At 42.1% G+C, this 72,089-nt stretch overlaps 1 long non-coding RNA gene across 1 annotated transcript; it reads right to left on the bottom strand.

The window, feature by feature from the left end:
- Window positions 1–20,973: 20,973 nt before the first annotated feature.
- LOC140480223 (uncharacterized) lies at window positions 20,974–45,928 on the bottom strand. Its single transcript, XR_011961217.1, has 3 exons — window positions 45,821–45,928; window positions 21,500–21,606; window positions 20,974–21,164 (listed from the first exon to the last, which is right to left on the bottom strand). It is a non-coding gene; the product is annotated as an uncharacterized lncRNA (long non-coding RNA).
- Window positions 45,929–72,089: the final 26,161 nt, after the last annotated feature.

Genomic DNA, 72,089 nt, shown 5'->3' with positions numbered 1-72,089 from the left:
TTGATCTCTCTCCCCACACTGGGCTCGATCTCTCTCCCCACACTGGGCTCGATCTCTCTCCCCACACTGGGCTCGATCTCTCTCCCCACACTGGGCTCGATCTCTCCCCCCATACTGGGCTTGATCTCTCTCCCCATACTGGGCTCGATCTCTCCCCCCATACTGGGCTCGATCTCTCTCCCCACACTGGGCTCGATCTCTCTCCCCACACTGGGCTTGATCTCTCCCCCCACACTGGGCTTGATCTCTCCCCCCACACTGGGCTTGATCTCTCTCCCCACACTGGGCTTGATCTCTCTCCCCACACTGGGCTTGATCTCTCACCCCACACTGGGCTCGATATCTCTCCCCACACTGGGCTTGATCTCTCCCCCCATACTGGGCTCGATATCTCTCCCCACACTGGGCTTGATCTCTCCCATCATACTGGGCTCGATCTCTCTCCCCACACTGGGCTTGATCTCTCTCCCCACACTGGGCTCGATCTCTCTCTCTCACACTGGGCTCGATTTCTCTCCCACACTAAACTCAATCTGTCCCTGCACTGCTCGATCTCTGCCCCCACACTCGGTTCGCTCTCTTCCCCCCACCCCCGGCACTAGGCTTGATCTCTCCCTTGTGTTGGGCTCGATCTCTTGATCCCCACGCCTCCATGCTCCCATCTCACTGCTGACTGCTATCTGGGCTCACCCGTCACCTTGCCACAAGCCACCAGTGCTGGCTCCAGGCCCCCAGCTGTCTCTTTGATGCAGCTGACCACCACAGGTCTGACTGGCTATGACAACTACCTCATGGCTGACAGCCAAGGAACCCGCTCTGGTTCCCTAGCCACTGCTGCCTCCATAACCGAGCTCCCTTCAGCAGCTAACTGGAGAAAAATAAACTAAAAAAACTTTTTAAGAAGTGAGAAAAGAAGAAAGAAAAGCAGCTGGAGCAGACGAAATTCAACTCAAGTGCCCTACGCCATCGCCATCTTGGAATGACTGTCCAGAGTAATGTTCTGAGGATCTGAGTTCAAATCCCACCACGAAGAAGTCAATAACATCCTGTGACTCCAGACACACAGCAATGTGGTTCACCATTAACTGCCTTCTGGGAAATTAGGGATGGACAATAAATGCTGGCCTAGCCAGCACCACCCTCACCCCATGAATGACACAAAAGGAGGAAGCATGCTCAGAGTTATCGTATCCTCTCAACAGAATTTCTAGCCCAGGATGACATTTATTAAGGAATACTGTGTAAGAATTTTGGTTCTATAAGGAAACAAAGATGGCGTGTATCACCCCCTGGACTCAACTACTGCAATTGAAAACATTCCAAAGAAATGTCATCCCACACTCAAAATGTTAACTTTGTTTCTAACTCCACAGGTGCTACCTGATGTTTTGTTTTATTTCAAAAATGTACATGATTCACCAAAGAATTATCTATAACAACAGAAATAGGCTCTAAATCAATTCTTGATGAAGGGCTTTTGCCTGAAACGTCGATTTTCCTGCTCCTCGGATGCTGTCTGACCTGCTGTGTTTTTCCAGCACCACACTAATCTTGAGTCTAATCTCCAGCATCTGCAGTACCCACTTTCACTCAGTATAAATCAATTCTGAAGAGTCTTTGCAGAGGAACAAAACTAATAAGAAAAACCATTGGATTTTTGACATTTCTTAGAGCCTCCTCACAATTGTAAAAAACAAAGGCATTTTCTGCTTATGCAGGAAGCAATGTTCATTTTGAGGTCGCAGAAAGGTCTGATGACTGAATGGACTCTTATTATACTTTGGCACAAAGATATCAGACAGTGATCTTTCCCCACTGCACCTTAGCAGTCGCTGTTCCAAGCTTTAGTGCATCCCTCAGCATGTAGTCCTAGACCTAGGAATGTGCCAGTCTGCAATAGTCAGTCGAGGCCAACTCTTTACACCAGAAGACCAACAAGTTTCGGGCAGACCACATGATAGATGAGCTAGTGCTAAAGATGATGGTGGTGTCGTGTAATAGGTTAAGTGTGAAGTAGAAGACCAGTGTGGCAGAAGATGATTGATTTAGAAAGATAAAGCAAGCTATTTTCAGCTATTACAAGGGGGCATAGCTTTAAATTAAGGGGGGGTAGATATAGGACTGATGTTAGGGGTAGGTTCTTCACTCAGCGAGTCGTAAGTTCATGGAATGCCCTGCCAGTAGCAGTGGTGGACTCTCCCTCTTTATGGGTATTTAAGCGGGCATTGGATAGGTATATGGAGGATAGTGTAGGTTAGGTGGGCTTTGATCGGCGCAACATCGAGGGCCGAAGGGCCTGTACTGCGCTGTATTCTTCTATGTTCTATGTTCTATGTTCTATTATGATTGGTTATGCTAATGACACCTGATAAGCACGAGAACTAGAATAGTATAAAAAGTAGTGGCCCCAAGAATTGGGAGCAGCCGGGAAGCCATTTTCTGATTGTCACAGCTCGCATTTGCAAATAAAAGTTTAACTTCGTGAAGGATTTTCTGTGCGTCTCCTTGTAATTCTCACAGTGTATTGGGTGATCTTTCCACAACACTATCAGGACAAAGGCAACATTGGGAATGTCTTTGCCCCGCTTTACCCAGAGCTTCATCCACAGATCAGACCTGACATGTTTAGCATATCCAGCATTTTCTATTTCTATTTTAGTTTTCCAGAATCCACAATCCATTGCTTTTAATACAGTAGTGCCTGTCACAGTCAAGGTAACTGACTCATTCTGAGCTGTCATAAGGAATATCAACAATGCCTGTATTGAACTAAAGAGGTATCTGGTGTGTTGTTTATTCAGGAATCACACTCTGTATTTCCTGTCTGAACGTTTGGAAGCAGAGGAAAATGTAAGAATCTCCCAATTTTAGGGTTTCATCGACATGTTCCTTCACTCAATGTAACTACTTCCTAATTTGCTAGGCTTCCATTCTACAATGGAGTAGGACAACTAGCAGTGCATCACGGAAATGGATTCCTGCTCTTCTGGTAGCTTTCATGTTACTTCCATATTGCTTCAATTATCTATTTTCCACACTGTTGGGCTATGCACAGCAAGACAAATGTCAAATTTTTGGAGATGGTTACTCTACACTGGACGTGAAACAACACTCGGGTGCTGGACACAGCACACATTAATGAGAGTAAGCCACTTGAGTGGTCAAAAAATGATTCTGAAGGCTGGACAGTTTTGCAATGAAACTAACACATGAAGCCATTAATGAGAACCTTCAACTTAATCAGATCAGATGGGCCAATGGGCTGAGGAGTGGCAGATGGAGTTTAGTTTAGATAGATTTGAGGTGCTGCATTTTGGAAAAGCAAATCAGTGCAAATCACTTAATGGTAAGGTCCTGGGGAATGTTGCTGAACAAAGAGACCTTGGAGTGCAGGTTCATAGCTCCTTCAAAGTGGAGTCACAGGTAGATAGGATAGTGAAGAAGGTGTTTGGTATGCTTTCCCTAATTGGTCAGAGTATTGAGTACAGGAGTTGGGAGGTCATATTGCGGCTGTACAGGACATTGGTTAGACCACTTTTGGAATATTGTGTGCATCCTATCTGAAGGATGTTGTGAAACTTGAAATGGTTCAGAAAAGATTTAGAAAGATGTTGCCAGGGTTGGAGGATTTGAGCTCTAGGAAAAGGCTGAACAGGTTGGGGCTGTTTTCCCTGGAACGTCGGAGGCTGAGGGGTGACCTTATAGAGGTTTATAAAATCATGAGGGGCATGGACAGGGTAAATAGACAAAGTCTTTTCCCTGGGGTGGGGGAGTCCAGAACTAGAGGGCATAGGTTTAGGGTGAGAGGGGAAAGATATAAAAGAGACTTAGGGGCAATGCTTTCACACAGAGGGTGGTATGTGTATGGAATGAACTGCCAGAGGAAATGGTGGAGGCTGGTACAATTACATCATTTAAAAGGCATCTGGATCAGTGTATGAATAGGAAGGTTTTGGAGGGATATGGACAAATGGGACTAGATTAGGTTAGGATATCAGATCAGCATGGATGAGTTGAACCGAAGTGTCTGTTTCCATGCTGTACATCTCTATGACTTTATGACTCTATAATGAGGAGCAGGACAGAGAGGATGATGCGGAAGAAGGAGTGAGATGAAACCAGCAGTTGCCTGAGGTAGAATTCATTGGAGAGAACTGCACTTGAACAGTCTGCGTTCCCCTTCATTAAAGATCTAACAACTATGTTCCCATCTGTTGAATCGAGAGCAACAGCCAAAATTGATACTCATGTTAATTACCATTGCAGGATGATCAGCCAATATACAGGAGAATTCTCTGCTGCCAAGAATTTCATTGTGCATTTCTTAATTTTCACAAATGCCTGCAGGATAGGTATCATCTTGCTTCATCTTTTTTAACCTGATGTCTGGCAATGATTCAGGACATCACAGTGGTATAGAAGTGGCTATCATTGCTATCATATATAGTGTATAGTCAGTTCCTGTGGTATGATTACAAAACCCATTCCTCTCCCACCAATAAAGAAACCATTAACAATTCGATCATGAAGAAAGAATTCTCCAAGGCAAAACAAATGTTTGGCAATTGTTTTGCCGTGAGGGACTATTTAATCTGAGGTAGAGCATATCCCAGGATATCTGCGTGATCCAACTGAAGACCTTATCCAGTTGTTCTCTTTGTCTGATCAGGTAGTGAAATTATGAAACTTTTGAAGAAGTCCTGAAATGAACCTACCATCTTCAGTTTCAGAGCTAAAGACGTCACCACTGCAGCATCTGCTCCCAAACTTGCTGCTTCCCCAGCCAAATTGTTCCAGTACAGTTGCAACCCTGGCACCTGCCTGACAATGTGGAAAATTGCCCAGGTATATCTTGTTATGAACTAGGCCAGACCACTCAAAACATTCTAAGGCAGGCAACCCAGACCATAACTTTGCAATTTGTTTTGGTAAGTGTACAGTGAGAATTACCCGGAGTGAGGTAGCTAGGCTGACTACCAGATTTTAAAACAGGCAAAACTTCATTCACAAAACTACACAATGAAGCACAAATAACAGAATAAAGAACACATACAGAACTCAGTCTATCCAAACTGGACTTAATTATGCTGTTCCGAATACAAGCAATAGTCCCAATAACCAAGCCCTCTTAAAAACAGTTAAAAGATGGAACAGATGTTTACCGGTTGAAGTTAGAAGGGCTGAAAGAGAGAGAGAGAGAGAGAGAGTTTCCAAACAGCTCACTGTTGAACTCCTAACTAGTTCTGGATTGAAATGCCTAGCTAGAGAGCTGACCACTCCCCTTCCATTATACAGGTCACTTCTAAAACATGACCACTTTGGCCTGAAGTTTCATTTGTTTACCTATAAACAAGAAGGCCTCTCAATACCCTTTAGTCTCTATACCAAACCAGTCTAATCAGCACTGGGAGATGTTTATGACCTCTCTGAAAAAAATTCAAGGTCACAGTATCCTTGAAAAAAGGAACAGCTTTTAGAAAAAGAAACCAGCTTTGTGAGACCTCCCCACTTAAAAAAAAACCCATCAATACCAAAAGATGGCTTCATTTTTAAAACCTTTCAAAAATAAACTGTTTAGTAGTTGGGTTGGGGGGGGGGGGTGTGCGTTTGGGTTGAGGGGGGGGATGTCTATACTAACTATACACATGCAAACATGCACAGCCCCAGGCGAATTCCACCACCGAACGCCTCTGTAGCTCATTCGAGCCTCAATAACACATCGACAATCACATTTTTGTGACCTGCCGCATGCACAATTGTCAAATTGAATGGCTGCAACAACAAGCTCCATCTAAACAGTCTGACATTTTTGTCCTTAAATTTTTCCACGAATATCAATGGGTTATGATCAGTGTATACGATTGTCTGAGATGCATTGCTGGTAATATAAATACTGAAATGTTGTAGGGCCAACACCAAGTTTAAAGTCTCTTTCTCCACTGTTGAATATTTCTGATGATGAACGTTGAACTTGTAGAAAAATACCCAATGGCATTTCTATCCCCTCGTCATTCTCCTGCAGGGGTACCGCACCGACACTCACGTCACTGGCATCGATAGCCACCTTGAAAAGCTTTGTGTTATTCCATGTGGCCAATACTGGGGCAGTGGTGAACACAGTTTCTGGCTGTTAAATGCCTTTTTATAGTCTGCTGTTTGCTGAAACATCTTGCCCTTTTTTTAACAATTCGGTGAGTGGAGCAGCAACACATCTAAAGTTCGGCACAAACTTTCTATAAAACCTACTCAATCCCAGGAACCGAAATACTGTTTTTTTCATCGACGGTGTGGGATATTCCCCAATTACTTACATTTTCGCATCTCATGGGGCCATTTGTCCATTTCCAATAACATGGCAGGAAGGTGATTTGGGCTTTAGCAAATTCATTTTTAGCAAGGTTTACCACCAAACCTGTTTTCCAAAGTCGATCGAACAAATCCGATAAATGTTGTAAATGTTCCTTCCATAAGTGACTAAAAATCACCAGGTCAGCAATACACACCACGCAGTTGCATAATCCGGCAATGACCTTATTAGTCAGTCTCTGAAATGTGGCTACAGCGTTTTTCATAGCAAATGGCATCAATTTGAACTGATATAGTCCATTTGCCATTACAAAAGCCGAAATTGCCTTTGCTGTCTCGCACAGAGGTACCTGCCAGCAGCCTCTGAGCAAGACCAACCTCGAGATGTAAGTTGCTTGTCCCACGTTTTCAACACAGTCCTCCAACCGTGGAATTGGACATGCATCAGTCTTTGTAATGGCATTGACTTTGCAATAGTCCACACACAACTGCTGGGTACCATCTGGCTTTGTCACCATGACTATGGGCGAGCTCCAGTCACTGTAACTCACTTTGATTATGCTATCTTGGAACATGCGCTCTATCTCTTTCTGAACCTGTGCCAACTTTATGCCTCTAAGGATGTTGCTTCATCAGAACAGCATCTCCTATCTCTACATGATGCACAATTAGGTTTTACTTTCCAGATTATTTCCGCATATCTCCCCATGTGATAGTAATAACTCTTTCAGGTCATTTTGATTTTCTTGTGGAAGGTAACTCAACAATTTATCCCAATTTTTGACAATTTCCTCATTGTCCAATTTGGTTTGAGAAATGTCCAATGCTCTGAACTTGGTACTTCCTTCTGTGCTGTAATCATTAACACTTTCTCCTCCTGCTTTCCTTCCCTATCAAAGTACCTTTTGAGCATATTCACAGGAAACACTATGAGATTTCTTCCTGTCTGGAGTCTTTATCAACTCGTTCACCTCACTCAATTTCTACTCAATTTGATAGGGTCCACTAAACATTGCTTTTAAAGGCTCACCTGTTACAGGAAGTAACACCAATACCTTATCCCCAATTGCAAAATTGTGAAATTGTGATTTCTTATTCACTTCCTGTTTCATTGTATGCTGAGATACTTTTAAATGCTGTCTAGCTAACTCTCCAGCTCTATTTAATCATTCTCTAAAATTTGACACATTGTCCAAAAGGGTAGTCTCTGAATTCTGACTTTGGCTGATTCATTCGGTGCATCTCTGATCGCAGAAAGTACAAATGCAACTCCCTTATCCCAATCATCTGGATAATCCTGACTATAAGCCCTTAACATGGTCTTTAGTGTTTAATACCATCTCTCTAGTGCTCTCTGCAATTCTGGATGGTACGCAGTAGATTTGAATTGCTTTATTCCCAAGTTATCCATTACCTCCTTGAATAGTTTGGATGTGAAGTTTGATCCTTGATCTGACTGGATCTCTATTGGTAGGCCGTATCTAGTAAAAAATTTAAATAATTCTTCTACAACCCTTTTGGGTGTGATGTTGTATAATGGGTTTGCCTCTGGAAATCTAGCTGACATATCCATTATTGTTAATAAATACTTATTCCCACCTTTTGTTTGAAATAGGGGACCAACACAATCAATCAAGACTCTTGTGAAAGGTTCCTTAAATGCTGGAAAAGTTATTAAAGGTGCAGGTTTATCTCTCTTTTTCCAAGTCTTCTGCTTTTAACCGTAATTCAAACTATTTCACTTCTGCTGCCCTTTCCTTATCTCTTGCCTCTACATCAAGCTGCTTCATTTGCAATTGAATTCTTGACCATCTCTATAGAAAAAAGGGACCAGCTTTGTGACAATCTTGTACAGAAAAAGTAAGACAAATCCAACACGGCCAATTACCACCCCATCAGTCGACTCTTGATCATCAGTAAAGTGATGGAAGGTGGCATCAACAGTGCTATCAAACAGCAGCTGCTCAGCAATAACCTGCTCAGTGTTGCCTAGTTTGGGTTCTGCCAGGGTCACTCAGCTTCTGACCTCATCACAGCCTCGATTCAAACATGGACAAAAGATCTCAGCTCCAGAGGGGAGGTGAGAGTGACAGCCCTTGACATCAAGGCTGCATTCACCTGAGCGCAGCATTAAGGAACTCTAACAAAATTAGAAGCAATGGGAGTCAGGGAGCAAAAGCTCTGCTAGTTGGAGTCCTACTTGGTACATAGGAAAATGGTTGTTTTTGTTGGAGGTCAGTCATCACAGCTGTAGGACATTTTTGCTGGAGTTCCTCGGGGTTATGTCCCAGACCCAACCATCTTCAGCAGCTTCAATGACACTTCCTCCATCATAAGGTCAGACGTGAGCTGTTAGCTGACAATTGCACAATGTTCAGCATTTGCGACTTCTCAAATACTGAAACAGTCTATGTTCAAATGCGACAAAATTTGGATAATATTCACCCTTGGGCTGACAACTGCCAAGTAACATTCACACAAATACTAACTAATGACCACCTCTAATAAGAGATAATCTAACCACTGCTTTACCTTCAGTGGTGTTACCCTCACTGAATCCCTCACTATCAATGTTCTGTGGCTTACCATTGACGAGAAACTCAATTGGACTTGCCATATAAATAGAGGCTAGGAATACTGCAGCAATTATCTCACCTCCTGACTCCCCACAGGATGTCCACCATCTACAGGGCACAACCCAGGAGTGTGATGGAATACTTGGCACTTGCCTGGATGGATTCAAATCTAACAACACTCAAGAAGCTTGACACTATCCCAGACAAAGCAACCCACCAGTTTGGCACCACAGCCACAAGCATCCATTCCGTCCCTCACCACTGATGTTCAGTAGCAGCAGTGTATCCTATCTACAAGATGCACTGCAAATATTCACCAAAGATTGTAACAAAGCACCTTCCAAAACCACGATCACTTCCATGCTAAGGGACAAGGGCTGTAGACACCTGGGAATGCCACCACCAGCAAGTTATAGACCAGTTAGTCTGACCTCAGTCGTGGGAAAGATGCTGGAGCCTATTATAAAGGATTAAATTACGACACATCTGGATAGTAGTAACAGGATAGGTCAGAGTCAGCATGGATTTATGAAGGGGAAATCATGCTTGACTAATCTTCTGGAATTATTTGAGGATGTAACTCTGAAGATGGACAAGGGAGATCCAGTAGATGTAGTGTAACCTGGACTTTCAGAAAGCTTCTGATAAAGTCCCACACAGGAGGTTAGTCTGCAGAATTAGGGCCCATGGTATTGGGGGCAAAGTACTAGATTGGATTGAAAGTTGATTGGCTGACAGGAAACAAAGAGTAGTGATAAACGGCTCCATTTCAGAATGGCAGGCAGTGACCAGTGGGGTACCGCAGGGATCAGTACTGGGACCGCAGCTTTTTATTTTATATGTTAATGATAAAGAAGATGGTATTAGTAATAACATTAGCAAATTTGCTGATGATACTAGGCTGGGTGGCAGGGTGAAATGTGATGAGGATGTTAGGAGATTACAGGGTGACCTGGACAGGTTGGGTGAGTGGTCAGATGCATGGCAGATGCAGTTTAATGTGGATAAATGTATGGTTATCCACTTTGGTGGCAAGAACAGGAAGGCAGATTACTACCTAAATGGAATCAATTTAGGTAAAGGGGCAGTACAGAGAGATCTAGGTGTTCTTGTACACCAGTCAATGAAGGTAAGCATGCAGGTACAGCAGGTAGTGAAGAAGGCTAATAGCATGCTGGCCTTCATAACAAGAGGGATTGAGTATAGAAGCAAAGAGGTTCTTCTGCAGCTGTACAGGGCTCTGGTGAGACCACACCTGGAGTATTGTGTGCAGTTCTGGTCTCCAAATTTGAGGAAAGACATTCTGGCTATTGAGGGAGTGCAGCGTAGGTTCATGAGGTCAATTCCTGGAATGGCGGGATTACCTTACACTGAAAGACTGAAGCGACTGGGCTTGTATACCCTTGAGCTTAGAAGACTGAGAGGGGATCTGATTGAGACATATAAGATTATTAAAGGATTGGACACTCTGGAGGCAGGAAACATGTTTCAGCTGATGGGTGAGTGCCGAACCAGAGGACACAGCTTAATAATACGGGCTAGACCATTTAGGACAGAGATGAGGAGAAACTTCTTCATCCAGAGAGTGGTGGCTGTGTGGAATGCTCTGCCCCAGAGGGCAGTGGAGGCCCAGTCTCTGGATTCATTTAAGAAAGAGTTAGATAGAGCTCTCAAGGATTGTGGAATCAAGGGTTATGGAGATAAGGCAGGGACAGGATACTGATTAAGGATGATCAGCCATGATCATATTGAAAGGTGATGCAGGCTTGAAGGGCAGAATGGCCTACTCCTGCACCTATTGTCTATTGTCTATTGTTCCCTTTCAAGCCACTCCCTTCCTGACTTGGAAATATACCGTCATTCCTTGATTGTCACTGGACCATAATCCTGGAATTGCCTCCCTAAGGGAATTATGGGTCTCGTTAAATCATGTGACTGCAGGAGTTCAAGAAGGCAGCTCACCCCCACCATCTCAAGGGCAACTCGGTACAGTCAATAAATGCTGGCCCAGCCAGTGATGCCACATCCCCCGAGTGAATAAAAAAATGGCTTCGTCCTAATGAACAAATGACTGACAGTTATCACCTCAGTTATGAAGGAAGTATACTCCAACGTATAAAAATACTCTGCAATTCTTTTACAATTTGAGTAGATAGCAAAGTGAGTGCTATGCTCATAACTATATCATATGCAAATGACTTGAAGTGCTTCATACCATTACATTAAGCATTTGTCAAACGTTATGCTTTCCCATAAAGATGGCAGCAATTTATGTGTGTCTGAGCAGCAAGGAACATCCTCACATACGGGTACCAAGGAAATGAACATTAGCAGTTTGCTTGAAGATTTCATCTGCATGAAAACACACTTGGTCAGTTTGCACCTTACTTGGCTACAATAGAACAGAGGAAGCCTAGTCAATATGCATTAAATTTGTGCAGTTGCTTGTAAGAAGTGAATGGTCCTTTGTAGTATTTAAGAGATGGAAACATACTTCTGGCATTTTGCTCTGCATTTATAAAGCTGAAAACAATCAGAAATGAGAGAATTGGGTAACATTTATTGATTTATTCTTGGGATGAAGGAATGCAGACACTATGCATGTGGATACTTAGTTTGCTTTAGAAACTATAGCAGTCCTTAAGGAAATCACATTCTGTGAAGTGTGCAGCAAGTTGGTTCTGACAGGATTTCTTTGAATTCTTTTGGGAGCCACAGCGCTCAAATTGATTTTGAACTTTCAGTGTTGGGCAACATTTATCTCTTTCAGAACCTGCATCACTTCTCCTTCATACATATAAAGCAGGTTTCTTTTAAATGTCTGATATTGAAAACTGAAAAGTTATATCAAAATCTACTGTTTTTGGTTTCATTTGAAAATGGTCTGAGAGATTATGAATTTCTGCAAGCCAATCAATTCTCACCAAATATAATCTTGTGAACAATAATGTTACCGTTTTAAATAAAAAACCTGAATACTATATTCCAAGAAATTATAATCAAAAACGTCCACAAGGTGTCCAAAATGTTTTACAATTGTAGAAAGGCAAAGGTTAAAATTCTAATTTTAAAGTTTATTTTCTATTGCAGCTTTGTCATTCTGCAGGAGAAGGCTTTCATCTGTTTTCCACTTGTAGTGAAATTATTAACGTGTACAAGTGTAAAACTGGCCACCATAATGTTTAAGACGTTGGTACAGAAAACAGAGAAAATCTTCCTGTGTGACTCTAGAAACATTAGCTCAGTATATTGGGCCAGAATTGCATAAAGGAGATAAAAAGTGTGATTTGGGAAAGTTACTAATCCCGCAAGTCAGCTTTGTGAAGGAGGCCTCTGTCGATATGTTTTTATTTTTGGGCAGGTAGCCGCAGAAGGAACAAAAACAGAAATTGCTGGAAAAACTTGGCAGGTGCAGCAGCATCTGTGGAGAGAAATCAGAGTTAAGATTTCGGGTCCGGTGGCCCTTCCTCAGAACGGTAGCTGCAGGAAGGAGTTAGGTCCATGGCATCCGCTGAAAGGCCCAAAGCTGTAGTGGAGCAGTCGCTGTCAAGGTTGGGGTGTTTGAAACCCTGCCTCTATTTACCAGGATATCGGCCCAGCTGTGATCATTGTCAGGCCTTCAAGCTCTCATCTCTTATACTGCCACCTGATTCTATCACAGATTTAATTAGCAGGGGAAGTCAGGAATGTGAGAGGCACTCCAACTTATGTTTTTCAACCTCCTCTATGCCCCTCATAGTCTCTTCCCATCTATGCTCCTCACTGCATCATGTCCCCATATCCTCATCTTGCCTCCATATCCCCTTAATTGCCTATGTTCCCCTGCTACCCTGTCAAACCCCTCATGTACACCCTTCCCCTCAAATCGCAGGGCCCCTCCATGTCCCTTATACTCCCTGATGTACCCATGTCGTCTCCAAAGTCATTCACCCAGTTTCCAATATGGATAGGTCTTAGGAGCTGTGTTATAGCAAAGGAAAGTCTTTGTATTGGATGTGGAAAAAACTAAACAGCCAACATTTCAATACAGTTGTCAGGGGAGGTCCTTTCATTCTGAAAGAAAAAGGCTTCCAGAGTCATTAGGAAAAACGTTAAGTCCACTCAAAGCTGTAATTCAGTAGTGAAAATGAAGGGTGGAATCTTCCCAGCTGCTGAATGATGTCAGCATTGGTGAGATAGCTGGGAGAATTGTATGAGATGTCCACAAGGTCCAAATGTCGAGATAAAAACATCCCATTTTCTAACCTAGTGTTGAACAGCGAGATGAGTTTCTCACTAGTGAGTGGCGAGATGAGATTCTCATTAGTGAATGGTGAGGGACATGCAGTAACATCTTCACTGTCATGTCACCTCACCATGTTTATATGCAGGTTCCCATTCCCCAGATAGAAACTAGATGGTGACTCCAAGCATGAAAGTCAGAGCGGTGACTTCAACTCACTGCTTGCTCCTTCAGGCCTCCAGCAGTCATCAACATCTTATGGCAAGCTCCATGGACAGTGACCGCCCAAACCCCCTGTCCACCTGGACCTTGAGGTCCCCATTTGCAGAGCATGGTGCCAATTTGCCTCTGCCTGAGATGTATGGGCAATTGACAGGAACTGACAGGAACAATTGACAGGAACAATTGACAGGAACTGCTTGACCCAGTTAGTGGTCAGGAGGCCACTGTGGCAAATTGGAGAATCTGATGAATGGGGTATCACAGGGACACAGTGTACAGGGAGTAGGGTGGATTTGGGACAATAGTTTGAGAAAAGCTGCTGGGCCTTGCAGAAAGAAACCCTCCAAGAAACTCATTGAAAATACCGACGTCTGGTAAGTTTTGGCCCAAACAAACATCTACTAATGTACCACATCAAAAATAGATAACATTTAACAACCTCTTATTATTATAAGATTGACACTTTAGCATAAACAAACTACATACAAAATGTCCTGCCAAGACAAGGTTTTGAAACCAAGCAAATAATTCATCATTGGCTTAGCTGATAAAAAAATCATGAGAAGAAAATGAGGAATGCAGATGCTGGAGATCAGAGCTGAAAATGTGTTGCTGAAAAAGCGTAGCAGGTCAGGCAGCATCCAAGGAGCAGGAGAATCGATGTTTCGGGTATATGACCTTCTTCAGGAATGAGGAAAGTGTGTCCAGTAGGCTAAGATAAAAGGTAGGGAGGAGGGACTTGGGGCAGGGGCGATGGGAATGCAATAGGTGGAGGGAGGTCAAGGTGAGGGTGATAGGCCGGAGTGGGGTGGGGGCAGAGAGGTCAGGAAAAAGATTGCAGGTTAGGAAGGCGGTGCTGAGTTCGAGGGATTTGACTGAGACAAGGTGGGGGGAGGGGACATGAGGAAACTGGAGAAATCTGAGTTCATCCCTTGTGGTTGGAGGGTTCCTAGGCGGAAGATGAGGCGCTCTTCCTCCAACCGTCGTGTTGCTATGGTCTGGCGATGGAGGAGTCCAAGGACATGCATGTCCTTGGTAGAGTGGGAGGGGGAGTTGAAGTGTTGAGCCACGGGGTGGTTGGGTTGGTTGGTCCGGGTGTCCTAGAGGTGTTCTCTGAAACATTCCGCAAGTAGGCAGCCTGTCTCCCCAATATAGAGGAGGCCACATCGGGTGCAGCGGATGCAATAAATGATGTGTGTGGAGGTGCAGGTGAATTTGTGGCGGATATGGAAGGATCCCTTGGGGCCTTGGAGGGAAGTAAGGGGGGGAGATGTGGGCGCAAGTTTTGCATTTCTTGCGGTTGCAGGGGAAGGTGCCAGGAGTGAAGGCAACCCAGTTTCCTCATTTCCCCTCCCCCCACCATGTCTCAGTCAAATCCCTCGAACTCAGCACCGCCTTCCTAACCTGCAATCTTCTTCCTGACCTCTCCGCCCCCACCCCACTCCGGCCTATCACCCTCACCTTGACTTCCTTCCACCTATCGCATTTCCAACGCCCCTCCCCCAAGTCCCTCCCCCCTACCTTTTATCTTAGCCTGCTGGACACACTTTCCTCATTCCTGAAGAAGGGCTTATGCCCGAAACTTCGATTCTCCTGTTCCTTGGATGCTGCCTGACCTGCTGCGCTTTTCCAGCAACACATTTTCAAAACAAATCATGAACCAAGCAACGAAAACTATTGAAACTGAAAGAACTCTTTTCTCTATTTCAAAAAAGTCCGAGAGTCAATGACGCACAGGCATTGCATCGGCTCTCATGTCTCACTCAGTCTCTGAAATGTCAGCAACCATGTCTCCAAATGGAAGACATCGGACAGTGTCACAACCATGTGGGAGAGGGAACACTTTACACTGCTGACACAAATGATGGTGCCAGCAAAGGCAGAAGAGTTGAGTGCAGGTTTGTTCTCTGCACCTTTATCTCACAGTGGTGAGGGTTTTGGAAATGGAAATGGAGTGAGAATCTCGGAATTGGGTCCTGCCTAATGTTTACCATCTTGGCCCACTGTTCTGCTTCTTGTCCCTCTCTTCAGCTCATCGGGTTGATGAATAGAAGTTAATGATACAAATCTTAACTTTTACCTTAGCAGGAGATAAATTGTACACTAACATATTAAATCCTAAATTATAGAAGTGAATCATTTATCCATTCCCTTATGTCTAGCCTACAGTGCAAATTTACAATTTGCATAAGGAAAAAGAAAAAAAAATCACATGAAATTAAACTTAGGACTACAAGCACACACGAATACTGTATCTTGTATGCACAGGTCGCTAAGGAAGCACGGTTTACACAAAACCTGACAGTTACGGAAATTTCCCACAAAGTAATGACATGCAAAGTTAGGAGGTGATGGTCTAGTGGTGATATCACTAGACTGTTAACCCAGAGATGCAGTAATATTCTGGGGACCTGGGTTTGAATCCCACCATGGCAGATGGTGGAATTTGAGTTCAATAAACATTTGGGATTAAAAGTTGAATGATGATGCTGAGTCAATTGCCAGGAGAAACCCATCTGGTTCACTAATGTCCTTTAGGAAAGGAAGCTGCCATCCTTATCTGGGTTGGCCTACTTGTGACTCCAGACCCACAGCAAAGTGGCTGACTCTTAACTGCCCTTTAGGTGATTAGGAATGGCCAATAAATGCTGGCCTAGCTAATGATGCGCTCATCCTGTGAATGAATAAAAGAAACTTGTGCATTTTACAAAGAACAAAACATTTGCCCTCAATGGACTTTACACCAAAGTATTAAAAGGGGTAGAACATTAAATTAACATTTTGAAGGATATCTTGAACAATTGCTAAAGGATAAGTAAGGATTCCCCTGTAAACTAATTACACAGCAGGACATCAGCATTTGAAATATGAATTAAATGTACTTTGAACAAGAAGACAGTGAAACAGCAGGAGAAACAAAGAATAATTAACTGTAGTCAGCATGGATTCTCAGGCAGGAGACCAAGGCCAGAAATGGAAAGGCTTTCCAAAGAAATGAATATACCGGGTCCCAAAAATTCCTTTGTGCAGTGGCATTCTTTAGATTAGATTCCCTACAGTGTGGAAACAGGCCCTTCGGCCCAACAAGTCCACACTGACCCTCCGAAGAGTTATACACCCAGACCTATTTCCCTACATTCACCCCTGACTAATGCACCTAACACTACGGGCAATTTAGCATGGCCAATTCACCTGACCTGCACATCTTTAACTGTGGGAGGAAACCGGAGCACCCAAAGGAAACCCACACAGACACGGGGAGAATGTGCAAACTCCACACAGACAGTCGCCCAAGGCAGGAATCAAACCCAGGTTCCTGGTGCTGTGAGGCAGCAGTGCTAACCACTGGGCCACAGTGCTGCCCAAATTAATTAACATTATTTCAGGCAAGACAATTAATTATTTTATCAATACTTTGTAAGTCAAACATCTGTACATTTGATGTTTAGAAACCAAGCTGAATGTTTATTCACCCAGACAGGTTGGGTAGGGTTAAACCGTTGCTATACTGGGCCTGTTGGTGGTAACTGTACTACAGCCATTCCTGACTACACCAATGTAACAAAAAGCCAATAAGGCAGATCCTGACCAGCGTCAAGGTTACCAGCTCTGCAGGGCAGATGGTCCACCTTTGGTTGTTGCGCATCACTTCGGAACAAGCAGCTTTTTCATACCAGCAGCAGCGCCACCAGCAGGATGGGCTACTGCTGGTACTGCAGGAGGCCCATGAAGGGGAACCGCCTTGAGACACCAGAACCTGGGGAAGTAGGAGAGGCTTGGTGTAATCAGCCAGGCACGACTCAGAGAGAGGGATCAGGTTAAAGCAAAGAGAGATCTTCTTGCAGGTCCCTCTAGTGGGCACAGCATGCCCACGTATGAAAGGACACCTCTGACTCTACTGGCAGGCCTGACCGGATATATCTGGTACCTTGTCTACATATGACATGGCATCCATACTGTCCACATCATCCCTCTATCCTGAACACTGGCCTCAGTTAAAATACAAACCACTTCATTAGCCATTTATGAATCTCAATTGGCCTCAGGGTTGGAAGAGTGAATTTGACTGATTCTGTCACAGATTTAATTAGCAGGGGAAGTCAGGGATGTGAGGGGAACTCCAACTTATGTTTTTCAACCTCATTTTAGGCCCACTCCCTGCCACCTTGCTGCCCACTCTCAGAACTGTGAGCTGTATGACTTTTTGCCTGTTTTCTCTACATGACTGAATTAGATTTGCAACTGCACATTCTCAGGCCCTGGTGCCTGACCTTGTCCCAACCTCCTGCATTCCCAAAAAACCCACTAAAGCCCAATAACCATGAGATACATTGCGGAAACTTGATCCCTGGAAGAAACTGCATAAAATAATAATAACTTGCATACTCTCAATGTAAATTGTACAAGTATAGGTGACATCAGTTTCAGAGAAATAATAGATGTGAAATTCAGAAATCAATTTTACCGCAGTAATGTCCTTGGGATCTATGTGTAAGTCAGCATGTGACATCTTAATCCCCATTTGTGGTCATTCTCTCAATGGCTACCTCATTGGAGTATTCTATACAAAGAAAAGCTCTCATCAAAGGAATTAGCATAAGAAATTTATGCATTCATTTGATTTTCCAAAATAGAAATGACAGTACTTTTCAAATACCGTACTGACATTGACAAAAAAAATGCAGCAGTAACACAGCATCTTTGATTTAGCTTCTAATTGTGCAATGATCTGTGTGATGTGTATTTTTGACAAAATGAAATGCTGTATTAATTTTCCTATCCAAGCAAGAGTAATTGTTGCACAGAGCAACGGCGTGTGCTTTGCCAAACACCTGGGCCCAATTCTCTCTGGGGGGTTGGGGGGGAATCGCACTCTATCAGTTCATCAGCTGTTCTGAGGCGAGTAGTGCATCTGTGATCAGCCAAGGAGACAGAATGTCCACATTCAATCATTTAATTTAGCAGCACTTTGAATCCGAGAATAAATTCTCTGCAAATCCACACCCTGAAAGAAGAGGTTTTAATATCTGGAGAGCCTTTCTTCCATGACTTACACTGTAAACAGATAAATATTTCTTATTTCAATTGATATTTTTAATGGGTTATGAGATTTTGGTTTAAGAGTCACAAATGACCCAAAAAGATGGTCAGCCCTTCAGTGTTTTTAAAGTTGTTTATTAAGAAGCAATAGTTTAAAAGTGGTGTAGAAGTTAAAGCCAGAAAAAGCAAAGGGCTTGTGACAGGTTGGAATGTATTCATAATCCTTTATCAGAATGAATGGACAGACGACGTTGAGTAATATGGATCTCTGTCACTGATGGGAGCAGTCTTCTGCTCTCATGGAGAGTTAGGAAGCTCTTCCTGAGTCTTGCTCCATCTGAAGGAGGTTGAAGCCAGCACAGGTCACTTCACAAACTCTTGCCTGTGGAGAACCTGTTTAATCAGCTGTCAGATTCTTAGCAATCAGCCTTCTCTGGATGGGCCAGCATTCCTTGTCCAAGCTGAACTACTCTTCAGAAAGCAGGGGTGAGCTATCTTTGGGAATCACTGTAGGATTATTTGAAAAAAAAATCATGTTTAAAAAAATTTGCAGCCCCTCACCAATAACAATTGGATTGTTTTAAAATTGGTTTCTCCATGGATTATATGTCAATACCTTCCTCCTTCCTCCTCTTCAGGCCATTGTTTTCAAGTAGGTGTCCACTTGTAGTCACTCGTCAGTGCATTTTCACCAAGTGTTCCCTTATGTTAGTTACCTCAGATGTAACAATCATTTCTGCACAATTACATCAGCATCCCAAGATTGTGCCACATATTTCTGACTGTCGGGTAACCTTTCCAAAATATCAAAGCTGAAGGGCCGGGATATGAGTTATTTCGCCACTAAGAGTCATAGAGATGTACAGTACGGAAACAGACCTTTCAGCTCAACTTGTCCATGCTGATCTGATATCCTAATCTAATTTAGTCCCATTTGCCAACATTTGGCCCATATCCCTTTAAACCCTTCCTATTCATACATCCATCCAGATGCCTTTTAAATGTTGCAATTGTACCAGCCTACACTACTTCCTCTGGCAGCTCATTCCTTACATGCACCACCCTCTGTATTAAAATATTGCCCCTTAGGTCCCTTTTAAATCTTTCCTCCCTCACCCTAAACCTCTAGTTCTGGACTCCCCCACCCCAGGGAAAAGACCTTGTCTATTTATCCTTTCCATGCCCCTCATGATTTTATAAACCTCTATAAGGTTACCCCCTCAGCCTTCAACACTCCAGGGAAAATAGTTTCAGCCTATTCAGCCTCTTCCTATAGCACAAACCCTCCAACCCTGGCAAAATCCTTGTAAATCTTTTCTGAACCCTTTCAAGTTTCACACCCTCCTTCCCTCAGTAGGGAGGCCAGAATTGCACGCAGTATTCCAACAGTTGCCTAACCAATGTACTGTACAGCTGCAACATGACCTCCCAAACGCCTATACTCAATGCATTGACCAATAAAGGCAAGCATACCAAATGCCTTCTTCACTATCCTATCCACCTGCACTCCAAGGTCTCTATGTTCAGCAACACCTTCCCCCCCCCCACCCCCAACCTTAGCATTAAGTGTATACGTCCTGCTCTGATTTGCCTTTCCAAAATGCAGCATTTCACATTTATCTAAATTTAACTCCATCTGCCACTCCTCAGCCAATTGGCCCATCTGATCAACATCCCATTGTAATCTGCAGTAATCTTCTTCGCTGTCCACTACACCTCCAATTTTGGTGCTATCTGCAAGTGTACTAACTATACCTCTTATACTTGCATCCAAATCATTTATATAAATGATGAAAAGTAGTGGACCTAGCACCAATCCTTGTAGTACTTCACTGGTCACAGATCTCTTGGTCCCAATGTTTCAGATATTGGCCAAATTATTTGATTGCGTCCTCTTAAGGAAGAAGGTTCATGGGCAATGTCACACATATTTCCAAGAGAAAGCTGTCAATAATTAATATCATCCATATTTTTATTTCACTTTACATATTCCATATAATTATACCTATGATGATTTATTCCCATTCAAAGTTGCACCATTTTCCTGCAATAATCTTGTATTCTGAATTGACCTTCCTGTTAGTTGCCATTCTATCTGATTCAGGAGCTCTGGAGAAAGCTTACAGTTTAAAAAAAACACATTTTTTTCCATTAGATCTTTAAAACAGATGTCAAACTTGGTGGTTCCCAACATTATCAAACTCTGTTTTTTTAAGTAAAACATACATCCAATTTTCTCGAAAGTAATTGGTTAATTATGCTTGACATTTCTTTCTTTTAAAATCAACCCAAAGTCAAAAAAAGGCAACACCAGTTTGAAGTTTTTGAGCTGATAGGTTTTGTTGATCAATTTTTCCCCAAAAATCGTTTCCATTTTTTAGGATAAATTAAAACCACCCGGACTGTTTCCATTGGCCTTGTTTTGTTTGTCTCCTTAACTTTCATGTAACTTTCCCATTGAAGCTTGGAATAGTATCTTGTATCACATTATTTTATTGATTCCCGTTTCAGAAATAGTTATGTACAGGTTTGATGGTTTTAAATGGTATTGTTATATTGGAGATATATATGATAGCAGTCAATTCAGGGTTCTCTCAGTCTCCAACACTTTGCCTCAAATGACAATAGATAGCTTGAATTGTCAAGGCCAAGTCTTTTGCAGCCTTTAATCTCTGCCAGACTCCTGGGTCCCTGGCTGGAGCATTGGGTTGCTCTTCAGACCTGATGAAGAACCCCAGAAATAAAATCCACTGTAGTTCTGATTAGAAACTCCTTTGGTTAATAATGTCCAAGTATATCTGTAAATTTAGAAATGCCAAAATTTAGTCATGTCCAAAAACACACATTTAGCAATATGGAGCCACCACACACTGCAGCACAGAGGAACTACGCCGAACAGAGGAAAATCACCTATACAGTGTATTCAAAAAGAATGAGTGAACAAAGTCCGCCAATTTCTCAGCATCAAACCCAAACAAGCAGACAAAACACATTCAGAAACCCTAGCCACTCTCCCCCACATCAAAGACATCTTGGAAATGACTGCCAGACGACTGCTCTATGTAGTTCCTCTGTGCTGCAATTGCAAAATGTTTATAAATTTTCCAAGGCCTCCTTCACAATTTAAACATACTTCTTGTATCTTCTTTGTGTAGCATTTTTTTCTCTTGAATGTTTTCCAAATGCTGATTGGTTGGATGTCTGCCACACTTCAGTCTGTTTGTATCTTTGGGAAAATTTCTAGGTTGGGGGTACAACACAAAAAGCTTGTTATCAAATAAAAAATTGAAAAGTCAAGTTCATACCATTGTTCAAGTATTTGAACTTTCTCTTCAAATCTGTTTTGAATCTTTGAGGTTCGCTAACATCTTGTTTTTGAATTGAATGTATTTTCTTTGCAACAGGGTCATGGAATCTCCCAAAGGGTCTTGGGAAAGTTCAAGGCCACCCAGCCACTTTTCTGAGACAGACATCACAACTGCCACACAGTTTGCAGATCCCTGCCTGGTCCTTTCTTTGTCCCTGCCAATCCCATTAACATTCAACTTGATGGCAGGGACCCCTGTATCGAACCCTATCAAGATATGTGGTGAGCCTCTTCTGGAATCTGTGCATTCTCCTGGTCATTAATTGCTGAAGGCTTCCATTGTCAACATTATGTACTACTGGTCTTCCAAAACCTTCGTGTCAGACAGAAGACATCACCTCTCCCTGAGAGGCTTTGAAAAGTTATAATGGATTGGTTGGTTAGCCAAGGGTATTAGCTTACCATTGCAGTGACCTGTCACACTCCCTTCCTGATCCTCATGACCTCTACTGATGCCTCTAATATCTCTGGATGCTGTTCAACTGGGTCAGGGTCCATATTTACAAGAGGGCGTGGAGTTTGGAGGCAGAGCTAGCTCTCCTTGTCAGACTATTCCCCATCCTGTTTACTTTGACAATCCTGGGTGCAGTGACCCCATTGATTGCAATGGAAGCAGCACATTTTGGATAGTCCTTCTTCCTGCAAGATCCTCAGGTGGTCCAAATTCTGGCGAGGCAAGGGGCTGTCAACAACAACTATATTCCCAAACTCCCATGTCACTCGGCTCTGTCAGGAGAAAGTAAGGACTGCAGATGCTGGAGATCAGAGTTGAAAAGTGTGGTGCTGGAAAAGCACAGCAGGTCAGGCAGCATCCGAGGAGCAGGAGAGTCGATGTTTCGAGCATGAGCTCTTCATCAGAAATTAGAGGGTGGCACAAGGGGGCTGAGAAATGGTTGATGGGGGGGAAGGCAGCTGAGAATGCATTAGGTGGGTGAATGTAGGGGTGAAGATGATAGGTTGGATAGGAGGGTGGAGCGGATAGGTAGGAAGGAAGGTGGACAGGGAGGACAGTTTAACAGGGTGGTGCCGAGTTGGAAGGTTGGATCTGGGATAAGGTGGGGGGAGGGGAAATGATTAAACTGGTGATATCCACATTGATCCCGTGTGGTTGGAGGGTCCCAAGGTGTCGGATGACTAGCGTTTAGCGGTGGAGGAGGCCCAGGACTTGCTTGTCCTTGGTGGAGTGGGAGGGTGAGTCAAACGGTTCAACCACAGGGCCGTGGGGTTTTTGAGTGTGTGTTGTCCCAGAGATGTTCTTTGCAACATTCCTCAAGTTGGTGTCCTGACTCCCCAATGTAGAGGAGACCACATCGAGAGCAACGGACACAGTCACACAGATGATGTGTGTGGAAGTGCAGGTCAATCTGTGTCAGATGTGGAAGGATCCTTTGTAGCATTGGACATGGGTGTGGGGGGAGGTGTGGGTGTAGGTTTTGCAATTCTTGCAATGGCAGGGGAAGGTGCTGGGAGGGGAGGGTGAGTTGTTGGGGGCGGGTGGACCTAACAAGGAAGTCGCGAAGGGAATGGTCTCTGTGGAATGCAGCTAGGGTTGAAGAGGGAAATATATCCCTGGTGGGGAGGGGGTCTGTGGCAGAAATGACAGAGGATGATGCGTTGCATTCAGAGGTTGGTGGGATTGAAGGTGAGAACCAGCGGGGTCTGTCCTTGTTATGATTGGAGGGGTGGGTTTCAAGGGCAGAGGTGTGAGAAGTGGAGGAGATGTGCTGGAGAGCATCATTTACCACATGGGAGAGGAAATTGTGGTCTTTGAAGAAGGAGGCCATCTGGGATGTTCTCTGGTGAAATTGGTCCTCCTGGGAGCAGATACGGTGGAGGCAGAGGAATTGGGAATAACGCATAGTGTTTCTACAGGAGGCAGGGTGGGTGGAGGTGTAGTCCAGGCAGCTGTGGGAGTCAGTGGGTTTGAAGTAGATATCCATGTTAAGTCAGTCGCCAGAAGTGGAGATGGAATGGTCCAGGAATGGGAGGGATGTGTTTGAAATGGTCCAGGTGAACTTGAGGTCAGGGTGGAGGGTGTGAGTGAAGTTGATGAACTGTTCAACCTCCTCATGGGAGCAGGAGGTGGTGCCAATACAGTCAACAATGTAGCGGAGGAGAAGGTGGGGAATGGTGTCGGTGTAACTGCGGAAGATGGTCCACGTACTTGACGACGAGGCATGCATAGCTGAGGCCCATGCAGCTGCCCATGGCTATCCCTCTGGTCTGGAGGAAGTGGGGGGATTCAAAGGAGAAATTGTTGAGGGTGAGGACCAGTTCAGCCAATCGAATGAGTGTGTTGGTGGGAGTGTATGGTTGGGTTGGCAGGACAGAAAGAAACAGAGGGCTTGGAGGCCTTTGTCATGGCAGATGGCTGTGTACAGGGACTTGATATGCATGGTGAAGATGAGGCATTGGGGGCCAGAGAAACGAAAGTCATGGAGGAGGTGGAGGGTGTGGGTAGTGTCCTGAATGTATGTGGGGAGATCCTGGACCAAGGGGGACAGGACGGTGTCAAGGTATGCAGAAGCTCTGTCAGCATAATCATTCCAGATCAGCATTTTCCTGTTGCATGCACTCAATATACTACAGACTGATGGCTGGAGTTCTTTCAGAAAGACTTTGTCAAAATTTGGAGAGTCACAATATTCACCTCCAACTGGGTCCTCTCACTCATCTGACCAAGTCTTTTGGTAAAAGCCAAGAAATCATACTGCAAATACATTGGGTCTTTCAGTGGGTGACTGTTTGACACTAACGTATACTTACTGGAAATCAATATTTGTTTTACCCAGTGCTCATTTTATGTCCTCCTCTCATTCTGTAAACAGGCTTTTTGCCATAATATCCGGGCTCTTTTTTCTTTTTAAGTCTGGGGAGCTGAAACCTAGGAGGATCAGTTTAAAAACATCGTTTTCCAACTCCAAATGTGAGATTCTAAACATTTTCCATTTTGGCACAAGGAAGGATATTCGAACTCACATCTATCGCAATACCCAGTTCTTCCCTCAAGACTCCAATCTCTGCTCGTAACAGGGCTCAGTGTGTGGTTGTCCACTTCTCTTTAACCTCACTGCTTGTCATCTCCTCACCTCGCTCTTGTTCAGTTTTCACTTGTGACCACACATACCAGCTTTATTTCACTGTACAAGGGAGAGAGGAAGGATTGCTTTCAACTGCACAGTCCCAACAAAGCTTGCAATCACGAGAGAATACCACCCTTGCACTTTCTTTCCCTGGATATATCAAGGTTAGTTATTTACCTTACTAACAGACAATGAAACTATCACTGCTTGCTGTGTGCTGAATTCTGTCTGAGGTCTTTATAAATGTGGCTTTACAATGGATGTGATCTCCTTCAGGGAAAGCAATGCATTTTTGTCAAATTCAGTCTCATAGAGCACCCCTTGCAGATTTTACTTCTTCCCTCAATCTTGCATTCTCTGCTTGCACGACACTGTCTTGTTCCAATATTTTCTCCATGTCTTTCTATAGTGGCCTCATTGCATGTTTCTATCTCCCATCTTAATTGAGTGTGTAAGCTGTCACTTTCCCTTGGTAATTCGTTCTGAGACTCCTTGTATATTTTAGTCAGCTACAAAGTACATGCATTGGGACCATAGAACAGTTTATTATAGACTTTCTTTAACTTAATCTTACTCTTCTGAACTTCCTTAGAGAGTCTGTCAAAAATAGACTCATAATTCCCATCACAGCCTTCTCCCACACCTAATACATTATTTGCTCCAGCTGCCCTGGTTTTCATAATCACATTTTCTATCAACTACTGTTGAGCAAATGTCAAAGCCATTGAACCTTTCTGGCTTCACTTAAGAAATATTCTACATTCATTTAACTACAAAGGGCGGCACGGTGGCACAGTGGTTAGCACTGCTGCCTCACAGCATCAGAGACCCGGGTTCATTTCCCACCTCAGGCGACTGACTGTGTGGAGTTTGCACGTTCTCCCCGTGTCTGCGTGGGTTTCCTCCGGGTGCTTCGGTTTCCTCCCACACTCCAAAGAAGTGCAGGTTAGGTGAACTGGTCATGCTAAATTGCCCGTAGTGTTAGGTAAAGGGGTAAATGTAGGGGTATGGGTGGGTTGCGCTTCGGCGGGTCGGTGTGGACTTGTTGGGCTGAAGGGCCTGTTTCCATACTGTAAGTAATCTAATCTAATCTAATCTAATCTAAAAGATGGTTGCTTCCTAACTCTCAAGTTTAAAACCAATGAAACGTGGACTGCTGTGATACCCCACTCCTGATTTTCAAGTGTCATAGAGTTTCAAGAATCATAGAATCCCTACAGTATGGAAACAGGCCCTTCAGCCCAACAAGCCCACACCAACCCTCCGAAGAGTAACCTACCCAGACCCATTCCCCGACCCTATATTTCCCCTGACTGTGCACCTAACCTACACATCCCTGAACACTATGGGCAATTTAGCATGGCCAATTCACCTCACCTGCACATCTTTGTGATTGTGGGAGGAAACAGGAGCACCCGGAGGACAGTTGCCCGAGGCTGGAATCGAACCCAGGTCCCTGGCATTGTGAGGTAGCAGTGCTAACTACTGAGTTACCATGCTACCCTCTTTGTGACTGTAGTTACTTAATGTGGGCTGTTGACAATTTGTAGCAACTTGCTGATAGTTTCTTGACTTTGTTAGAAGCAGCAGTTTAGATATGATACATTAATTAACAAAGCAAGGGAGGTATATAACTGTGACAGATGAGAATGTTTCACTGATCCTGAAGCCATACTATACAATGGAGGCGTAGAGGTCGTGGTTTTGAAGTCTTCGTCCCTGGTCGTGTGGTGAGTTTAACTTGAGGGTCAGGTGAGGGATGAAGTTGAGAAGGCAGGACCACAACCAGTGTGGGGCTGCATTGTTGGTGTCACTCTGCATCACAAACCAGCCACACAGCTGGTGCAGATGCAATGGGCTGAATGGCCTTCTTCTGTACTTTAAATTGACTATTTCACTCTGTTTCTCTGTAACCTTTCTGTTGATCTCTACAACAAGCAGCATGAAGTGCAATTAGTGATGTGAGAGGCACAAATATAAGTCAGGGACTTGTGCTCCTGAGGAAGCAGAGTATTGACAAATCTGAAACACTCTGTTGGCTAGAGATGGTTGCATTGCAAAAGAAAAGAGCAGTTTGGATTAGCAACTGCCTAATTGCACAATGTAGGAGCTGATCAATGTGAACCCACCACCCATTTGATGGAATTGGTGTGAAACATGGATAAGGGATAAATCATTTTAACATCAATAAAAGGGAGCATTTTCTGAGGGTACTTGGCTTAAAAAAATTGAGTGCCAGAATGATTTCTGCATTCATGGAATGTCCTCTAATGGTTTGTTTCTCAGGAACACTGATTAGGATGTAAGTACTGATAGAAAGAGAATCTTAAAAATTACATCTGCTCCCTAACCCTGATTTGCATCTTTTAATGAGAAATCTTCATTCCCTGAAACAGGCAGGCAGCTTGGTTCAATGATTGGCTGGAAATTTCAGCAGCAGGGGTTGAATTGTAATTAGACCCCTGCCATTTTCTATTTGCTATTGTACTGTTTACACATGAAAAGGGGAAAGACATCAACTTAAATGCATTTTGGGATAAAATGTTACCTTTTGATGGTAGTAGAATAAGGGAGTAGTGTGATGGTTGTTTTTTTTAAATCACAAACTGTTCTTTTCTGTTTAATGATCTGCCTTACTAAACCGCACAAGGCCAGTTGTACAGGTAAATCACAGGTGATACTCAAGCTATTGGGTCCATTTACAACACATGACTGCAGTAGATCAAGAAAATAGCTCACTACCAACTTCTCGAGGGCAACAGGAATGGGTAACACATGCTGGCCCATCTAGAAACGCTGACATCCCCTGAATGAATTAAAAAATGCCAAAAACTTGCACCATACTAGAAGTGGCAGATTGAAACAGTCACTTAACCAATCACCAGATCTGCTGTAAAATAAATTTATGCAATTATTTAATTAATACTCCACCTTATCATCCACTAGTGATATTGACAATGATAAATGGCAGATACTAGTGGAATCACTTCCACTCAATATTGGTTTTGGTAACTCTGAAGCTCCCTTGAATTATTGGTCCAGTTCAGTGCTGAAGTACAAGGTTTGTTCCGATGCTGTGTGCTTCCCAAACTATTCCAAGTGCAGATGACATTGACATAAATGTTCTGGACAGCTAATCTACTACTTTTGCTATTCTGACCTGAATAAGTATTGTTTTTTTTAAGAGGAACATTACTGGAGGGATTTATCGCACCCCTGAAATCAACCTCAGAGAAGGGCGTTGCCTTGAAGAAATGGGTGGAGGCCCCATTACCTTCCAACTTCCCCTATAAAGTGAGAAAGGTCAAAGACATAATCGCATCTGGAAACCAATCGAGATCCTGAAGCATCCTGTTCCCAAAGGAGGAACTTAACCAGCAGCTTTGGAGGGAGCTATGGAAATTACCAACCCTCCTCTTAATAATGAGCTTTCTTGTCTCCCTCCCACTCCACTCCACACAGGGGTTTTTCCCAGTCTGTAGCTGGTGACCTCACCCAATTACCCCAGCGCTTCAGTGAGAATCTCCAGCCTTCGGCATCCTGCAGTACCAGCATTTGCCACCACCTCTGGTGACACTGCTGGTATTGGAGATCTGATAACCTCTGATTAGCTGAACTTTATCTAAGGCAGGATGTCCGGCCTGCACCAGAATATGCACATTTCTCCTGCTGGAGCTAGAATCCCATTTCTCATGGGATTTAATTCTGACTGGACTCCCAGAGATGACCACTGTAGAATTGCCACTGTCTGTCCAGCCAATCAATTAGCCCACTGCCGCCACTATTAAATTGCACTTGAATTTTCAGTTCAAAACATTGCTGTTAAAATATGATATATTATAAGCTTAAGGATCCAGTGTCTCAGTTATTTAATTACAAATTAATTACAAGAATTAATTACAAAAGATGTGTTTGTTTTTTGATTTACAAAGTATTACAATAGCTGCCTATTGTACCTTTCTGACTATTGTTACACCTTAAACAGTCCAAGCAAATTAATATATGTACCACATGCTATCAAAAACTGCTACAAAATAAAATGAAAGCTCTTTTTAATGAGAGAAACCAAGCCATTCATTGTGTACACTGCCTTCCATGGAAAGTGTGGTAAAAACACTAATCAACACTTAAAATGTTAATTTTATTGGCATTTTTTCTGTCATTGCAGTATGTATTTACTGAGTCTTTTGTAAAGTGAGTGTAAAATCAACTGCAAGCCTCCCACTGATTACAGAGCATCCTGCCGTGTACTGAAACATTGGAACAGACAGTGACAGCTTGATGATATGTGCATTCCAATACACTTGGTACAAAATGTTTTTAGCTAATGGCAAACCTGGCTATTACTTATCAAGTAGTTTAAAATAAAACTTCTGCATTTCTGTCAGCTTGATTGCCTAATAATTTTAAATATGCCTGAATGTCACGTGGAAATAGTTTTCTTTCATTCCCACTTTCAGTGTTGAGTCTACGAAATAGATTGTTTCTCAGCCAAAGAACTAACATGTTGTTTCACAGATATGCCAAAGAAAACTTTTCTTGGAAATCGCAAACATGGAAAATAGAAATTTAGATTTCACATTAACTGTGGTACATTTCGATCAGAATTTCTGCAGGCCTCAGAGAAAAGAGGCTGACAGAGCAAAGAAATAGTGGCATTTCCTGTGATTGGAACCAGTTAGACTAATTAAGAGTCTTGTTAACCTGTGTCCAGTCTGCTCCAGTTTCCAGAACCAATGGAGGGCTGTTTGACTGCCTTCAGTTGAGCCCACAGTGGCAGCTTAATCCTCTAGGCAGGCCTTGAGGCCCTCCCTGCTTTCCTGAGTGTGGCTGCTGTTTGGATTGTAATGAGGTCAGTCAGATGGATCTCATAGCATATGAGTTTCCTGAGTGATGCTGTTAATCTGGTCCAGTCATGGAGCCCTGGCTGACAGATATAAACAGGAGTGTCAGAGGGTCTGTTCACTCTGAGAGCTGGCTCTGAGGGAGCTGGATCAGTGTCATGGACTCTCCACAAGTAAATAAAAGGTGACTTGGTGACGGGATACTGTCCTCTGTGGAGTTATTTCAGGTGTGGCCAAAGGCTGTACAGTAGAGGGCTTTCACCCCACTCCTTGCACTGGTGTTACCCCCCCCCTTCCAGAACAGTTCCAATGAAGGGTCACTGGACTAAAAATGTTAACTCTGTGTGTGTCTCTCTCCACAGATGCTGCCAGACCTGTTGAGTTACTCCAGCAATTTCAGTGTTTGTTTATCTGAGTGCTCTTCTAAATTTATAGAAGCTCCAGGAAAGTGCCCAGGTTCATCACAGATAAAGGTCATCAATCGCAGCTAGGAGGTAATACAATTGAATTTGACAGAGAAGTGTTTTGCTATCCTATTTGAACTGGACCCATTGTTTGTCTGGATTGCCTGACATTGGCAGATTTGCAGTCTATTCAATTCAGATCCAACATTACAGCACGATGAACTACATCCAAAGTTAATAAAATAAAACATCAAGCATCAAGTTGGGAGAAAAAGGAGGTTGCAATAAGATGTTAGTCATGGACACAAACAGTACACTGGGGTTGAAATTCCAACTGAAACCCAATTTTACTGAATCACACATCACATTCACAGTTTCCAGATAAAAAAAACTAACTTGTGATTAACACATCTTTGAATCCTTAATTAAAACTTTTCTTTATTCATTTTGCTGTGCAAAATTTGATGCTGTTTTCTATCATGAATAAAGTATACATAAGATTAACTGAGTGTCCTGTACATGGCAATAGTATAGAATCATAAAATGGTTCGAACACAGAAGGAGGCAACTCAGCTAGGCTCGATCTTTTCTTTCCCCATATTCGTTAATCTATATTCAGGAAAGGCCTAATATTGACCACATAGAACACTTCCTCCAATTGCAAAATGACTGTTCACTACAATCTTCTCTTTCCTGTCACTCAATCGTCGTGTTCATCATGTTATGGATGTGCAATTGGTGACTGCCACAGCAGTGGAGCGGCACTAATCAATGTCAGAATTAATGTCCTATGTAACTGCCCATGGCAAACTATTCCTCACATCCTTCTCATCCTGCCTACAGGCTTTGACTTGGTTGTCCTTGCCATTCTTGTCCTCAGCTTCGCCTACCTCATACGGTTGGCTGGGGTTGGACTCTCCAGACTCAATTTATATCCATCCAGTCACAGCAGGCAAAGGATATGGACTGGCTTCTCTTCTTACTTAGGCAATATTATCTCTATCATCACGTTAGATGTATCCTTCCCCCCCTTCTACCCTCCTCAATGACGTTATCTGAAATGTTGGAAATTGGGGTCCCCTTTAACCCCGTGCCCACTTAGTATTCCGTATTCAATATTTCATGTGAAGCATGAGACCTCAAATAATGGTGTTACAGCAATAACAAACCTTTCACAAGCATAAACAAAGGATTTATCAGGTGACACCTGACCATATTATTTGAGTGGTCTCAAAATTAATTTGTTCTTAGAAGGCATGGAAATTAACCTTCAACTGTAAGTGGGCAAGGGGACAACGGTCAACCAACATCATGACTAGTTGTCCCTTTGTCATTGGCCAAAAGGGCTCAGACATTTGTTGGCGCCACGTAAATTATCAGCTCCGAATGATAAGAGCTATCAACAAGTGTTCAGGGTCAGAGGGTCGTCCTCACCAGGCAGACCTCATTGGGTAGTCTTCATTGTGTAGTCCCCCTTGAGCAGTCTTTACTATGCATCATCATTGGACAGTCCTTGTTAAGCAGTCCTCATTGGATACTCCTTGTTGGGCAGTCCTCATTGGGCCGTCCTCATTGGGCACTCCTTGTTGGGTGATCCTCATTGAGCAGTCTTCATTCGGCAATCCTCATTGGGCAGTCCTCATTGGGCACTCCTTGTTGGGCGGTCCTCATTGGGCTGTCCTCATTGGGCACTCCTTGTTGGGTGGTCCTCATTAGGCAGTCCTCATTGGGCGGTCCTCATTGGGCGGTCCTCATTGGGCAGTCCTTGTTGAACAGTCCTCATTGGGCAGCTCTCATTGGGCACTCCTTGTTAAACAGTCCTCAGAGAGCTGTTTTCTCCAGAGGGAAGATGGGCTGGAAGGAGAGGAGGAAGACTCAGGGAAGTGTTCGCTAACACCTCAGCTAGAGAGCTGGAGGCTGCCTTCTTAGCTTCAATGAGACTGACACATTGCATGTCAATAACTTGTTTGTCCTTTGGTATCAGTGAATCATCTACAATTCATAGTTGCACATGTTGCTTTGTCTAATTAACTAATGTATCATATCTGGACTGCTGCTTCTGAACAAGCTAAGAAACTATCAGAAAATTGCTATAAATCATCAACTACTTATATTAGGTTCCAGTGATGATGGACTACCCCAAATTCAGCAAAAAAAAGTCAGATTCCACACATTGTTGGCAACAGCCAGATCTACCTCAACATCACGTCTCACAGCTATTGCATTGCCTCTGATTTGCAATGCTACTGTTTGACAGCCAATACTGGATGAGTTTATATTTCTTTCAGCCATGCCTTAGAAGGACAGAATCCAGTGCTCTCTTCCTGTGACACAAACTCCATTCTCTAGCCACTGATTCCATTCTTTTAAGATAAGATCAAAATAGAAAACTCTGGGAAACTCAGCATGTCCGTGATCACCTGTGGAGAGTGAAGTTAATGTTACGGGTTGATAAGCTTTCATTAGAACTGGGAAAAGTTGGGCACTTTAGGGAAGGTGTGAAGGATTCAGAGAGGGTCCAGAACAGAATAGTGCAGAGAATCTGTTGTTGTTCAGCTGAGAGAGGAAGAGATGAAGAGAAGATTTGACATTGGTACTGAAAATCCTAAGGAATCCAAACAGAGTAGACACGGAGAAACTGTCCTTATTGGAGGAGGGTCAGAGAGGTGGAAAACCAGAAAGACACAATGAACCAAATGACCTATGTAACAGTAGTAACAGTACTATGATGATATAAATCCATGTAATACGTCATTAACAAATATAAAGGGAGAGGCTGGGAAAACCAGCAAAAAGGATAGTCTGCTATAGAGTGCAAGATTGTAGAGATTAAACAAACACAAAATTAATGGATCAAGATTAAAGGGAGTGGATTGGAGTAAATAAAGAGCCTAAATTTTACACAGAGGAGCTGTGATTACAGAACCATGAATAGCTGATGTGTGAAAGCATTTTGCATCAGTGTTTACTGTGGAAAAGGATATGGAAGATATAGAGTGTAGGGAAATAGATGGTGACATCTTGCAAAATGTCCATATTGCATAGGAGGAAGTGCTGGATGTCTTGAAACGCATAAAGGTGGATAAATCCCCAGGACCTGATCAGGTGTACCCTAGAACTCTGTGGGAAGCTAGAGAAGTGATTGCTGGGCCCCTTGCTGAGATATTTGTATCATCGATAGTCACAGGTGAGGTGCCGGAAGATTGGAGGTTGGCTAACGTGGTACCACTCTTTAAGAAAGGTGGTAAGGACAAGCCAGGGAACTATAGACCAGTGAGCCTAACGTCAGTGGTGGGCAAGTTGTTGGAGGGAATCCTGAGGGACAGGATGTACATGTATTTGGAAAGGCAAGGTCTGATTAGGGATAGTCAACATGGCTTTGTGCATGGGAAATCATGTCTCACAAACTTTATTGAGTTTTTTGAAGAAGTAACAAAGAGGATTCAAGAGGACAGAGTAGTAGATGTGATCTATATGGACTTCAGTAAGGCATTCGACAAGGTTCCCCATGGAAGACTGATTAGCAAGGTTAGATCTCACAGCATACAGGGAGAACTAGCCATTTGGATACAGACAGAGGGCGGTGGTGGAGGGTTGTTTTTCAGACTGGAGGCCTGTGACAAGTGGAGTGCCACAAGGATCGGTGCTGGGCCCTCTACCTTTTGTCATTTACATAAATGGTTTGGATGCGAGCATAAGAGGTACAGTTAGTAAGTTTGGAGATGACACCAAAATTGGAGGTGTAGTGGATAGTGAAGAAGGTTACCTCAGATTACAACAGGATCTTGACCAGATGGGCCAATGGGCTAAGAAGTGTTAGATGGAGTTTAATTCAGATAAATGTGAGGTGCTGCATTTTGGGAAAGCAAATCTTAGCAGGACTTATACACTTAATGGTAAGGTCCTAGGGAGTGTTGCTGAACAAAGAGACCTTGGAGTGCAGGTTCATAGCTCCTTGAAAGTGGAGTCGCAGGTAGATAGGATAGGATAATGAGGAAGGCGTTTGGTATGCTTTCTTTTATTGGTCAGAGTATTGAATACAGGAGTTGGGAGGTCATTTTGCAGCTATGCAGGACATTGGTTAGGCCACTGTTGGAATATTGCGTGCAATTCTGGTCTCCTCCCTATCGGAAAGATATTGTGAAACTTGAAAGATTTCAGAAAAGATTTACAAGGATGTTGCCAGGGTTGGAGGATTTGAGCCACAGGGAGAGACTGAACAGGCTGGGGCTGTTTTCCCCGGAGCGTCGGAGGCTGAGGGGTGACCTTATAGAGGTTTACAAAATTATGAGGGACATGGATAGGATAAATAGGCAAAGTCTCTCCCCTGGAGTCAGGGAGTCCAGAACTAAAGGGCATAGGTTTAGGGTGAGAGGGGAATGATTTAAAAGGGACCTAAAGGGCATCTTTTTCACACAGAGGGTGGTGCATGTACGGAATGAGCTGCCAGAGGTGGAGGCTGGTACAATTGCAATATTTAAAATGCATTTGGATGGGTATATGAATAGGAAGGGTTTGGAGCGATATGGGCTGGGTGCTGGCAGGTGGGACTAGATTGGGTTGGGATATCTGGTCGGCATGGACGGGTTGGACCGAAGGGTCTGTTTCCGTGCTGTACATCTATAGGACGCTATGACTCTTAAAAAAAAGCAAAGGAGACATGAAAAGGAAAGTGAAAATCTGCTCAGGAAAGGAGTGTAAGTGGGAGCCGAGTTTAGGATTTGAAATTATTGAAATTGGTACTGAATCCAGAAGTCTATAAAATATCTCTTAGAAAGTTGAAGTGCTGTTCCTTGAATTTACATTGAGGACTACTGCAGGAAGCTGAGGACAAAGGGATCAGAGTGAGAACAAAGTAGAGAATGAACCTGACAGGTGAGCTGAGGCTCTGGGTCATGCACACAGGTTGAACAGAGGTTCTGCAAAGTATTTGACCTTTCCAAAATACTGCTACACTCCCTACTCCATTCTTCATTAGCTCCTGTCCATCAACCTTGCAAATATTTGTTTCCAACCTCCATTGTGATCTTGGGCCACAGATTCCTCCTTGCATTCCAAACTTCTTTCCTCTGATATTTGCCCTGCCCTCCAATATTGATACCTTTCAGAAACCTGATCTCCTCTCTCCCCAACCCCATTTCTGCTACTCCCTGTGTTTCTCCCTGCAACCTTCACTTCCTACAATCGGAAATGTGTGACTGAAGAAAAATTCTAAACTCTGATCTCCAAATGCCCAGGAGCAAACCTGTATTAATTATCATAAATTACTTGAACTAGAAGCAGAAGTTGAATTAACTCATTATAATTACTGAGCAGGTCAGCAAGAGGCTTTAAGTCTGATCTAAGGAACTAACTCAGATTACCTTATCGTATTTCCTCCTAAAGTTACCTTCCCTGGCAGCATCTGTGGAGAGAAATCAGCATTAACATTTCAGGTCGAGTGGTCATTCCTCAAAACTGATGGTATCTAGAAAAATATTGGTTTATATCATATCATATGAACTGCCATTTTCCTAGCTACCATCAACCTGAAGAAGAGTCACTCGACCCGAAACATTAACCTTGATTTCTCTCCACAGTTGCTGACAGACCTGCTGAGCTTTTCCAGCACAGTTTGGTTTTGTTTCTGATTTACAGCATCCGCAGTTCTTTCAGTTTTTATTTAAGTTATGCTGTTCCTTTTGTTGTGTGAAGAGTGCGTACGCATTTGAAATAGTTCACTTTTAAGAGCTTTGTTATAGTCTTAACATTTTTTTAAAGCAAGCACCTTGAATGACAACTTGCTGATGAGGAATGAAGAAAAACTACAAAATACATAGTTACACTTTCAGGAGATGGTGCCTGTAATTTCCTTCATCTTAATCCCTGTCTGGTTCTGATTGCAAAGGCAATGTTAAATTAGATTTAGTGCTGATCCTGAAATACATGCTGAGCACAAGCAAACTAATTAATGTCTACATATACTGAAAAACAATCGAGTAACACTTTAAGTAATTTAAAGATTTCATGAATTTTCCTGTATGAATATTGTTAACTTAAGACTTTGAAAATGAGACCAGTTTAACATGAAGGTTTTGAAAGTCATTGTTAGTTTAGAAAAAATCCCAATCAAATCTATAACATTTTTAGGCTAAACATTTATTAAGCTATTAAGGTTACTTTATTTGGGAGAGGTCATTGTGTACAATCCACCCATGCTAAGTCCCCTTGAGGTGGACATCCTACATATTTCCTGCTGTCTTCTCTTTTAACTGATGATTGCACTTCACCAAACAAGACCTGCACTGATCCTACTCACACTTACTCCAAGTGGGATCTGCACAAATGGATCAAGGGGGAGAAAGAGGGCTCTTGGGTTATGTTTCCTCAGGGGGCCATTAGATTCCAGAAAGGATTATCACTTTTAAGAAATAAAAGCAAGCAGTCAGCATGTTTAATACGCTGAATCTTGCCTGAGCAAGTGCCAGAGATCTCACACAGGTAGGCAAGGACAGCAAATCTTCCTTCAAAAGACATCTCTTTTTTTGTAAAAGGTGTATCAATCAGCCAGAGTGGCTGCTTGATGTTAATAATCTGGTTGGTTGGAACACTTCTTGTGTCCATGTCACATGCTTGGTTTAGTGTCCTGCCCTGGCATGGGTCATTATGCAGGCTGTAGTGAAGACATTTGAAAGCTGGCTGGGCTCCATTATGAGGCTCTTCAGCTTCTAGAGCAATGATGTCAATGACACTTGAGAGGTGAATTTCTAACTCTTCATTTATTGTTTTCACCGTAAGTGATGGCATTCCCAACAGAAAAAAACTAAACAACCCAGAGATAACATAACAATAATACAGATGCAATAAATACAGCAAACAGAAATATACCGTGTCCTTAAGAAGGGATTCCACTGCCATTAAAAACAAAACCAAGGAGACTGTAATACACTTCTGGAAATTAGTTGCTTTGGACAATTAGCAGTAGTGAGTGCACTCATGTAGAAATGATGTACAGTATTATACACAGAATCTCAACTTGCCTCAGGCAATAAACACAATAATCAGAAGTTAATTGGAATTACTCAAATCTATAAGCTCAAGGATCAAAAATGGGCAACTTATGTATGCAAATCTATTCCACTTAATGTGAGTGAAGATCATGCTGTGCAATAATGGAAGAAAAGTTAACAGAATTGAGGTAACACATAAACTCAAAAGGCAGCTAACTACTAGGGAAATTTTACATGGTATGCCAAAGTGTGTGAGATAAAGACCAGCAGGGGAATTAGTGCATTAGCATGTGTGTCTCAGTCTGTAGTGACTGTCAAGATGCTTTGAAAAGTCTGGATGCAGTGCAGCAGAGGGCACAGCACTAAGCTCAGAGCCCATCCTTTCCATTGTGGAGGGGATGGCCATTCTATTGCAGCACTGACAGACACAGTCTTGATGCAGTGTTTGGCGGCTACTGGCTTAGCTTCCACTAACACATGTGGAAGCCACACAACATGTCAGAGCTGCAGAGCAAGCTCACAGTGGGGAGGTGGGATCTATGCTTGCTGCCAGACAAAGCCAGCTGGGTGACATGCAGACAAAAACAGCTACCGTCGTGGCTGGAACCTTGGACTTCAAAGGGACCATACAATCTTAAACAGCAATCTATGCATCAACAGATATAATGTGAATGCTTCAGGAGTGACCTAATTGTTAGGAGCACAAACCTCTTTACAATGGCAGCACCCATGCTTGCACCATTAACCAACCTGTCAGTGTCCTTGTTGCTGTCCCTTAGCCAGCCAGCCTGGACTGTTACTGTCCATCCTAAGGCATTACTGTCCAAAGCCAAGTCCTTTATAATCAGAGTTGCCCAAGGGGACCATCTCTCTGCCAGCAAACATCACCACCAGCCTCTGACACTCCAGGGAAAAAGAGCCCCAACCTATTCAACCTCTCTCTATAACTCAAATCCTCCAGTCCTGGCAACATCCTTTCTGTATCATCTCAAATTTAACAATATCCTCCCTATAGAAGGTGACCAGAATTACACACAAAATTCTAAAAGTGAACTCACCAACATCCGGTCCAGTTGCAACATGACATCCCAGCTCCTATACTCAAGTTTCTGACCAAATGAAGGCAAGCATACCAAATACCTTCTGTCTACCTGCAACACCATTTTCAAGGAATTATGAACCTGCATCCCTAGGTCTCTTTGTTTAGCAAACAGTCCCCAGGCCCTACCATTAACTGTGTACCGCCGGCCCTGGTTTGTCTTACCGAAACGTAACACCTCACATTTATCTAAATTAAACTCCATCTGTCAATCCTCAGCCAATTGGCCCATCCAATCAAGGTCACATTGCGCTCTGAGATAATCTTCTTCACTGTCCACAACAACACCTATATTGGCATCATCTGCAAACTCACTAACCATACCTCCTATTTTTACATCCAAATCATTTATATGAATAATTACATAAGTCCTTGATTCTTAGTCTTCAGTTGTTCCATTTGGTGCCATATACTATCTCAGCAGAATGCCTTTCCTTCCCTGAATTGAGGGGATTTTGGAAAAATAAAATTAATGCAACTCATTACCCACTTTTTAAAAAATGTTGGGATGAAACTCATGAGAACCCAAGAACTTCTCAGTCCCCAATCTCACCCTGGTGACTGTAATTATTTTGAGTTTCTCTCTTCTTTCCAATTCCTGATTCACAGCTATTGCTGGGATGGTTCTCGGTAGGGAAGACTGACTCAAAATACCTGTTCAATTCATCTGCTATATTCTTATTTTTCATTATTAGTTCCCCAAAGCCACTTTCTATAGAATAAAAGCTCACTTCATTCATTCTTTTCTTCGTGACATATTTATACAAACTCTTTCTCTAAGTTTTTCATTTCCAGCCATCTTTCCCTCATAATCTATTATTTCTTCCGTTTTAATATTTTAATCATTCGTCACTGTTTTTTACATTCTGTTAAATTTTCTAATCTGCTACACATCTTTATTCAGCTGTATACTGAAGATTTAATGACCTCACCAGGGTATGTGTGTCATGAGGTAACTACTTAGTGTTTCCCATCATATGATGAGATAGTTCAAAATACATTACATAGAAACGGTATAATGATCTTGATGATAATATGCTGACTTGTTTAACTGAATTGACATATGTATTTGCATGGATTTAATGCACAGATAACCAGCACATTCACAGTAAGTGTAATTACTTTTGAGCACAAAGGGAAGTCATTTCTCATGTTGTAGAAGGTCACAATGTAGCAGTGTGTCATTGAATATATGTCTCTGCAGACAAATTGGCATGTAACAAAAGACAACTCATGTCAGATAAGGCTTGAAGGTAATTTATGAGGTCTTCACATTAGAGGAAATTATAATAGAGTTCCAGCAATTACATTTGAGGAGGCGGCAGGAGATGCTTAAACACATCCTCAATGAGATCCTTTGGCTCACTTTATTTCCTCCTATCCCAACTAATTTTCAGGACTTTCCTGTTCTGATGAAAGTGAATGTGAAGTCCCTTAAATACACTTGCATCCAGTTTGCCCTAATATTTGTCCCTCTTTAAGTTTTCACAAAATCACGGATCATGTCCACACCACAACCAAAAACAAGAAGTTTGTCTTCGCATGTGGCAAGGATGTTATATCTACTCAATAAGCTACAGCTTGCATTGAACACTGAGGGTGATCATGTGGTGTGAGTGGAAAGTAGTGGGCTGTATAGGAGAGGCAGTGATGGATCGTATATAAAGTGTGCAGCATCCTTGGAATATGAGGCACTTGTACCATCCATCCAATTGCCATTCAGTTGAGTGCGGGGTTTTCTCATGAATGTTCAGAATATTGCAATGCAAACCATGAGATGTTTTGTATGGCGGTTTTTAACCAGACAAATCTCTCTATTCCCTGTCTGTTCATGTGTCTAGCTAACTGTCTTTAAAATTTGCAATTGCATCTGCCTCTACCACCTCCCCTGGCAGTACATTCCAAGCACATGCCACCCCCTTCCATATCTCCTTTAAACTTTTCACTGTCACCTTAAATTATGCCCCTAGTATTTAACATTTCCACCCTCGGGAAAAGGCTTTGATCATCCATTTTATCATTTTATACAATTCTATCAGGTTGCTCCTCAACCTCTAGAGAAAATAATCCAAGTTTGTCTAACCCCTCCTTATAGCTGTTACACTGCAATCCAGGCAATATCCTGGTAAACTTCTTTTGTACCTTCTCCAAAGCCTCCAAACTCTAAATGTGACCCAACTAAAGTTTTGTACAACTGCAATATAACTTGCCAACGTTTATACTCAATGCCCTGAAGCAGGCAAGCCTCATGCCTTCTTTATCACCTTATCCAGATGTGTTGCCATTTTCAGAGGGTTAGGACTTGCACCCCAAGTGTATCAATGCTCCTAAGGGTTCTGCCATTTACTGTGTTCTTTCCTCTTGGATTTGCATCTTCTCACAGTTGTCCAGATTAAACTCCATCTGCAATTTCTCTGACAACTTCTCAACTGAAACATACGTCCTGCTGTATCTATCTTGCCAGTTCACCCTGCATCCCATGTCACTTAATCTTCTGGTCAAGCTTACCATGTCAAATATTTTAGTAAAATCCGTATAGACAACATCCACTGACCTATCGTCATCAATCACCTTTACCATTTCCTCAAAAACACTCAATCAAATTTATGAGGTAAGACCTCCCCACAATAATGCCAATAAGGACCTTACCCACCTTCTCTGGATCCATGCATAAATTCCCTCCTTTGTGCCTGAGTGAACCCATCCTTTCCCTAGTTACCCTATTGCTCCTAACATACATATAAAATACCTTGGGATTCTCCTTTATTCTACCTGCCAAGGACATTTCGTGGCTGCTTTTAGTCCTCCTGACACTTTCCTGTTTCCTTTATGTTCCTCAAGGGCCTTTTCTAATTTCAGTTTCCGAAACCTTGTATATACAGTGGCGCCTCGACATACGAACGACCCCGTTCACGTACAAATCGGTTTACAAACAGGATTGTACGTAAAATTTTGCTTCAATGTACGTACGAAATTCAAGGTACGAATGAAGGTACAAAAGCAAAAGCCTGTGTGCGACCACGTGGTTTCATTGTTCTGCTTTGCTACGCGCTTGTTGAACGCAAAAGCCCTCGGGCCCCACATGATCCCATTCAGTTCGTCTTTGGCGCGTGCGCTGTGAACAGCGTTCGTTGCTACGTCCAAGCATTCTTACGCTATCTGAACAATGGGAAAAATTGATTCAGTTCACGAACTTTTCGGTTCGCGAACCGGGTCCCGGAACGGATTCAGTTCGTAAGTCGAGGCGCTACTGTACTTCTTTTTAATTACATTTAATATCTCTTGTCATCCAGGGTTCCTGAATCTTGCTATCCTTATATTTCATCCTCATAGGAACATACTGGTCCTAAACTCTGATCAACTGGCCTTTAAAAGACTTCCACATGTCAGAAGTGGATACCCTAAAACAGCACACTCGCAATCTAATTTCTCCAATTCCTATTTAATTCTGTTGTAATTAACCTTTGCCCATATTAGCACTTTCACCCAAGGGCCAGATGTATCCTTTTCCATAACTATCTTAAAATGTGCAGAATTATGATCACTGTTCTCAAATTGCACCCCAATTGAAATTTCGATCACCTGACCAGGCTCATTTCCCAGTAAGGGTCTAGTATGATGTCTACCTTTGTTGGACTATCTACATATTATTTCAAGAAGCCCTTCCCCATCTAAGACCCTGGCCCCATGGGAGTCCCACTCAATACTGGAGAAGCTAAAATCACTGACTAAACAATCTTGTTGGTTTTATAGATCTTCCTGTGATCTGCCTACACATCTGTTCCCCTGTCTCCCATTGGATAATGGGGTGCCTAAGGTATAACCCCATCATAATGATTGCATCTTTCTTAGTCCTGAGTTCTATCCATGTGTCCTCGCTGATGACCCTTCCAAGATGTCCTCTCTTAGTGCAGTTGTAGCATTCTCCTTAATCAGTAATGTAACTCACTTACCCCTTTTACATCTCACCTGAAATATCTAAACCCTGAAAAGTTGAGCTCCCAGTCCTACCCTTCTCTCGACCAAGTTTCTGTAATGGCTGCAACATTGTAGTTCCATGTACTAATTCAGGTTCTAAGCTCATCTACCTTACCTGTTATACTCCTTGCATTAAATGACTCAGTGGTTAGCACTGCTGCCTCACAGCACCAGGAAGCTGGTTCATTTCCACCCTCGGGTGACTGTCTGTTTGGGTTTCTCCGGGTGCTCCAGTTTCATCCCAAAGGTTTGCAGTGTAGGTGGATTGGCCATGGGAATGCAGAGTTGCGGGATAGGGTGGGGGGTTGGTTGTGGTCATCTGAGTATGATACTCTTCAGAGGATCGGTGTGAAAATGATAGGCTGAATGGCCTGCTTCCATGCTATAGGGAATCTATGATTCTATAAAATACACTTCAGACTGCCAGTTCCACTATGTTCATTAACCTGGTGCTGCCTGTTTTTCCTATTAAACTTAATTAACTTCATCTCTACCTCCTCCTCAATCACTCCACATGGGGACCCACTGCTCTAGTTCCCACCCACATGCACCCCACATCCACAGACATAGGCATCTGACATGTGTCAGCTTTTAAGAACCCTCCTGGCATATGTTCAATTTATTTACAGGCCGCGTCCACACTTCAATGCTGTACTGGCAGCTTATTTTTTGATGCTGCAGCAAGGATATGTTTTTCGTGTGCTCAGGGCCATGAACCCAGCTCATAGACCTAACCAGGCTGCATCTCCAGAATGTTAGTGTGCTGCCTTTGTGCTCACTCACTCTGAGCCCACATGGATGCTCACAGCATCTCTGCCTTGCATTACATTCCTACCTAGTTTTGAGTCAGCGCTGTTCAACACTGGCTTCATGCTAGGAAGCTTGTCACAGTTGTCAGCAGTCCTCAGTCAAGTCAACGATATAACTTTTGCTCAGAGGTTCCCGACAAAGTAAGTCAAGAGCAGCCTCCAATACCACCTCAGGGGCAGCCAGACAGAGGATGCTGTTCTCATAATTGGTGAAGAGCTGTAGGTCAGGCTGCCCATCAGCTATTTTGACTCTTTCTGTCCTATTGTGGACAGTTGCCCTTCTGGAATGAGAGAGAAACAGATTTTAAGGGAGATTTTCCAATAGAAGTGGGTGGCAGAGGTGTCTCTTATGTTAGTACGTAGGAAGCACAAGGGCATGCAGGATTACTTTGGTGCAAGGGTTTGGAGTGAATGAGAATGTGTAAAGGAAAATGTTGTAGGCAATAGCGAGGACGGTAGATAATAGGCCTTGGTGGAAGGTGGTTACAGTAGCAGAGATGGTGAGCGTAATAATCTGAGACCAGAAACTCTGAAAGAACTCAGGAAGAAATTTATCAGCAAATTTTTTTCAACTGATGCTTTTCAAACCTGAACAAAAATCTCAAAAATCTGCTCTGCTAATGCAGTGAATCATTGCACGTTAATGTACAATTGTACATTAATAGGTTAATCTCTTTTTCAGGTTTGTGGCTGAATTATATGAGACATCCTCAATGTGCCCCCAGGGGTAGAGGGTCATACTGACCCCAGCCCCAACAACGATTAGTAAATCAGCAGGAGGACAGGGCCAAAACACAGCTCTCCTCCCCTCTGTCAGCTATTGAACCTGTAAAAATGTTCATTTCAAACTTACTGAAAGGAACAGATGTGATATTTGAAGGTGTGAACCTACTTTAGAACCTAACAGTTTCAGAACAGCTCATACTGGCGAACAGTCGCAACAGATTTCATTCACAATTTTGTCAGCACAGCCCCTTGACTCTTAATCGTACTGAAACAAAAGCAATGTTGGCACCTGAAAGTCAACAGTTATATAAGTAGAATATTCAATATTCAGGACTGGAAATCCCTTTTTTAATTAAAAAGGGAGAATGTTTTTCTTCCTTAATAATTAATAATCCGTGAATAAAGCTGAGTACCCAAGATTTCAACGGCCCAGTTTCTGAGAACACGAATTGCTGGTGGGTCACTCACTATCGAGGAAAACAGTAATCCTGTTTTTGATAAGAGAGGAATTAATAACATTTGTCCTATCAATGCTTCAAAGGATTTATTGATAGGCTTGTGTCATTTTTTGCTGCTTATTAATTGCAGTTGCATTCTTCATTTTGTGAATATTCGTAAGGAGAGACGCAAGGGCATGAGTTTGCTGATGATGTTTGATTTGGTCCAAAGGCTGCAGGAAAAGCAATCAAAGTTTGATTAAAAGTGCTTCTGCCTTACATTTTCATGTCCAACACAAACTTAATGACTTGGATTGTGCCACTTGCTTGAGTGCTTCTTATCTATTATTTCCCTCAGCACAAATAGAGATCAAGCATAGTTACACATTAGATGGAGAGTAAAATGTATGGGTATGAGTTATTGTCAAGCTACACACTGAGTAATGTATCATTTAAACCACATTCGTCCCATAACATTTTTTGCAGTATTGTAGACAAAGAGTTAATCATTGCTTACTCAAACTACTTTTGACTGTCATAAACGTATTTCACACCTTAATTAAAGATTAGGAGGTTTCCAGAATAACATGATACCCTTCATCAAATGGATAACAATTTTATAAATAGAAAGTTTTCATTTTACCACCGCTTGTAAATAAGGCTGGTCCACCAAAAATTTGAATCAAGTTATTTGTATAAAATGGGATTCATGCAATGTGTCCAAATTCTGTTTGACATTTCCAGTCCTTCCACAACCTACCCCCATAACCACTTTGAGTTTAGTTATTCGTTAGTGTGGAATTCAGTGCCAGTTCTTATGATCATGACATTTGTGTATGGCGGACCTAGCCAGCCCACCCAGACGCATTATGACATGGGCTAAAAGGCCGATATAGAGCAGATTTACCCTTGCTTAGACAAATTGAAATGAGCTTCAGGCTGTGGAAGTGCTAATGAAGTTTTCCAACCTCTTTTTCTAATCAGGGTTCTCCCTGATCACCGCATTGGTCCATGTCCAAACCCAGCAAGACCAAGACGATGTCAAGGCTTGGACTGCCAAGTGCCACCTAACATTCACACCACACAAGGGAGGCAATGCCCTTATCTTTCCACCCTGCAAGCACCCTGCCTCTATTCCTGATGAAGGGCTTTTGCCCGAAACGTCGATTTTCCTGCTCCTTGGATGCTGCCTGAACTGCTGTGCTTTTCCAGCACCACTCTAATCCAGAAACTAGTTTTCAGCATCTGCAGTCACTGTTTTTACCTACGGGCAGACAATGGCCAACTCAAGAAAAGCCAATCTAGCTATCACCCTTTGACAAATGCTGTAAGATCTGGATCACATTCAGACTTGGGTTGAAAAGTGGCAAGTAATATTCATGCCACACAAGTGCCAGGAGTTGACCATTTCCAACAAGAGAGAATGCAACCATTGTCCTTTGACATTTAATGGCATTTCTGTTGCTGAAGCCCCCACTTCAGCCTGGGGGCTACCTTTGAACAGAAACTGAACTAGGCTAGCCATCTAAATATTGTGACTTCAAGAGAAAATTGGAGGCTAGGAATCCTGTGAGGAATAAATCACCTCCTGATTCCAGAAAGCTTGTCCACCATCTCTAAGCCACTAGGTGGAGTATATTGGAATACTCCCCACTTCTCTGGATAAATGCAGATCCTACAACACTCAAAAAGCTTGAAACTAGGACCAAGCAGCTCACCTGATCAGCACCACATCCATGAACATTCAGTCTCTCCGTCTCTGATGCTCAGTTGTAGCATCTACAAGATGTACAATCGATATTCATCGAAGCTCCTTCGGCAGCACCTTTTAAACCCATGACCACTATCTAGATGGACTAGGGCAGTAGTTACATGGGAGCACTGTCACCTGCAAGTTCCCTTCCAAGCATCTCACCATTCTGGCTCCTTCATGTCTATCTGCTCTTAAGATTCTCTGACGTTCTAGTCCAATGTAGTCTGGTGTGGTAATGTATGACCTTGCCTACACTGTGCTATTTATGCTCAATGACGTATGGCTCTGTGACATTGTCACAAGGTTGCTTTAGGATCCTGAAACTCTAACCTAACAAGTTAAAGAAGTGCTTGTGCTCAACCAATGAAAAGTAACCTCAATTTAAAAAAAGGTTTGTGTTAATGATATTTAGTCCAGAATGTGTCAATTCAAAGTGGTATATGATAGGAAAGAAGAATTTATAAGAACCAAATTATCCAGTATGTACTTTTGAACTGTACAGATAACATAATTATTTGTTAAGCAGTAAGACAGTAGTTTATTTGATTACCAAATGTTTTTGTGGCACAGCATTTTTTGCAGTGTTGTAGTAAGAGTTAATCATTGTTTACTCAAACTACTTTTGACTGTTATGAACTGCATCACATGATTATGTTTTATTACATCACTCAAACTAAAAGAAATAAAATGGTAATCCGGGTAATTAAAAGAAACATAGAATGCTTCATTAACTAAAATAACTGGGAATATTACCAGGAAATGATTCCCTGTTTTTCTCAGCAGCTCCTCTGTGAAATGACTCATCCCGTGAACCAAATCTCAATTTGAAAGTTGAAACAATATCTTTAGAAACATATTGCTATGTATTCTTTCACAACAATTAATATAAAAAAGACCCTTTTTATTGGTTTATCCTTATCTTATCCTTAAGTTATGTTTACCTTTCTGAAATTAACTGCTGCGTGAGTTTTGAGAAGACTTTTAGCTCAGGTTGAGGTTTTGGATGTAGGTTTGCTCACTGTGCTGGAAGGCTCATTTCCAGATGTTTCGTTGCCCTACTAGGTAACATTTTCAGTGGGCCTCAGGCGAAGCACTGCTGATAATTCCTGCTTTCTATTTATATGTTTGGGTTTCTATACTGAGCATTTCCAGTACATTCTGTTTATATTCCTACTGGTATCAACTGACGTTAAGAAAAGGCAAGTGAGCATCAATAAATATCACATTCATAACTTTGCCTCTTAAGTGGAAGGGAATTTTGATTTATTGCTAGTCATACCACATTGGAGTCTTTTTGGTGTATCCTGTATATTTTTGCAGCAATAATCTTTGGCCTTCAATAAATTCTAAGCTATTTCACAGTAAAATAACAAAACAAATCTTTTGCACTGTTGTGTAAATTATTTTCTTATAGTTTTTTTTAGGTTCTATGACACTAACGTGTTTACTAGTATTGGCCTCACAGTGGCAATTAGCCAAGTTGCTGAACTTGTGCATTTTTCTTCTGTTGAGAGTGCAATGATAAAATTTCAGGTATAGTTTCCATGCCAATAGTCTGCTTTGTCATATGGATTCTGAACTTAACTTATGTCAACGCAAATCTGCTCTTGACTACTATTTAGGGAGAAGTCTGCAATTAAATTAAGGGCTACGGGGAGAATGCAGGTAAGTGGAGTTGAAATGCCCATCAGCCATGATTGAATGGCGGAGTGGACTCGATGGGCCGAATGGCCTTACTTCCACTCCTATGTCTTATGGTCTTATGGTCTTATCTCTATCATTAAGCAAAAAGCAAGTGGCATGCTTACTTTACCTATTTCATTTATGCTCTCACAAATCCAGAATGAAACAACAGCTGTTTTCATCTGTTTTTGGTGTCGGACCCTGCGAGATTGTTATCAATCCTACTACTCACTTTACTTCATGGACTAGGAAAAAGAAGAACTAAAAAAGACTGACAGAAACAGCAGATATCATAAGAGGTATACTCACTGCACCCACCATTATTTTACCTGCTATAGGAAAGGGCCTGCCCACAGTTACCTGTCTGTGATGGGGGAGTGCTAGCTCTGTAGGCTTAAAAATGTGGGAATAGAACCTTGCATTCTTAAGGAAGATCTGCAGATAAACTCTATCATTCTGGGATATACAAAATAACAATATTAAATCTAAATGCCTTCATCAACTTTCATGCTAGTACAGGCAACTTCAGCATTATCAGCTAATTCTCTGGGTGTAGATCTATCAAAGACAACTAATGAATTGTTTAATTTCTCCTCAGTGCAGTTGTGCTGGATGTGACTTCAAAACCCTAAGGTGTGACTTCTCCTCAATCATTTCCTGCTACGTTGAAATCTATAGTTTGTGGGACCAGTGGACAAGTCTGTGGTGGGGAATGTATGGGTGTTGTTGTCTGCACAACTGGCTTGTTAATTTATATATTTTTTTTGGCGTACTATCTCTGATCTCAAAGCTTCCTGCATTTTCTAAAGGCAGTTTCTAAATTAAGTTTCTGAGCATGGACTTGTGACTTCAGGTTTCTGGGAATTGAGATGCTGGTACCTCGGGTTGCAAGGGAAATCAAAACTAGTTGAAATTAGAAGAAAAAAAACCATGCCTTGTAATGAGCTCTCCAGTGTAGTTCAGTGCAGGTAGGCTGTGAGGAGAACAAAGTCATGGTACAATTGTAAACAAGAAGTAGATGCATGAGCAGAACCAAGAGGGATGTGGAAAGTGTGCCTTTTGTTGGAAATTGTCCCCATAGAACTCAGATGCAGGAAGCTTACTGTCGGCAAATAAAGATATTTTTCAAGATAAACCAGACACGCCAAATGGCATTGACAGTACGGTTAATTATAATGCATCCGAGCGTATCCCTTCACAATAGTTGTCCTTATGGGAAGCTATTTACTTCTTTCATTTGAAGGAAGCTGTGTGAATGTTTAGACACAGAAGTAGGGCTGCTTTTGCCTATTAGTTTTCCATTGGTAAGAAATGTCCAATTTACCTGGACTTGTTTGTGGAGCAATGCAGCTGAAAAGTTCAATCCACTAGCATGAGGAGTGGAGCAGTGTGATGAAGATGTAAGGCATCCTTCACGATTTCCAAACAAACTCCAACACCTGTATGGCATGCTAAGGGGTTTTCAATGATATCTGAGCCCTGAAGTCTTTCATCTCAGGTCCTTCCTAAGCGGGTTTATGGTCTTCAGTAACATTAATCAATTTCCAGATCAAGGTGCAATAAAATGGTCTCTGACGTTTGTTGCAGAAAGCAATCTCTCAATTTTAACCTGTTGAAAATCAGGACCAGTAGAAGAGAGTTCTAAAGTGTTTCAAAGTCCAGGCTATTACTGATGTCTTTGATATCCAGGCTTACAAGCTTCTAAACAGAATAATGGAGCATTCTTAAATTAAAGATATATCACCCTATAATGTACAGGTAGTCAACATTCATCTACATCACATCATGTAGCTTGATTTCCTGCTTACAGCTATTAGGTTTTCATTTTAAGGTGATCACTAAATACAGGTTCACTAATCCTTCCTCCACACTGTGGGTGGCACAGTGGCACAGTGGTTAGCACTGCTGCCTCACAGCGCCAGAGACCCGGGTTCAATTCCTGCCTCAGACTGTGTGGAGTTTGCACATTCTCCCCGTGTCTGCATGGATTTCCTCTGGGTCCAAAGATGTGCAGATCAGGTGAATTGGCCATGCTAAATTGCCCGTAGTGTTAGGTAAGGGGTAGATGTAGGGGTATGGGTGGGTTGCGCTTCGGCGGGGCGGTGTGGACTTGTTGGGCCCAAAGGGCCTGTTTCCACACTAAGTAATCTAGACTTCTCTCTCTAGTTATAGGCTCCCTTTTCTTCATTACATACACCAATATGAAGCCATCTATTAAGATGGCAATCATAGAGGTTAGGAAGCCAGGTTCCATACACTGAAAGATATGACAGAAGGGTATATAGTTAAAGCATCTCCTGGGAGATGGTGCTAGAAAAGGGAAGTGCACAGTGCTTCCCAATGGGCAGTTATGAAGATTAGCCAAATATTCAAAGAAGTTATGAGAAGTGAAGTGTTTTTGCTGAAGCAATGGAATGGAGCTCTATTTTGCTTCAACTTACAGGGTCATTGAACTTTTTCTGGCATTGAAGTTAAGTATTCTAGTGCAGTTGTTATTGACAATAAAGTGACTCCTGACTAATCCCTGACCTGGCATTCAGCTGACCTGCCAGACATGGGTATCAATGTCAAGGAGGTGTGTTGAATGATGGGGGGTGGTGTAGAGTTGGAGGTAAGTGGAGAAAGCATCCCATTTTGGCTTCATTTAGTGTGATATGACCTCTTTCTCAAAGTGTGTGACACCCTACTGCTGCTACAACCACTCAGGAAAGCTTCCTGTGGTTCCTCAAAGATCAAGCAAAGAAAGCTCCTTAAATTGCGGAAAAGGAAATGTGAATCATACCACTTAAACGTGTCATGCAAATGAGGTGAATCTGAAATACTGCTGGGATCAACAATGTCAAAGTCATGTCTGTGCAAACCACTTAGGCTGGAATTTGACTCAACGTGAAAAGCAACTCCTTGTATCTTTTTCTTACCGATATGTCCACTATTACCCTACAGATGCAGCAAGACTTCTTTGGGTCTATGTTCCTGTTTGATATTTTTCAATAATGCATGTTGGGTTATATCAAAAGCTTCAATGTCCATCCAATGTCTAGGTCTTCTTTATAACAAGTTCATAAAACTCATAGGGCTGAATCTTTTGTTTTGATGGCTAAATGTGATTTGTTGAGAGGGTTTTTTGGAGGGTTTTTCACTACGAGGCTAGTGAGATTTCTAATGGTCATTTTCAGCAGCAGCGGGAGCTGTGAGAGCGAGGACCTGGAGGATGCTGGGAAGGCAAATTTTCCTCTAAAAGGATTTACCTTGAGAGTCAGCAGCCTCCATTTTCAGCAACAGTGGGAGTGGTGAGAACAAGGAGCTGAGTAGGAGGGAGCAGAATTGCACTCTGGGAAAATGAGTGAACTGATATATTTGGGCAGCGGAAGCGTGTCCTTGGGTGTGCTTTTGCTGACGCTGTTGGGGAGGGTTTAAACTAATGCGGCTGGGGATGGGAACCAAGTAAAGAGGTTAGTGAACATTAAGGAGGTCGTAACTAAAACCTGTAAGGAACTAGATAATGAAGTCAGCATAACTAAGGGAAAGAGTAGGTAGGGAGCAGATGATGAACGCAAAGGGACTGTGGTTTCAGATGCATTTGTTTTAAGGCAAGAAGTGTAGTAGGTAAGGCAGATGAACTTAGGGTTTGGATTAGTATCTGGGAGTATGATGTTGTTGCTATTACTGAAACTTGGTTGAGGGAAAGGCATGATTAATAACTAAATATCCCAGGATATTGATGCTTCAGGTAGAATAGAGAGGGAGGTAAAAGGGGTGGAGGAGTTGCATACTGGTCAGAGAGGCTATCACAGCTGTGCTGAAGGAGGGCACTAGGGAAGACTCAAGCACTGAGGCAATATGGGCAGAGCTCAGAAATAGGAAGGGTGCGGTAACAATGTTGGGGTTGTACCACAGGCTTCCCAACAGTGAGTGTGAGATAGAGGTAGAGGTATATAAATAGATATAGGAGCAACAGGGTGGTGGTGATAGGAGATTTTAATTTTCCCAACATTGGTTTCACTTAGGGATTCACTTAATGGTCTAGATGGAGCAGAATTTCTAAGGAGAGTCCAGGAAGGTTTTATAGAGCATTATGTAAATAGTCCAACTTGGGAAGGGGCCATACTGGACCTGGTGTTGGAGAATGAGCCCAGCCAGGTGGTTGAAGCTTCAGTAAGGAATTACTTTGGGAATAGTGATCACAATTCCATAGGTTTTAGAATACTCATGGATAAAGACACGAGTGGCCCAAAAGGAAGAGTGCCAAACTTGGGGAAGGCCAACTATAGCAAACTTCAGCAGGAACTGGGGAATGTAGATTGGGAGCAGCTGTTTGAAGGTAAATCCACATTTGATATGTGGGAGGCTTTGAAAGAGAGGTTGATTAGAGTGCAAGACAGACATGTCCCTGTGAAAATGAGGGATAGAAATGGCAAGATTAGGGAACCATGGATAGCAAGTGAAATTGTGAGACTAGCTAAGAAGAAAAAGGAAGCATACATAAGATCTAGGTGACTAAAAACAGACAAAGCTTTGGAAGAATATTGGGAAAGTAGGACCAATCTGAAATAAGGAATTAAGAGGGCTACAAGGGGTCATGAAATATCTTTAGCAAACAGGGTTAAGGAAAACCCCCAAACCTTTTATTCACATATAAGAAGCAAGAGGATAACTAGAGAAAGAGTTGGCCCACTCAAAGACAAAGGAGAAAATGGTTTAGATTCTTTTTGAGTACTTTGCATTGGTATTCACCGAGGAGAGGGACATGATGGATGCTGAGGTTAGGGATAGATGTTTGATTACTCGAGGTCAAGTCGGCATAAGGAGGGAGGAAGTGTTGGGTATTCTAAAAGGCATTAATTTGGACAGGTCCGCAGATCTGGATGAGATCTATCCCAGGTTACTGAGGGAAGTGTAAACAGATATCTTTGCAGCATCCTTGAACATGGGTGAGGTCACAGAGGACTGGGAAATTGCTAATGTTACCCCTTGTTTAAGAAGGGTAGCAGGGATGATCCAGGCATTTGTAGACCAGTGAGCCTGATGTCAGTGGTAGGGAAGCTGCTAGAGAGGATACTGAGGAATAAGATCTATTTACACTTGGAAGAAAATGGGCTTATCAGTAATAGGTAGCATGGTTTTGTGTAGGCTAGGTCATGCCTTAACAACTTAATAGAATTCTTTGAGGAAGTGACAACGTTGCTTGATGAGGGAAGGGCTGTAGATGTCATATACGTGGACTTCAGTAAGACATTTGATAAAGTTCCCCATGATAGGCTGATGGAGAAAGTGAAGTTGCATGGGGTCTAGGTATACTAGCTAGATGGATAGAAAATTGGCTAAGCAACAGGAGACAGAGAGTAGTAGTGGCAGAGAGTTTCTCAAAGTGGAGACCTGTGACCAGTGGTGTTCCACAGGGATCGGTGCTGGGACCACTGTTGTTTGTGATATACATAAATGATCTGGAAAAAGGTATAGGTGGTCTGATTAGCAAGTTTGCAGGTGATGCTAAGATTGGTTGAGTGGCAAGTAGTGAAGGGGAATTTCAGAGAATACAGCAGAATACAGATAGAATAGAGAGTTGGGCAGAGAAATGGCAAATGGAGTTCAATGTGAGCAAATGCGAGTTGATGCCTTTTGGAAGATCCAATTCAAGAGCGAACTGTATGGTAAATGGAAAAGCCCTGGGGAAAATTGCTGTCCAGAGAGATCTGGGTGTTCAGGTCCATTGTACCCTGAAACTGGCAACTCAGGTCTTTAGAGTGGTCAAGAAGGCATACGGCATGCTTTCCTTCATTGGACGGGGTATTGAGTATAAGAGTTGGCAGGTCATGTTACAGTTGTATAGGACTTTGGGTCAGCCACATTTGGAATACTGCATACAGTTCTGGCCGCCACATTACCAAAAGGATGTGGATGCTTTGAAGAGGGTGCAGAAAAGATTCACCTGGATGTTGCGTGGTATGGAGAGTGCTAGCTATGAAGAGAAATTGAATAGATTAGGATTATTTTCATTAGAAAAATTTAGGTTGAGGGATGACCTGATTGAGGTCTCCAAAATCAAGATAGGTCGAGACAGAGTGGATAGCAAGAAGCTTTTTCCCAGAGTGGGGAACTCAATGGCTAGGGATCATGAGTTCAAGGTGAGAGGGGAAAAGTTTAATGGAGATATGCATGGGAAGTTCTTTATACAGAGGGTGGTGGGTGCCTGGAACGCGTTGCCCGTGGAGGTGGTAGAGGCGGGTACAATAGCATCATTTAAGATGTATCCAGACAGATACATGAATGGGCAGGGAGCAGAGAGATACAGATCCTTAGAAAATAGGCAACAGGTTTAGATACAGGATTTGAATTAGTGCAGTCTCAACAATGTGTAGGAACGGCTAGTGATGTGGCAAGTGGGCTAATGACCTTCTCTGATCTGCCAGGGTAAATGACAAAAAAACTGCAGATGCTGGAATCCAAAATAGACAGGCAGGAAGCTGTCTCTGCTACTGCACTCACCTCCCATCCAGGCTCTTGCTCTGTACCTGAACAATTGCCTTCAACATCTTCCTTCAACTTGTGTTCACCATCGCCAACCTCTCACACCACTCGCCCTGCCTAGCCTCAGAACACTGAATGCTTATGCTAGCACTAACAGCCATATCATTCAATCCCTTCCCTTCTTGTACATCAGGAATAACAGCCTCCCCCGCCTCCCCCTCATTAAGGCAGAAGAGGCCCCAGTGGTGGAGGCAGGGCCTGACATCAGATTCCTCAGCTCCAATGAGGAAAACGTCCTGGCAGTGGTGTGAAAAGACTGGGATTTCTCTTGGGGGGGCTGAGACAACCATGTTCTACCAGCCAAGTAACCATGTCTGACAAGAAGAGCACAATTTCAAAATTTGCAGATGACGTGAAACTTGCAAGAATTGTGAACTGTGAGGAGGATAGTGTGGAAATCCAAAAAGATCATTGACAAGTGGCTGGATTTGGCGAATAGGTTTAATTCAATGCAGAGCACTGTGAGTTGATGCATTGTGATAGGAAGAACATTGGAAGACTATATAAAATAGAGGGTACAATTCTAAAATTCTGGGTGTATATATGCAGATCAATAAAGGTGGCAAGACAAGTGGAAAGTGTAGATGTTAAAGCATACTGTATCCATGACTTTATTAATAGCCATGATGTGGAGGTGCCATTATTGGACTGGGGTGTACAAAGTTAAAAATCACACAACACCAGGTTATAGTCCAACAGGTTTATTTGCAAGTACTAGCTTTTGAAGCGCCGCTGCTGGGTTGTGAATGCTTTGGGGAGAGTGCAGAAATGATTTACGAGAATCGTTCTAGGAATGAAGAACTTCAGTTATGAGGATAGATTGAAGAAGTTGGGATGGTTGTCTTTGTAGAGAAGACGGCTAAAAAGAGATCTGTTAATGGTTTTCAAAATTACGAGCAGTTTGAACAGATTGGATTGCGAGGAACCCTTCCAAATTGTAAAAGGGACAAGAAGGTGAGGGCACAGATTAAAGTGGTTTGCAAAATGAGAAAATGTAATGTGAGATAAACCTTTTTCACACTGCAAGTAGGGAATGGGATGTGTTGCCTGGAAGTGTAGTGAAGGCAGGTTCAATTGAGACATTCAAGATGGCATTGGACAACTATTTGGATAAAAATAATGAACAAGGATATAGGGGCAAAGTGAGAGATGATGGCCTGATGGTATTATTGCTGGACTTTTAATCCAGAGACCCAGGTAATGTTCTGAGGACCTGGGTTCAAATCTCAACATAGCAGATAGTGAAATTTGAATTCGTTAAAATAAAGCTGGCATGAAGAGTCTAATGATGAACATTTAACAATTGTTGGAGAAAGACCTATTCGATTCATTAATGTCCTTTAAGGAAGGAAATCTGCCACTTTTACCTGATCTGGGCTATGTGTGACACCAGACTCTCAGTAATGTGATTGGCTCTTAACTGCCCTCAGGGCAATTATGGATGGTTGGTTTAGCCAAAGATGCCCACATCTTATCAATGAATCTTTAAAAATGTACAGAAGATGCCATTTCTAGTATGGGATCCAGCATTAAAAGTTAAGTACTTCTGAGCCATGTGCTGTAAATATTAAATAAAATAAAGCATCCTCTGATGATGTGCCTAAACTGTAACCTCAAAAAAGCAATCCCTTCATAATTTCCCATTCAAAATATCCTGGTGGCCTCAAAGTAGCACCAGTTTTGCTGAGCAGCATATTAGTAATGATTGCTCAAGGTAATTTCATACAGAGAATTTAGAAAAGGCAATTTCCAAAGTCCTCCATCTGGTTCAGGTTCACCAGAAACTTGAAATGAAAACTCATCATGTAACCAATTGTACATTTCATTTCCTCATTTGACATTTTGAATATTAAAAATAAAGTCTAATAGTAATATAATATGTAATATATTGCTTATGGTGATAATAATCTTCATGTTCCCAGACAATAGCACTCAGCATTGTCAGAGATGCATCTTATTCTTCTTTTTAATATGTATTTGATGATGACAGGGATGATTGCAATTAAATTAATCTTACCAAAGGATTCAGACAATGATTGAAAGATCATGGATTATGATTTATGAACCAATAAAGCTGACTATTATGGGCTGTATTTCATGACTGCAAGTTAGACACGACCCAGCCCTGCTTATAGAAAACACAGTGTGATGACAGAGCCCAGCTTGCTGGCAATGTTGTTGCCAACATCTTTACACCAATTTCTGATAATGTATGAGGTGAGCAGGCAACAAAGACAGAACATTGCTGACAGTAATGGTTAGAAAGCTATTTAGCTTGTTAGAGCTTCAATTGCTACAATTTTATGTTGTCCACTCCATTCTTTGGTCATCCCATGTGAAAGTCATGGGAATGATCTCTACCAGGTATGACGACACAACACCAGGACAGATGAAAAGGTCTACAAATGGGACTGAGGCTACATGCAGTGGCAGTCAGCTACTGAAGGTGGCAGTGTTTGGCTGTTGGTTGACTTCATTTTCTCAGATTTGAAAGGTTGAAACCACAAGTTGGAAGAGTGTGAGAGGGAAAGGACCCTGCAGACAGTGCTATGCTGAAGGGGTGAAAGGTTATTTGGGTTTGAGTGTAATCTGGCCGGCACTGACTTTCAGTTCACAGCCCAACTCTGCTTTTGCAACTTCCATGCCTCAATATCTGATTGGGCACCATGCCCAATTAATGACCTCATAGTTAGGGATTCTCTTGGAGGGAGCGATCACAGTATGTTTGTATTTAGAATACAGATGGAGAGTTTGAAGATAAAATCCAATACCAGGGTCCTGTGCTTAAACAAGGGAGACTACAATAGGATGAGGGAGGAGTTGGCTAAAGTAGACTGAAAACAAAGACTTTTTGGTGGGACAGTTGATGGGTAGTGGAGAACTTGCAAAGCAATTTTTCAAAGTGCTCAGTGAAAAGGAAGGATTGTAAGAAAAGGGGTAATCTGCCGTGAGTGTCTAAGGAAATAAGGGAGGCGATCAAATTGATAGGGAAGGCATACAAAGTGGCCAAGATCAATAGGAAACTAGAAGATTGGGAAAGCTTAAAAGTCAACAGAAAACCACAAAAATAGATATAAAGACAATTAAGATAGATTATGAGAAAAAGTGAGCACAGAATATAAAGACAGATAACAACAGTTTCTATAAATATATAAAACAAAAAAGAGTGGCTAAAGTAAACGTTGGTCCTTTGGGAGATGAGGGGCACTTAGTCATGGATTATGATGAAATGGCTGAGGCATTCACAGTAGAGGACACTAATAACATGCCAGTAATTGACGAAGAGACAAAGGTAGGTGAGGACCTGGAAACACTCATTATCACGGAAACGTTAGTGTTGGGTAAACTAATGGAGCTGAGGATAGATAAGTCTCCTGGCCCTGATGGAATGCATCTCAGTGTACTAAAAGGAATTGTGGGAGAAATAGCAAGTGCACTTTTGATACTTCTCCAAAATTCACTGGACTTTGGAGTGGTCCCAACAGATTGGAAAACAGCAAATGTGACACCACTGTTTGAAAAGAGTGGTAGTAATTATAGACTGATTAGTTTAACCTTTTGTAGTGGGGAAGATGCTTGAGTCTATTATCAAGGAAGAAATATCAAGGCATCCAGGTAGAAATTGTCTCATTGGGCAGATGCAGCATGAGTTCATGAAGAGCAGGTCATGCTTAACTAACCTTTTGGAATTCTATGAAGACATTACAAACACGGTGGACAATGGGGACCCAGTAGATGTGGTGTATCTAGATTTCCAAAAGGCCTTTGACCAGATGCTGCACAAGAGGCTGTTGCATAAGATAAAGATACAAGACGTTATGGGTAAAGTATGAATGTGGATAGATGATTGGTTGATGAACAGGAAGAAAAGAGTGGGGATAAATGAGAGCTATTCTGGTTGGCAATCAGTAACTAGTGGTGTGCCTCAAGAATCAGTGTTGGGACTGCAATTATTCACAATTTATAAAGATGATTTGGAGTTGGGGATCACCTGTAGTGTGTCAAGGTTTGCAGATGACACTAAGATGAATGGCAGAGCAAAGTGTGCAGAGGACTGTGAAACTTTGCAGAGGGACATAGATACTTTGAGTGGGCAACGGTCTGGCAGATGGAATACAGTGTTAATAAAAGTGAAGTAATCTATTTTGGTAGGAATAATAGTAAAAAGGACTATTACTTGAATGGTGGGAGAAAGTGAGGACTGCAGATGCTGGAGGTCAGAGCTGAAAAATGTGTTGCTGGAAAAGCACAGCAGGTCAGGCAGCATCCAAGGAGCAGGGGAATCGACGTTTCGGGCATAAGCCCTACGTCGATTCTCCTGCTCCTTGGATGCTGCCTGACCTGCTGCGCTTTTCCAGCAACACATTTTTCAGCTATCACTTGAATGGTAAAAAGTTTCAGCATGCTGCTATGCAGAGGGATCTGGGTGTCCTTGTGCATGAATCCCAGAAGGTTGGTCAGCAGGTACAACAGGTAATTAGAAATGCAAATAGAATTTTGTCCTTCATTGCTAAAGGGATTGAGTTTAAAAGCAGGGAGGTCATGTTGTAGTTGTATAGGATTCTGGTGAGACAACACCTGGAGTACTGTGTGCAGATTTGGTCTCCTTACTTGAGAAATGATGTACTGGCACAGGAGGGGGAGCAGAGGAGGTTCACTAGGTTGATTCCAGGATTGAGGGAGTTGGTTTATGGGGAGAGACTGAGTAGATTGGGATTATGCTCATTGGAATTTAGAAGAAATTAGAAACATATAAAATGATGAAGGGAATCGATAAAATAATTGTAGAGAGGATGTTTCCATTGGCAGCTGAAACTAAGACAGGAGAGTATAGCCTCAAAATTAGGGGGATTAGATTTAGGACTGAATTGAGAAGGAAATTCTTCACCCAAAGGGTTGTGAATCTGTGGAATTCCCTGACCAGTGAAGTAGTTGATGTGACTTCAGTCAATGTTTTTAAAGCTAAGATAATTTTTTTTTGAGCAATAATGGAATTAAGGGATACAGTGAGAGCATGGGTAAGTGGAGCTGAGTCCATGAAAACATCAGCCATGACCTTATTGAATGGTGGAGCAGGCTCAAAGGGCCAGATGGACTATTCCTGCTCCTAGTTCTTATGTTCTTATGAGCCTCCCTCCCAGAAGTGATTGGCTGGTCTTCCTGCCAGCAAACCTCCAACTGGCTGGCCGATGCTTGGCTCACCACGCTGAAAGGGCAAAGGTCGGAACAAGCGGGGGCACACTTCCTGCTCTGCCTCTCTGATTCCACCTGAATCTGTGAAGTCCAGCTTTGCCCTGCAACCAGTCCCGCGACATTATGCTGAAAATATTAAGTTTGTGCAACGCAGGCTGCAGAAAGTAGATTGAAGAGTACATAAATGGATTAAAATTCAATTCCAATACTTGTGTAACATGTTTCAATTTTGTAGGTTTCAACAATGTTTTAACTACCAGAGAACACAGAACGCTGCTGCCATATACTTTATATACTACTGAAAGCATGAGGAAAATCACTGCATTGTTCCTGAAATATTATTACTGCTGGACTGAGTATCACATTGTGCTAATGGAACTCTTTTTGAGAGGCTTCCACTTTGTTGATGTGGTGCAAAGGCATTTAAAGCTCAGCAGTTCTTCCTTATACAGTCTGCCAGCATGTTATTGCACACCTTTTCTATGTATGTTTTACTAATGTGGTATCATAGTACTGATCAATAAAGAATATATAAGAAAGCCTGGAATAAGAAAAAACCATGAACTTCATCAAATCTATGTTGTTCATGTATGACAATGGACTTCAGTCATTTTAAATGATTTTGATTACTGTGTTTTTTGTAAATGTAAAATAAATTGCTGTCACTGCCATACTAGAAAATGTTGAACATACATTAAATATTGTTCTGTAATACAATAAAATTTGTACAGATAGTAGCCAATACAGATATTGGTTGCAGTCTTTCAAAATGACTTTTAATATTTACCTGCAATGAATACAAAGATTTACATGTTTATGAAAATGATACCTAGTCAAACCTCTCAGGGATTGAGCTCACAGCTGCATGCTTTAAGATAGAGGAAATAATGAGGAAAATCAGAACCATTAAGGACGAATGTAACGCATCACTAATTTAATTTCGAAAGGTAATTTTTTTTTCTCTCTAACTCCCAAACATCCTTTTGTGAACAGTTAGTATCACGTCAGCTTAATATTCCTTCTGTTCCAGCACTTAATGATTTTTAATTTTAAATAATTTATGTTGTTGCGAGCTACATAGATTAAACAGTAAAATTGGTCTTTTTAATCAATAGGATTGTCAATTAACCATAATATTTATCACATTATTTTAAACTAACACTTAATTCCCAGTCAATCAATAGCTATTATATTTTCATTTTCAGATACTAATCTGAAAGGTGAACTTTCACACTTGAAATACTCTGATGAATATAAACACTAAGTTTTTTTTGAGGCATTACTGACTTATTCAATACATATCGGAATAATCAATAACTTTTCTAATCAGGTTAATTTTACACAAAATCCATGAACTTTTTTTTAAACTTAGTGGTTGTGCCTAACATTAAAGTGTTGAGCCAGTACAATCTCATAATACGTAGAGAACTGCAAGAAATAACAGTCGTTTTTTTTCCCCATCATTGAACCCACTTAATTCCTTAAAACTTTTCCCTCCAAAAATACGTTTAATTGTCTTTGGATCCATTCATCATCTGTTTCAGGTACCTTATCTGTTAACTTATTTTGCATATCTATTACCTTTCACGTAAAATAGTTACATGCAATTATATGTCTTACTCCCAGTTAAAGTGCCAAGACACAATGACCTAAAAATCCATAGATTCATTTTGATCTCAGATGTCACGGTTTGCAATCTGCCTGTTCAATCTGACCAAAATATCACACAAAGTTTGACTAGGGCCAGAAGGTCAAGGTTCAAGACCCACCTGGACTGGAAATGTGTCACAACATGGTCAAACAGGTCGATTCAAATAGTTAATATTTTCAAACCTCCTCATTTAAATGATTGTAGCATTGGAACAGTCACGGCCCACATTGCTAGCTGTCTGAGTACTCCATCAGAGACCCAACAATGTTTGTTGGTATCTTGGAGTGCAGCCTGCTCCTCTTAAAGGAAGCCGCATTCTGGAAGGGAGCTGCTGCTGACTGACAACACTGACACTAGGTAAGAACTGCATCAATGGATCATCAGGAAAGAGAGGAGGATGCTATGTTTGTGGTTGTAGAACTGGAGGCTTGAGAAATGGAAGGAGGAAAAGGGTCGTGTTTCTTTCATGGGATTGGAGGCCTCGAGAGTGATCTTCTGAAGGAAATTGAGAAAACAGCCAGGGAGGCAAATGCCTGCAGTTCAGCCCAAGGGAGCAAGCAACAAAGTTGCAACAAGTTCAATGTACTCACATAGCTGGTTAGGTCAGCGAATGAAATTTTATCATAAGATCAGAAATATGGAGGTTTGCTGATGATTACATAGTGTTCAGCACCATTCCCGACTCCTGAAGTAGTCCGTGTTCAAATGTAACAAGACCTGGATAATATCCAGGCTTGGGATGACAAGTGGCAAGTAAGATTCACACCTATCTCCAGACTAGCTGCAGTAAGAGGCAATCTAATCACTGCCCCCTGACATTCAAATGGTGTTATTGTCACTAAATCCCCCACTATCAACATCCTTGATTAGAAACTTAACTGGACATGTCACATAAACACAGTGGCTTCAAAAGCAGGTCACAGACTCGGAATCCTGCAACGAGTAACTCACCTCCCGGAACCCAAAGCCTGTCCATCATCTACAAGTCAGGAGTGTGATGGAACACTCCCCACCTGCCTGGATGGGTGCAGCTCCAACAACACTCAAGACACTTGACACCATCCAGGGTAAAGCATCCCACTGGATTGGCACCACATCTACAAATATCCACTCCCTCCATCACTGATGCTCAGTAGCAGCAGTGTGCACTATGCACAAGATGCACTGCAGAAATTCATCAAAATTCCTTAGACAGCATCTCCCAAACCCATGACCTCTTCTATTTAGAAGAACAAGGGCAGCAGATACATTGGGAACACCACCATCTGCAAGGTCCCCTCCAAGCCACTCACCATCCTGACTTGAAAATATATCGCTGTTCCTTCACTGTTGCTGTTCTGAAGGCTCCTCACTACCACTTTCTCAAGTGTAATTAGCGAAGTGCAGAAAACCTTATCAAAAACACCCTCATCCCATTAAAGAGTAATAAAAAGTATCCATATTTTATCTCCACCTTTATAAAAACAAAAAAATGTTTAATTCAAGATTGAAATTATTGAATGATTTCTTAAAGTATTGCGCTCTCAGCTAATCTATTAAGGAATGTTCTGTTGATTAATATCTTTTAAAAAGGACACGAGACTGAAATACTTTGGAATTTTCAATCATAAATGATTTACTTGGTTATACAACTTCCACATCCTAGGATCTGGAAACTTCAATATTCCACTCCCCTTTGGTTTCTGTAATTTAGTTAAGCTTATTTAAGGAGCTCACTCTGCCCTCTACAAATGTTAAGCTGTATGTTTCATGCAAAAATGTTGAGCATACAGGATATAACACTGAGCACAGGAGAGATATTTACATACATCAGAGATATCACCTTCAATATTACCTTATTTCTGGAAGGAAGGCAGAGAGGTGAAAATGCCTGACTCAATACAGAGAAGTCACAAGCCTCATCTTTAATGTTATGATTGTGCATTGTTATAAAAGATTGGAGCATTTTAATATTTCTGCTGGGAAAGCATAAGATTATGTAATAAAGGTGGTTGAGATAGTCAAGCAAATCAAAGTGCTAATACTGGAGCTGTAAGGGCTAAACATGGACATATAAGTTCATAATATACACTGTACCTTCATAATCCAGCAGCATTGGGAATGGGCCTGAGCTGGACCAGTGAGTTTACTTGATCACGGGAGTTCAAATATGTTCATTTTTAAAATTTGATTTATTATTGTCTCATGTACTGAGGTACAGTGAAAAGTATTATTTTATGTGCTATTTGGCTCTCAGCCCCCTTTCCCCCCACCCCCAACATTCCTGATGCCTTATGCCTGAAATATCAAATCTCCTGCTCCTCAGATGCTGCCTGATCTGCTGTGCTTTTCCAGCGCCAAACTTTTCGACACATACTTTGTGTAAGTACATCAGGGTAGTTGAACAGAATGCCAGAATATAGTGTTACAGCTACAGAGAAGGTGCAGAGAGAGAAAAACTCCAATAAATGAGAGGTCTGCTCAAAATTAAACACTTCAAAAAGAAAGACCTCCCTTGACTTGTTCCAATCACATAGACGAAAGTGAGGACTGCAGATGCTGGGGATTAGAGACAAGATTAGAGTGTTGCTGGAAAAGCACAGCAGGTCAGGCAGCATCTGAAGAGCAGGAAAATCAACATTTTGGGCCTGAGCCCATGTGTCTATTTGATGAATGATTTTCCAGTTGGCAGTGAGAACAAGATTTAGTGTATTCAAACTGGACAAAGTGCAGAAAAACGTGAGGTGAATAAAGATTGGTGCAGAGCCACTAGATGCCACCATCAGGAAAACCAGAAGTACTGTGGATGATGAACCACAGATGTTATTTAATTACAGAACAGCAGAATAGGGAGCTACAGCCAGTTTATTTTAGATGTAGCATCTGAAAATTTGTCTGCATCCCAGGGTAATTTTGACTTTGGCAAATGTGTATAATATGTGGGATTAGCTGGACCACTTGTGAAACAGCTGTTGCAATTTTCGTAAACACAAACAGAAATTGCTGGAGAAGGTCAGTAGGTCTGGCAGCACCTGTGGAGAGAAAGCTGAGTTCGTGTTTCAAGTCCAGTGACAACTCTTCAGTTTTCATGTTGGCTGAGATCTTCTGACGAGAGGCAATAATTATTTACAATATTTATAAATGTCTTAGATAAGGGAAGGGAATGTACTATAGCCAGGTTTGCAAACGGTGCAAAAATAGGCCAGAAAAGAAGTGCTAAGAATGTCTCACAGAGTCTTCAGTGAGAGGAAGGGAGGTTAAGCAAGTGGGCAAAAACATGGCAAATGGAATATAAAGTAGGAAAATGTGAGGTTATGCACTTTGGTAGGAAGAACACAGAAGCTGAATATTATTTAAGTGTAGAAAGACTGCAGAAAGGTACAGAACAGAGGGGTTTGGGAATCCTTGTACATGAATGACAATAAACTAGCATCCAAGTTCAGCATTTAATAGTAAAGGCAAATGAAATATTGGCCTTTATTTCAAAGAGAATGGAATATAAAAAATAGGAGGTCTTGCTAAAACTGTCAGGTACAGAAGTTAGACCAGAGATGGAATACTGTGAACAGTTTTGGCCCTCTTATCGAAGGAAAAATATGCTGATACTGGAGGCAGTCTAGGGAAGGTTTATTAGATTGATTCTGGGTGTAGAGGGGTTATCTTGTGAGGAAATGTTGAGTAGGTTGGGCCTGTACTCATTGGCATTTGAAAGAATGACAGGTGGCCTTATTGAAACATACATACGTCTTAGGGTACAAAAGGGAAGAAATGTAAAGAGTGTTTCACCTTGCAGGGAAGTCTAGGAGCAGAGGTCTTCATCTCAGAATAAGGAATCATCCATTTAAGACAGAGAAGAGGAAGGTAGTGAATCTGTGGAATGCTTTACTGAAGGCGGCTATAGAGGCTGAGTTGTAAGGTAATTTCAAGACTGAGATAGATTTTTTTAATCATGAAGGAAATCAAGGATTATAGGAAAAAGTCAAGAAAGCGGCATTGTGGACTATCAGATCAAACATGATATCTTTGAATGGCAGAACAGACTCGATTGGTTGAATGGCCTACTTCCACTCCTACATTTTATGGTCTTACCATTATTAGATTGGTGTTGTCCTCAAATCTTCCCCAGACTCAACATCTCCTCTGCATTTCTTGCTGAGATTTCTGCACGGAATGCGACATTCTTCAGAGACCTCCAGAAAGTGGACATGGGGTGAAAGCAGGACATTTCCTCTTCTTACAGCACTAGTTTCTTGAATGGTGGCTTCGTTTCAGTGAATGGTGAATAGCTGCATGGTTGGGTGGTAGGTGGGTGAATTGTGGGTAACGTGGGTGAGCTGATGGTCAGTTTTGGGGGAGGTAGTGGGTGTGGTTGGGTGTTACCTTGAGTAGTTGGAGGGGTCTGTGATTAGTCGGGCATTCAGTGCTATGCTCTGGCATCATTGCTGTAACACATCATGTGACCTGAGAGTGTAACAATGCCATAGTCCATCTTATCTTGGATCATTTGAAGCATAACCCTCTACTGAAAGCATGTTCTTTAGTTATAACCCAATAGATTAATATGAGCCTCCACACTTATACATCTAAGGAATGTAATGATTGTATATCATAGCTAGGTGAATTAAATGTGAATTGGATTCTTCAACGCTGTAACATTAATACACAGTTTCTTATTTTGCAGGAGATAACAAAAACATTCTTGCTTCAGGTAAAAACTTAACTGGAGGTAAAAGACCTTAATGGGTAGATGAGCTACACTTAACCATTTTACATAATACCTCATGTCAAAAATACCCAGAAAGTCTGATTCATGTTTGAAATGGGCTCCCAGAACTGTTAGTGGAAGAAAAGTGCTGGAATCATTTAAGAAACAATTGCATGCTGCTTATGTGGGATTTTGGATCTTTTCCCACGATAACTGAATTAAAATGTATTAGATGTTCCTCTTCATCTATGGTTACTTTGTTATGTTTGAAAGTTAAATGGAATAGTTATGAGGGCACGATGCTCATCTGCAAAGTCTTAATTTTCTGATCAATATAGGACCATATTCTACATCACTCGTAGAGTTAGCTAATATTCTAAATAGAAAGGCTCTCATTCGCTAGTGTTGACAGATTGTCAGAAGAATAGCTGTAGAGACCATGGCCATAGAAACACTGCAGAAAATCTATTTTAGTTCTGCAGGGAGAAATTATTTAAATTCTGTTTTATTTGTGGAATTATTTAACATCAGACATTATGTTACTCGACATCCTGAAGCTGGCTCTGGAATAAAAAGACAAATTGGTTCTATTTTAATCAAAGCTAAAAGTGAACCCAATCATGTTCAGTTAGGCAGAGTAATGTTTTAAATGGGAAAGACATTTGCCATTTTTTGTTTGCCAAGGTTTTGTTGCCGATACTAGCAGATTCACATTTAAAGTCTTGCCGTGTCATTCCTCTGTTCAGAACTGTTACCCCATCCATGATAATTGCAATAATAATAATAATAATAATAATAAATTGTATTGTTTCTAGTTGCTTCTGCTGCTTTGGCATTATTTTGTGCAAGCTGAGATTCCACTGCATGTCTGATAAAGTAACACCGGGGATGTGGGAATAAGTTTGAGGAATTTCACAGCCACAGCAACAGTCGAAATTAGGGAAAGGACTCCAAGTCCAGAGCACTGAGTTATGAAGAGGAGCTGAGGAGGTTAAATATCTTGACCCCAAAATCCACAGGCCATGATTTTGGTGTCAGTCATGATTTTGCCTGTTGACGCCGATGGAGTTTGCAGGGCGAGTAGGAGACTGTCTGCAGCTACCTGCCCCATGCATCTTCAGAATCTGGTGCTGGACTGTTGTGGAGGAATTAGGTTCATCGGTTTCAGTCCAGGCGCAACTTAATATCACTTTTTATAAGAGGGATAGAAATTTTGTTTTTTAAAAACAGCGACCAGGTTTTTGTGGAACAAATCAGTCTGAAAACCCTAATGGAAAAAAACATTATTGTCATACACTAGAAACAGCCTCCTATTCCTTTCATTACTTCACACTGTTCTCGAAAGCAAGAGCATGAAGATACAACAACAAGTGTCTGAAACAGGATGTCCTATTCCACTGAGCCTCAAATCCACATCTATCAACATGTCAGAGCAAAGGCAAAGAGCATTAAATATGTTATTGAGCATGAGGTTCTACCAAGTTGAATGTTTTAATGACAGTACCAGTGTGACATTATATGCTTTGCCTGATAGTGCTTTCACTTTTCCCACCAAGTAGGATGTTCAGGCTGTGAAAATGTAGCTAGTACTTTACCCTGAAAGCTGCCTTCATCCACTTGTTCATTAATTATCAAAATGCTCGCGTCCTTAGCAGGTGAAAGATATCATAATAGCAATTTGGAGAGTAGGCCCTGCACTAAAAGAGATGAAATATAAGTATTACTGAAAGGAAATATCTTGTCAAAGCTTTTCATCTTGTACTCATAGAATCATAGGATCCCTACAGTATGGAGGAGGCCATTTGGCCCATCGAGTCCACACTGACCCTCTGAACAGTATCCCACCCAGACCCAAATCTATCCCTGTCACTCTGCATTTCCTACGGCTAATCATCAACACAATTTGCGAGAAATAATAAAGCAAATGGAAAACAACATTTAAACCAATGACAACAGAGTGCCGATTAGTTGGCAATTGGACTTTGATTGGTAGAGGTGTTGCCGTGGAGACTGCAAAGGTTAAAAATGACTGCAGTTAAATACCCAGATTTTGTTTATATTTTAAAGCAGAAAAGTTGACTTCGATTGGTCAAGGCATTGTCCTGAGAAATGAACGAGAGAATAGCAGTCACCTATTTTGTTCAAAAGCTATTTAAAGATCTTTTTCTTTTATTTGGCCTCAGGAAGTGAGGTAAGGACAAGTGAAGTTGTAAAAGAGTGACATGACTTTGGGATTGCTGAGATAACTTGTACAAAACTAGATAAAATAGTGTATAACTGTGCAAAGCATAGCTGGGTGCAGTAGTGTGTACTGGGAATAGAGGTAACATAAACTGTAACGTGGAAATATAGAAGAGCAATTATAGCTATTCTACCATTGAACAACATCATGGTTGATCTTTAACCTCAACGACATGTCCCAGAGCACTCTGAGGTAGAGAATTATAATGGTTCAGCAATTGCTGAAAGAAAATATTCTTCCTGATCTCTGTACTACGTAGCACGCACACACACACACGCACGCACGCACGCACGCACACACACAGTCATGCCTTGTAAGGATTTGGCTACACGAATATATTGGGTTGGGGTGGTTCAATTGCTATATCTAATCCAAGAAAAATGAACAAATTAATCTGCAGAATGTGAGTTCATATTTCATCATGGAAATTTTAGAATTCCAAGTTCTAGGTATAAAAAGCTGACATTTGTGAAAATGACGGACTGACCACAAATGTCTTTTGTGGAGAGGTTTCTGCCACTCTTATGTAGTATTGTGAATTCAGTCTCATATCTGAAGTGGTGCGCCAGCCCACTCAATATTATCAAATCATTATGAGTTCTGTAACAAAGACTCCAGTCCAAGAAGGACGTTCACCACTATTATTGCAGGATAATTGGGGATGGACAAATAATGGGCCTTACTTGTGATGGCCACATATTGAGAATGAACATGTAGAAATTAGCGATTTCATTCATAGAGTCATAGAGATGTACAGCATGGAAACAGACCCTTCGGTCCAACTCATCCATTCTGACCAGGTATCCCAACTCAATCGAGTCCCACTTGCCAGCACCTGGCCCATATCCCTCCAAACCCTTCCTATTCATATGCCCATCCAAATGCCTTCTAAATGTTACAATTGCACCAGCCTCCACCATTTCCCCTGGCAGCTCATTCCATACATATATAACCCTCTGAATGAAAAGGTCTCTTTTGTATCTTTCCCTTCTCACCCTAAACTTATGCCCTCTAGTTCTGGACTCCCCAACCCCAGGGAAAAGACTTTGTCTATTTATCTGATCCATGCCCCTCATTACTTTATAAACCTCTATAAGGTCAGCCCTCAGCCTCCGATGCTCCAGGGAAAACAGCCCCAGCCTGTTCAATTCTCAAATCTTCCAACCCTGTCAACATATTTGCAAATATTTGCTGAACCCTTTCAAGTTTCACAACATCTTTCCGATAGGAAGGAGACCAGAATTGCATGCAGTATTCCAACAGTGGCCTAACCAATGTCCTGTACAGCCACAACGTGACCTCCCAACCCCTGTACTCAATACTCTGGCCAATAAAGGAAAGCATATCAAACACATTTTTCACTATCCTATCTACCTGTGACTTCACTTTCAAGGAGCCATGAACCTGCACTCCAAGGTCACTTTGTTCAGCAACACTCCCTAGGACCTTACCATTATGTGTATAAGTCCTGCTAAGATTTGCTTTCCCAAAATGCAGCACTTCGCAGTTATCTAAACTAAACTCCATCTGCCACTTCTCAGCCCATTTGCCAATCTGGTCAAGATCCTGTTGTAATCTGAGGTAACCCTCTTTGCTGTCCACTACACCTCCAATTTTAGTGGCATCTGCAAACTTACTAACTGTACCTCTTATGCTTGCATCCAAATCATTTACGTAAATGATAAAAAGTAGAGGACACAGCACTCCACTGGTCACAGGCCTCCAGTCTGAAAAACAACAGTCCACCACCACCCTCTGTCTTCTACCTTTGAGCCAGTCTGTATCCAAATGGCTAGTTCTCCCTGTATTCTATGAGATCTAACCTTGCTAATCAGTCTCCCATGGGAACTTTGTTGAACGCCTTACTGAAGTTCATATAGATCACATCTACTACTCTACCCTCATCAATCTTCTTTGTTACTTCTTCAAAAACTCAATCAAGTTTGTGAGACAGGATTTCCCACGCACAAAGCCATGTTGACCATCCCGAATCAGTCCTTGCTTTTCCAAATACATGTACATTCTGTCCCTCAGGATTCCCTCCAACAACTTGCCCAACACTGACTTCAGGCTCACTGGTCTATAGTTCCCTGGCTTGTCCTTTCCACCTTTCTTAAACAATGGCACCACGTTAGCCAACCTCGTCTTCCAGTACATCATCTGTGACTATTGATGATACAAATATCTCAGCAAGAGGCCCAGCAATCATTTCCCTAGCTTCCCACAGAGTTCTAGGATACACCTGATCTCCTTACTAATTTGTTTCTCAATTTCCTTCTGATTATCAGTGGGTCCATAATACAATCCCAATAAGGTGATCGTCCCTTTCATATTTCTCAGTTCCACCCAAATAACTGGATGTATTTCCAGGAATATCCTCCCTCAGCACAGCTGTAATGCTATCCCTTATCAAAAGCGCCACACCTCCTCTCTTGCCTCCCTCTCTGTCCTTCCTGTAGCATTTGTATCCTGGAACATTAAGCTGCCAGTCCTATCCATCCCTGAGCCATGTTTCTGTAATTGCTATTATATCTCAGTCACATGTCCCTAACCATGCCCTGAGTTCATCTGCTTTCCCTGTTAGGCCTCTTGCATTGATTGGATTCCCTACACTTTGGAAACAGGTCCTTCAGCCCAACATGTCCACACCAACCCTCCGAAGAGTAACCCTTCCCCCTCTGACTAATGCACCTAACAACAACTATGGACAATTTAGCATGGCCAATTCACCTGGCCTGCACATCTTTGTGAATGTGGGAGGAAACTGGAGTACCTGGGGGAAACCCACACAGACATGGGGAGAATGTGCAAACTCCACACAGACAGTTGCCCAAGGCTGGAATCGAACCTGGGACACTGCGCTGTGAGGCAGCAGTGCTAACCACTGGGCCACCGTGGTGCCCATTAAACTGCATTGAAATAAATGCAGTTTAATTTATCAGTCCTACCTTGTTCTCTGCTTTGTCCCTGCCTGCCCTAACTATTTGACTTGGTTGTGTTCTCAACTATATCAGTCTCAGATTGAAATCTTTCCTCACTATTTCCCTCCACCTCCCCCCACCCCAGCCCCCACCCCCACCCACCTTACTAGCTTAAAACCTCCCCAGCAGCTCTAGCAAATCTCCCTGCCAGTATATTATTCCCCTTCCAATTTAGGTGCAATCCGTCCTTCTTGTACAGGTCACTTCTACTCCAAAAGAGATTCCAAAGATCCAAAAATGTGAATCCTTCTCCCATACACCAGCTCCTCAGCCATGCATTCATCTGCTCTATCCTCCTATTCCTGCCTTCACTAGCTCGTAGCACCAGGAATAGTCCAGATATTTCTACTCTCGAGGACCTCCTTTTTAAATTCCTGCCTACTCTCTTCATTTATGTCTTTATTTTGTGGACATGCTGTGGAAAAGAGTGGCGTTCACATTGGTCTGCAACAGTTTGCAACAGTGATGATGGAGGAAATGTCAGCTTTTGCAGACATTACTCCTCTGAAACGGACTCAGATGCTGCACAACTGCACAACAATCCAGAGGTTACTGCGAAGGCCAGACACAAGTTTTCCTCTCGGCAAAACTGAGGACTGCAGATGATGGAAACCAGAGTTTAGATTAGAGTGGTGCTGGAAAAGCACAGCAGGTCAGGCAGCATCCGAGGAGCAGGAGAATTGACGTTTCGGGCAAAAGCCCTTCATCAGGAATTGGCTGAAATGTCGATTTTCCTGCTCCTTGGATGCTGCCTGACCCGCTGCGCTTTTCCAGCACCACTCTGATATAAACACAAGTTTTCCTCTAACTGATATGTGTTGAGCTGCACATAAAATGAAATAAAGGAACTTAATTATTAGGCCACACAAGTAAAAAGAATAGAGAGGTCACTTGTCTGGCATGTTTTGACTGACATGAATGAGGTTAAGTTTCCATGGAGTTTTCCAGATTTGTTGCCATGATTTCAATGGAGAATCTGTGGAAACCTCGGAGAAACAACATAAACTGAACGAGCTGATTTATTAAAAACATGCTTGTGAACTTCAACTTTTGGATTTATGACTGCTGAAAGTTTTCATGGCCTTTTTAACAATTATGCGCTAATTATAATTTAGGGCAGGAACTGGAAATCACGGTGAATGGTGATTTTAACTTCAATAGCCTCACCAGCAGCCTTGGTTAGGGTGGTAGAACAATATGCAGGGAATTGGGGGGAATGACAAATTTACAATCAGGAGTGGGGTTTGGGAGGACCAAGGCAATCCCGTGAAA

The sequence above is a fragment of the Chiloscyllium punctatum genome, chromosome 8 (genome assembly GCF_047496795.1).
Source record: "Chiloscyllium punctatum isolate Juve2018m chromosome 8, sChiPun1.3, whole genome shotgun sequence".
Classification (NCBI taxonomy): Eukaryota; Metazoa; Chordata; class Chondrichthyes; order Orectolobiformes; family Hemiscylliidae; genus Chiloscyllium; species Chiloscyllium punctatum.
This window is presented reverse-complemented; position numbering and strand designations above follow the sequence as displayed.